At 39.5% G+C, this 72,089-nt stretch overlaps 1 protein-coding gene and 1 long non-coding RNA gene across 2 annotated transcripts; both read left to right on the top strand.

The window, feature by feature from the left end:
* The first annotated feature begins 34,290 nt into the window (after positions 1–34,290).
* On the top strand, positions 34,291–37,763 carry LOC134661708 (uncharacterized). The gene is made up of 5 exons (XM_063517879.1): positions 34,291–34,387; positions 34,946–35,149; positions 35,363–35,571; positions 37,178–37,318; positions 37,746–37,763. The coding sequence occupies exons 1-5, from the start codon at positions 34,291–34,293 to the stop codon at positions 37,761–37,763; spliced, it is 669 nt and encodes a 222-aa protein (XP_063373949.1).
* Positions 37,764–42,827: 5,064 nt separating this feature from the next.
* Positions 42,828–47,698, top strand: LOC134661002 (uncharacterized). The gene is made up of 5 exons (XR_010097917.1): positions 42,828–42,910; positions 43,604–43,712; positions 44,157–44,210; positions 45,543–45,611; positions 47,643–47,698. It is a non-coding gene; the product is annotated as an uncharacterized LOC134661002 (long non-coding RNA).
* The last annotated feature ends 24,391 nt before the right edge of the window (positions 47,699–72,089 follow it).

Raw genomic sequence — 72,089 nt, 5'->3', positions numbered from 1 at the left:
CGGTTTCCTAGACGGCGTTACGTTACGTTGATTGTCAACGTAACGTAAGATGACGGCCGTCATGACGGTGTCGATAGTTTCGTGAACGTTTTATTAGATAGCGGTGACGCCATTTTGAATAAATGACACGAGATTTGAATAAATGATTCCGTACTACGATTATTTTCCTCTTCTGATGATATTTCATCCTCCAAGTAAATTATAGATGATCAAGCAAATCTTGTCAGTAGCAAAAGGCGCGAAATTCAAATTTTCTATGGGACGTTATCCCATCGCGCCTACATTTTTCAAATTTGCCGCTTTGACCTTGGTGGATGACGGTGTGTTATGACGCCGTGGTACTTTCCACATGTCGCCACCGTAAAGACGGCCGTCTTTTGCGGCCGTTATATGACGGCCGTCATATGACGGCACCGTTTTCGGAGGAATCCAAAGCTTTATGTCTTTCTTCCAAGAAAAGCTAAATTATTTTTAATTTTAGCTTGTCACTTTTAACAGTGGTAGGGTGGATTTCACCACTAAAAATTTCACAATACAAAAATTTTATTTTTTTAAATGTTTAAATTAACACGATTCTAACTATCTAAAGTTATAACTATAGTGGGCTTTATATTGAGGATATTTATGGTATTTATAATTTATACAATCATTTATGGCTTAAATTTTGAAGTTATCGCTTTCGGAAAATAAGAACGTCAGACGGTGATGACAACCATGGTATGGTAATGACTCTTTTATGGACGGTAATGATCATTGATCGGGTATTTGGATTCTCCCTCGCAGGATATCAAGTAGAAAAGTTAATATAGATACGACAGTTTCCCGCGATACCGAACAAACCGTACAAAAATAAAACAATTTAAATTATCTGTAAGGAATTTTTTACTCTTACATGGCAACCAGTTGAGACAAAAACTTCTATTCGTTTCCTAATCTCTACACTTTATTTTAAGCAAAATATATTAAAACCTCCACAAAGTTAATAGCTTATATCTGTCATGATGGAATAAATACTTCAAAATCTTGACATTGACATTTCATTATTTTCTCTGGATTTCAGTTCTAATTATTTGCTTCTAAGGATTGCATAAATAAATAGGTATTAGCTGTATAATTTATACTATAATATTAGGTCACAGGTTATCGTAAATACATAGATCTTATAGCTCAAAGGCGATCCAATAAATAAGTATCCACGTTAAGTTCGCACACTATGATTTATGGTTCAATTTTCATTTCATCGACTTGTTTCATGGACTCTGAGATTATCTTTTACGACAACTGTGGCTTACTCTAATTAAACTTTTGATTCGCGTATGATTGGAATATTCTCAGGGAGTACTAGACTGTAAGGCAGTGTTACATACTAGTTGACATACCGCGAAAACCTAATTCTTTCCCTAAGGATGAAACTATTCTAAGTTGGATCGAGCCCCACTTTGACTTGATGTATGAGTCGACTAAACACATTGTATTTTTTTGCCTTTTCTAACAACATAAAGCCCGGATTCCCGGGGCATATCCATACTAACATAATGATTGAGGTCGTTCACCGCATGTCGAATCCAAAAAACCGATCACTGGTAATGATACTGCATGTACGGTGATGACAATTTGTGAACTAATTAATATATACATTAAAAACGTATTAAAAAAACAAAAACTTTTTTTTATTGTAAGGATTTAGAACTTTAATAAACATTACAAATAACATGTTTTTTAACATCAAGCTAGCTAAATAAATTATTTTTAGAAAATTATAATACATATATTATATTCGTATAAATAAATATATAACAAGTATTTGTAGTGTATAATTTTATATAATTTATATTCCAAAATAGGAAATTTATGTATTTAATTTTTTTGGGTTGTTTCAATGTTAAATGATATTATCAATATTTTACTCTTATTATCAGTTTGAACCCGCATATTCTTTTATCTACTGCGTATCTTGGTATTTATATCATTTTAGAAAATTTCTGGCTTACTAATGAGCTTAATATTTACGATATATTAAGTTTTTTTTTATAATTTGGTACATTACATAAGTTTGTATTTTTGTTGTTTTATAAATTAATTTTAAAAATAGTTATAATGTATAAAAACCATATATATTTGGTTTATTAGCTAAACATTTATATATAATCACTATAATCAGTATTTTATAAGTTTAAGATTCCTACTTTTAATGTACGAGGGGCGTTCAATATATAATGAGAATGAGATGTAAACTCTTTAAATATTAGGAAAGTAAATACTGGCCGGTAAAGCTAATCTACCTAGCTGATCGCCATGAAAAAAAAAAACAAACTGTTTTTTGTTTAAAAAAAAAAATATGGCGATTTCTTTGCGATGCTATTGAGTACGTTAGCGAAAATGGAGAAAATTGAACTGCGCGCCGTTATCAAATACTTGTGTTTGAAAAATTTTTCTATGGACCAAGTCGATTTAGATTTACGGGACACTTTAAGGTCTAATGCTCCTCCGTATTCGACAGTCGCACGTTGGTGCGCCGAATTTAGACGTGGAAGAACATCGACCATGGATGACCCCGCTCCGGACGCCCTACTACAGCAGTAACTGAAGAAATTGTGAAAAAGTCGAAAACTTAGTTTTGGCGGATCGTCGTGTCACGGTTCGTTTTATTGTTGAAAATGTAAAGATTTCAACGGGGAGCGTGCATAATATTTTACATGAACGCTTGGGTATGAAAAAGGTATCAGCGCGTTGGGTACCCAGAATGCTTACTGACACGCAAAAACAAACTAGAGTCGAGATTTGTCAAGAAGGTTTGGACCTGATACAGCAAGACAGGGAACTTTTTTTGGCGCGATTTATAACAATGGACGAAACATGGCTCCATCATTACGACCCTGAAACGAAACCGCAGTCTATGACATGGAAAAGGCCATCATCTCCAACTCCGAAGAAATTCAAGGTGGGCCCATCTGCCGGTAAGGTCATGGGCTCTGTTTTTTGGGATGGTAAAGGGGTCGTAATGATTGAGTATCTCGAGCATGGAGCCACTATTACGGGCACTTTATATGCCAAACAAATAGCAACATTGCGCAATGAGATCCGTGAAAAACGGTGAGGTAAACTCTCGAAAATTGTGTTGTTCCATCAGGACAATGCACCGGCACACAAGTCCGCCGTTGCAATGGCTGCAATACGTGATGCTGGGTTCGATATCCTTAAGCATCCTCCGTATTCACCAGACCTCGCCCCTAGTGATTTCTACCTATTTCCGAGATTGAAGGAATACCTGAGAGGCAAGAAATTTGAAGACGACGACGCGGTAGTCGCTCCAGTACAGGATTTTTTAAGTACTCAAGATGAAACCTTTTTTAGAAATGGAATTTTAAGTTTAGAAAAAAGATATACTAAGTGTATTATGCTAAAAGGTGACTATGTCGAAAAATAAAATAATATTTAATAAAAGTTGTATATAACATACTCATTCTCACTTTTTATTGAACGCCCCTCGTATGTCATAAGTCACAAAATATTAGGTATTGGGTCCGATGACTATCCAATGGTATAATTATTAATTGCTGTAATTATATGCATCAATTAGTGTAATAATATAAAAAAACATAAGGCCATCACGATAGTAAGCCAACACCGTAGCCTATGGTCGCTTACAAGTTAATAGATGTAGCTTGTTTAAATACAATGTTTTGTATGCTCTAAACCTGGACCGAATGATATTAACACGACTAACATCCAATTGCAGACTAAGTTTCACGATTTACATAATTAAAAAAACATACTGTATGTTCTAAGTGGCGTAAATTTTGCCTACTTAGTCATAATGTTATTTAAAACCTAACCATCCTCTAGTGTGAAAGAAATAGTTATATCTTTTTCTACATTTATAAGGTAGACATTATATAGTGTTAGAAGACATAAAGCGCGTTTTTAAGCTTAATTTCATAATCAATTATAGCAAATAACTAGAAAAGTCATGGAGAACCGTCATCACCATACACATGAAATCATCACCGGTCGTCATTTTTTCCCGGTGATGATGGGTATGGTGTTGACGATTTGAGAGTTTCTTGTTTTTATATCTAGAATACGAATACTAGTAGTTAATGTCTATGCAACACAATAAACTTCACGTAGTTTTCCATTCATTTCAGTAATTATTTATAATATATCATTCATAAGTTTTTTAACCAATGCATAACGGTGATGATGCTCTGTTGTGACAAACTAATTTGTTCGTAATATTTCTCACGATTCAATCATGTGACTTTAGAGTAAAATATTTTTTTGAATTTTATACTAAAGTGAAAAATAGGGGAAGGACCTTTAGCGGTATTTTGTTGTTCATACACGGAGCACACGGAGATAAACTCACGTTGGCATTATCATGACGGTGTTGACGAATATTCGTGACAAAATTTTAAATATTTTAAAGTGTACTTTCTCGATGAATAAAATAAAATAAAAATAAAAAGATATTTATTTACCGACACAAAAAAAAAAGGAATGAAGGAATTATTATTCCATATTTTTTTATGTGTTAAACAACAACATGGAAAAGATATAACTAATTAAGTAAAATCGCATTCGTACGATAGGCATGCGATAATTTTCACTGCAAACAAAATGGTTGAGATTTTTCTGGTAGACGGTAATGATTTTAGACACATGAAACATGTTATATAAAAAAAACTGTTAAGTTATTGGAGATGATAACTGAAGGAACATTAAGATAATAGTTCTTAAAACATATAAAAAAAGTTGCAACAGGCACAACCTACTAGTTTTTTTTATAAAGACCGCAACATAACTTTTCGCCGGAATTTGAAATCCACCCGGTAATACGCTATGGCACCGCACCGCGTCTGGTGATTCGCACCCATAAGTGAGAGCGAGAAACAGATAACTCTTTCTCGCTCTCACTTATGGGCACCAAGGTCGCGGTCAGTGGCCTATTTTATAAAGCTACAAGTTACAATTTACAAGCGGAAGTCTCTTTCTAACCCTATGCGTTAGAACGAGACTTCCGCTTGTAAATTGTAACTTGTAGCTTTATAAAATAAGCCACAGGTCGCGGTACTCGCGGTGCGGTGCGATACTAGAGTCAGACCAAGAAAAGTCTGCAGCGGATTTGATAGCCCACGCAGTGCACGTGTCATTTTAAAAGTCAAACTTCTATGAAATTATGACGTATAAATAACACTTGCACTGCGTGGGCTATCAAAATCGCTGCAGACTTTTCTTGGTCTAACTCTAGTGCGGTGCGATATCACTTTAAAGTTTTCTCGGGTCATGGTATGACAACTGGACGTAGTTACAGGTAAAAGATCCAATCCACAAAATTACCAAAACATGAGTTAAGTATACCAGAGAGGTCTCTATGGTGTCTATTTTCACTCAGCAAAAACAGGCCCAGTTTACACTGCGTTTTCATATTTTAATCAACATGGGATACCATCCCACATGTAGGACGGGTTAAAATATATATTCGCTAATAAGTATCCATTTCTCTTGGAACCTTTTAGTTATATCCGATCAATTACGGAACTGCTCCACATTTATTTTATCGAAAGAATTCCAACCTGCTTGGATCATTTTTTAGAAAATGTAATTCACACTTTTTATCCTAAATATTATTAACGAAAATGATCCAATTCATTTGGATCCTTTTGAGAAATAAAATTTACTACACTAAAATCCTTCAGATAAACAGCAAAAAGAATTCATCTCACTTGGATCACTAAGTTAAGAGATGTTGTCAATTCTACTTTGATGTGATAATGATCAGCACAAACGATCCATGCAAGTATTTTTTTTAACAATTATGGCCCCTTACGACCCCTTTAAGCCAATCCATGTAGGTATACTTGATCAAGCAAATCTTGTCAGTAGAAAAAGACGCGAATTTCAAATTTTCTATGGCACGATAACCATTCGCGTCTAAAGTTGCACCAAGAAAAGTCTGCAGCGGAATTGATAGCGCACGCAGTGTAAGTGTTATTTATACGTCATAATTTCATAGAAGTTTGACGTTTAAAATGACACTTGCACTGCTAAATCGCTGCAGACTTTTCACGGTCTGACTTTACATTTTTTTTAATTTGTCGCCTTTTTCTACTGACAAGATTTGCTTGATCACTTTGACCAGCTATATTTTTAAGATTCCTTTCTAAATTCTAATGGCATTATTTTTAACTATTATGATCAAGTCCTCACTGCTAATTTTTTACTGTAAGTATTGGCTTGGACCAATATGCAATAATTGTAAAAATGTGCAACAACCCAAACCATTTTTTTTTATTGACACTACTTACAATTTTTATTTAACGGTAAACATAAAAACGACCCAACGCGGTATTATAGTTGGTCAAGCAAAATCGTGTCAGTAGAAAAACGTGGCAAATTTAAAAAATGTAGGCGCGAAGGATTATCGTCCCATAGAAAATTTGAATTTCGCGCCTTTTTCTACTGATAAGATTTGTTTGACCAGCTATAACTGTTAAATTATCATTAAAATAATAAAATAGGATTTTAAACATATGAATCGTTTTTGATCATTTATAAATAATAAAACACGCAAAAATAATTAAATATATTTTGAATTCGTCTTCTACGTTTTTAGCAAGTTATACATAGTATGTCAAACAACTTTCTCAGTAAAAACGGTGCGAAATTCAAATTTTCTATGGGACGATAACGCTCCGTGCCTACGTTTTTTAAATTTGCCGCTTTTTTCTACTGACGGAAATGGCTATAAAAGTCACAAACTTTGGTAATTTGTTCTCTTTTTGGTAATTTGCAACACTGTTCGTGTCATAGTGTTGCTGCGCATTGACAAATTTAATCGTGAGACAGTAATTATGTTTTTTTTTAGGGTTCCGTACCTCAAAAGGAAAAAACGGAACCCTAATAGGATCACTCGTCTGTCTGTCCGTCCGTCTGTCACAGCCTATTTTCTCCAAAACTACTGGACCAATTATGTTGAAATTTGGCACACATATGTAAGTTTATGACCCAAAGATGGATGTGTAACGTAAATAAATGAATTTTAAATATGGAGGCCATTTTTGGGGGGTAAATGAGAAAATTAAAAAATAAAGTTTTTCAAACTATATCGTGTTATATATCAAATGAAAGAGCTCATTGTTAGAATCTCAAATACATTTTTTTTATAATTTTAGAATTAATATTTTAGCAGTTATTCAAGAAAATGACCATCCCCCCCCCCTTATCTCCGAAACTACTGGGTCTAAAATTTTGAAAAAAATACATAAAATAGTTCTTTACCTATAGATGACAGGAAAACCTATTAGAAATGTGCAGTCAAGCGTGAGTCGGACTTATTTTAATTATGAACTCTAAATTTACAACGGTAATAGGTAATTTTTAAGAAATTTTGTGATCATTATTAGGTTTAATACTGTTTAGCAAAACTAATTTCATTTTTTATGGTAAAATAATACATAATAATTAATTCAATTGTTTTTAATAATAATATATTTATGATTTTTATCCAATTTTATTGAATGGATCCTTAATGCATAATTTTTAAAAAAACGAGAGTCCATGAAAAGTGTATTTTTATGAAAAGGATCCAACCCACATTTGGTCAAATATCTCGACAAATGTTGCATGAAACTGAACAATGTATGTATAAATGTATAAAAGGCGAATTGGCTCGTTTTTCATCCAAACACATAGTATAAAAAATATCTACCAGTATAGAGGAATACCGATTCAAACTTTAAACTGCCATAACTTTTGTTCAACTTTTTGTGGATTGGATCTTTTACCTGTAACTACGTCCACTGTGAGTCACAGTCTGTGACAGCTTTGGCTGGCAACCCTGGGAACAGTGGCGCAAGTATATTATATCTATGGTGGCAGCACTGTTTACTTTGTGCAAACTGACTGCAGTGCAAACCCCGAAGCTCATCCCATCCGGAAGCCGGCTGCACCACTTTGCATTTTGCGTTCAGTTCAGTAATCAACAAATCTAGTCAACTTACCTTCAAGAGCAACACTAGCAACAGGCACCTCTCTTCAACGGTGGTCGACTCGACTGTTCACCAATCTTATAAAATGAAGCAGTAAGTGATTTTCGTTTGTTTTTCTTTCACCCAAACAAATATCATCGATGCTGTTGTTTTGGTAGTTGCAGCTGCGTACATGAAAAATGCATGTGTTGTTATACTTTTAGTATTATATTGTATTGTACAACGCTGATGTATCTAAGATAGATTTATTTATTGGTACTGATCATACACTGTCAATACATAGAATCCTTCCTGTGGGGTCAAAACACGTGACTTTATTATTATCCTGAGTCAGGGTTTTATTGATAATAGGCAATCATTTTAAGAAAAACGTAATTTGTTTTACCCATCGAAGAAGGAACAGTATGACGAGGGTTCTTAAATCTATTGCCTCTGTGTTCCTTATACGCCACCAATTCAGTAAATTCACAATAAATATAGGTAAGTATTTTGTTTTTGACTTTGATAACATTATCTTCCTCGCGTTGTCCCGGCATTTTGCCACGCTCATGGGAGCCTGGGGTCCGCTTGGCAACAATCCCAGTACTAGTGCCCGTGGGCACTAGTTTTTACGAAAGCGACTGCCATCTGACCTTCCAACCCAAAGGGTAAACTAGGCCCGTATTGGGATTAGTCCGGTTTCCTCACGATGTTTTCCTTCACCGAAAAGCGACTGGTAAATATCAAATGACATTTCATACATAAGTTCCGAAAAACTCATTGGTACGAGCCGGGGTTCGAACCAGTGACCTCCGGATTGCAAGTCGCACGCTCTTACTGCTAGGCCACCAGCGCTCCTTGTTTTTGACATTGATTACAAGTGTAACAATAATAACATCTATTATATCGCGATATTATAGCCGAAATTCGGGAGAGCACCTGTAATTGCGTACCTGACATATCCAGACTGGTTTTGTTGGGGTACCCCACAGAAGTACCCTCATATTTCAATACACTACATGCCTTCCCCTCGAGATAGTTCACTAAAACTAAGTTTCACTAATCACTGATAATTCACTAACACTAAGTTTCACTGTTTATTGGTAGTTCACTAACACTATTCAATTGTCTGTTACAAGGTCCTTACGCTCTATCATATTTATACTAAAACTAACTACTTAACGTCGTCTACGAGTCTTGGTTTGAATCTTCAGTCTGTTCATAATCAGATTCTGACAGACTCTCATAGGAATCTATGGCTAATCTCTTGGCTTCCATGTTTTGTGGTGATGAAGGTGATCTCACTCGTTTGTTGGTTGGCGGTATGCGTTCTTGGCTCTGATTAAACGTATAATCCTGAGGCCCAGAAATCCCTATGATATCAGCCCACTGTGAGGCCGGTGGAGTAGCATTTAGTTTGACATTAATATCTTCATCCTCATCACTATCTTCACATGGTTTACTTGCCTCCGTGTCATGTATAACTTCACGACCAGTATCTTCTGATGTATGCTGGCGGCTATCACTCGCCTCTCCCCCATGACCTTGTATCTGATTAATATGTCTTTTCATCAGCTTCCCGTTCCATCGTATTATATACCTACAAATGCCTTGTTTCTTCTCTATGACTCCTTTCAACCAGCGTGGTCCTGAACTGTAATTCCGGAAATACACAGTCTGTCCCATTTGAAATGAACGTACTACAGTGTTTTCATTCTCGTCACATATTTGCGTTTCCTCTTGGTTCTTAAATATGAGGGGATTAAGGTGGTCAAACTTTGTCCTGAAACGCCTACAATTTAAAAGTTCCGCCGGTGACTTGTCACTAGTACTATTGGGTGTAGTACGCAACCCATACAATATTGTAGGTAATTTTATGTTCCATGGAAGTGTGGACTGTTTCTTTAATTTATTCTTAACCGTTTGAACAGTCCTCTCGGCCTGTCCATTCGACGCCGGATGGTAAGGTGGTGTCAAGACTTGTCTTATTCCATTTGTTGATAGGAATTCTTTAAACTGATCTGAAATGAAACTTCTGCCATTATCACTGACCAAGGTGTCTGGTAACCCTTGTTCTGCAAATATGTCCCTTAAAACATTTATTAGTGTCCCTGAGCTCATATCAGGAACTTTCGCACTTTTTTACCAAACTTTCAATTTCCTTGTCTATAGCTGGCCACCAAAAATAACTTCGTGCTATGGCTTTTGTTATCACTATCCCGTCATGATTTGCGTGTAATTCCTGTAGGATATACGGCCTCATTTTTAACCGCCTTCAAAAAAAAAAGGAGGTTCTCAGTTTGACCCGTATGTATGTATGTATGTATGTATGTATGTATGTATGTATGTATGTATGTATGTATGTATGTATATTTGTTCGCGATTATCTCGCGTTTGGCTGAACCGATTTTGATGCGGTTTTCAGAAAAGTGTTTCTTACATTCTGGAGAAGGTTTTAGTATACATAGATCTGAGCTGATGCTGAACCCTGGCTGTACCTAGTGGAACTCAGGTTTGGTGCAACATAGGCTCACGCTGTTTTGGTCATCCGACACGCCTTGATGAGCACTTGGGAGAGCAGTACCCAAGATAGAGCTGATGCTGAACCCTGGATGTACCTAGTGGAACTCGGGATGTACCTAGTGGAACTCAGGTTTGGTGCAACATAGGCCAACGCTATTTTGGCCATCCGTCACATCTTGATGGGCACTTGGGAGAGCAGTACCCAAGATAGAGCTGATGCACCAAACCACCCTGGCTGTACCTAGTGGAACTCAGGTTTGGTGTAACATAGGCCCACGCTATTTTGGTCATCCGTCACATCTTGATGAGCACTTGGGAGAGCAGTACCCAAGATAGAGCTGATGCTGAACCCTGGCTGTACTTAGTGGAACTCAGGTTTGGTGCAACATAGGCCCACGCTATTTTGGTCATCCATCACATCATGATCAGCACTTGGGAGAGTAGTACCCAAGATTGAGCTGATGCTGAACCCTGGCTGTAGGTACCTAGTGGAACTCAGGTTTGGTGCAACATAGGCCAACGCTATTTTGGCCATCCGTCACATCTTGATGGGCACTTGGGAGAGCAGTACCCAAGATAGAGCTGATGCACCAAACCACCCTGGCTGGTAGGGTTCACCCTGGCTGTACCTAGTGGAACTCAGGTTTGGTGTAACATAGGCCCACGCTATTTTGGTCATCCGTCACATCTTGATGAGCACTTGGGAGAGCAGTACCCAAGATAGAGCTGATGCTGAACCCTGGCTGTACTTAGTGGAACTCAGGTTTGGTGCAACATAGGCCCACGCTATTTTGGTCATCCATCACATCATGATCAGCACTTGGGAGAGCAGTACCCAAGATTGAGCTGATGCTGAACCCTGGCTGTACCTAGTGGAACTCAGGTTTGGTGCAACATAGGCCAATGCTATTTTGGCCATCCGTCACATCTTGATGAGCACTTGGGAGAGCAGTACCCAAGATAGAGCTGATGCTAAACCCTGGCTGTACCTAGTGGAACTCAGGTTTGGTGCAACATAGGCCCACGCTATTTTGGTCATCCGTCACATCTTGATGAGCACTTGGGAGAGCAGTACCCAAGATAGAGCTGATGCTGAACCCTTGCTGTACCTAGTGGAACTCAGGTTTGGTGCAACATAGGCCCACGCTATTTTGGTAATCTGTCACATCTTGATGAACAATTGGGAGACCAGTACCAAAGATAGAGCTGATGCTGAATCCTTGCTGTACCTAGTGGAACTTAGGTTTGGTGCAACATAGGCACACTTTGTTTTGGTTAACCGACTTGTCGTCGTGTGCCTATGTTGCAGAGTTCCACTAGGTGGGTCGATGAACTTTTTTCTAACTGCCTTTAAAAAAGGACGTTCTCAGTTTGACCCGTATGTATTTATGTACGTATGTATGTGTGTATGTTTGTTCGTGATTATCTCGCGTTTGGCTGAACCGATTTTGATGCGGTTTTCAGAAAAGTGTTTGTTACATTCTGGAGTAGGTTTTAGTGTACAGTACATGGATGGTTTGAAAAACCAATTGGACCCGGTAGGTGGCCATGCTATCGGTATGACTACCAACAAATTTATGTTGCTGAAACCGATTTAGATTAAATAGTGGGAGCGGGAGTCGGACTCGGACTGGGACTGGGAATGGGAGTGGAAGTGGGAGCAATATACATACAAATCGTTTAGCACCAAAACGTCATATTATGTTGTGTCGCGATTATCATCGAGTTGGGCCATCACCAACATTAGTAGGTAGTTACTAGCCCAAAACTAAATGGAGAGCCTAACAAACTAGTATTTTAGCCCAAAACCTAAAATAAATGAAGTACTACGTATCACTAAAAAGTAAAAAATAAAATAAAATAAATAAAAAATAATTAAAAAATTAAAAATAAACAAAAATAAACAAAAATAAAACCAAAATAAAATAACTTAATATAATATCTTTTTAAAAAAAAGGGAACCGCCTTCAAAAAACCAACCCACTGAAAAGTACAAAATAATTTTTATATGGCACCCCTTTACGTGTCCAGTCCCTATCCCGTCGTAAAGCAAATTTTTGCCAAAAAGTAATTAATACCTAATAATAAGAAAATTAATAATCATCCGGGTAATTACTTAGTTTTTGAAGGCGGTGCCAAACCAACAAAAACAGTCTTTACTACCAATCAGAAAAAAAAAATACGAGTAGGTACGTAGTACCTACAAGAACTAAATTAATGAGTAAACTAAGTATGTCTTTATAATGCAAGTAAGTGCAGCGTTCTTCGTTGTCTAAAATATCGGTTCTCAAAAATTTTGGTTTGGCACCGACTTCAAAAACTAAGTAATTACCCGGATGATTATTAATTTTCTTATTATTAGTTATTAATAACTTTTTGGCAAAAATTTGCTTTACGACGGGATAGGGACTGGACACGTAAAGGGGTGCCATATAAAAATTATTTTGTACTTTTCAGTGGGTTGGTTTTTTGAAGGCGGTTCCCTTTTTTTTAAAAAGATATTATATTAAGTTATTTTATTTTGGTTTTATTTTTGTTTATTTTTAATTTTTTAATTATTTTTTATTTATTTTATTGTCCGGTATAATCACCCGATTACCCCACAGAATGCAATTTTTATATTCTGAAATTTCGTTGCGTTTCTGCCAGTACACCTTATATTCCACATCCACTTTGCTAGGCCACCCGTTTCGAATCCAGTATAATACCTTGCTTAGTGTATTATCTTTAGTTGTCAGTTTCGCCACTTCACTGGCTGACAGTTCCAGGTCTGATGGAGTTTCTTCTATGAGGAGGACTCCTAAGTATTCCTCTTCAGACGATTGGTCACGGGACGGCCATCTGCTTAACGCATCAGCGTTTCCTAGTTTTTTACCTTCCACATATTGTATGGAGTAATCATAGGAGTTTAATAATAAAGCCCAGCGGAGCATTCGTGGAGATATAACATTAGGAATGGGCTTTTTCGGTTCAAACAATCCCAACAATGGTTTATGATCGGTTCTGATCGTAATCTTCCGGCCACTAATAAACTGGTGGAATTTCTTAAGACCAAACACTATAGCTGCTGCCTCTTTATCTATCTGACCATAATTCCTCTCATGAACGTTCATGGTCCTTGAAGCAAACATTACTGGTCTGACAGATCCATCTTCCATGACGTGTTCCAAAACAGCGCCCAGGCCAAATTGTGACGCATCACATGACATAATTATCTCTTTATTCACATCGTAATGGACTAGAGTGTCAGTACCCGACAACATCTTGCGTAACTTCTCAAATGCCTTCTGATGTTGCATAGACCACTGCCATTTCACATCTTTATTTAACAACTTATACAACGGTTCAGCGATATTAGCTTTGTGTGGTAAAAACCGATCATAAAAATTAAGCAATCCTAAGAATGCCTGGAGCTCTTTTACATTACTTGGGGCCGGTGTACTCTCAATTGCATGTATTTTATCCTCACAAGGATGTATACCACATTCATCAATGAGAAATCCTAAAAATTTCACACTTCTTACTGCAAAATTACACTTTTCCTTGTTTACCCTTAGGCCAGCCTCTTGTAATTTCTTTAAGACCATTTCTAACCTGGAGTTATGCTCAGCGACGTCTGTGCCACTTACAACAATATCATCCACTAATACAGCTATCCCTCTTATTCCTGTAAGCAAGGAAGACATTAGTCTTTGAAAGATGCCTGGGCACGCCTTGACTCCAAAAGCTAAACGTTTCATTTTGTAAAGGCCTTTTGGTGTGTTTATTGTTAACAGCTGTGCTGTTGCCTCGTCCACACTAACTTGAGTGTATGCCCTTTCTAAATCAATTTTGCTGAAAATTGTGCCACCTTGTATCGCTGTGAAAGCCTCATCTAAAGTAGGCAGAGGGTATGTATCAGTGTCGGTCACCATATTTACTGTAGACCTATAGTCACCACAAAGCCTTACATTGCCATTCGGTTTCAGAACTGGTACTATAGGGGTAGCCCACTCAGAGTGTGCAATTGGCTCCAAAACTCCTTCCTCTACTAGTCTGTCTATTTCCTTTATTACTCTCTCCCTCAAAGCAAAAGGAATGGGTCTACTTTTCAAAAATTTAGGTACCGCTCCTTCCCTCGGTGTAATTTTCACTAATGGGCCTTTATACTTTCCCAAACCTTCCTGGAAAACATCACTATATTTCTGTAGGAGCCCTTTAATTTCCTCACCGTTTATTTTCATATGCATTACTCCTTGAACCCGTATTCCAAATGGCTGGAACCAATTTCTCCCTAAGAGGCTGGGTCCATTACCTCTAGCTATATAGATCATGAGGTCATTTTGTAACCCTTTAAAAGATGCTCGCACTTCAGTTTTTCCTAATATCCTTAATTGGTTTTCTGTCCATGTAATTAATGCAACATCATCCTTCTCTAACATAGGTAATTTTCCTTTCCAAATGAGTCTGGCTGTCACTTCAGAAATTAGAGTAAATGCACATCCCGTGTCAACTTCCATGTCAATAATAGAATCATCAATTGATACCTTTACCATATAAGGGTCAACTTTATTTTCTCTCACATTGTTCACATTGGCATACAACCCATTACAATTTGATTTATGCCCACCATCCTGTTTATTTTTGGTAAGACACACTGCCTCAATGTGTCCCGTTCTGCCACATGCATTACACTTACTCCAACGGAATCTGCACTCCCCCCTATGCTGCCTACCACACCTGTAGCATGGTTTATTCTGTTTGTCAACCTTTTTGTTAGTGATCTTGTTTACTTCCATAGGTTCATCGACCTCCACATCTGGTTTTGATGGTCCTGGCACTACAATAATACTAGAATCAAATGTGGCACTCTCATGTGAAAATGCTATCTCAGCTGCTTGAGTAAATGTCAGCTTCTCACATTGTAACAGTTTCCTTTGAACCTCTTTGCTCCTAATACCACATACAAGCCGATCACGTAAAGTTCGCTCCAAGTCTGTGAAATTGCAATGAATACTCATTTTCCTTAAATTTGCCACATAATCTCTGACTTTCTCCCCCTCTTCTTGATTTCTTGAGTGAAATTTAAAAGATTCTACAATCTCATTAGGTGTGGGGTGGAAATGAGCCTTCAAAAGTTCCAAAATTTGTTTATAGGTTATGTTCGCTATAGTAGTTGGAGATGCCAAAGAAACTATTAAATCAAATAGTTGAGAGCCACATACCGCCAACAAATTCGCCTTTTTCTTATCTGCATCCACAATATCATTTGCACTTAAACAGAATTCAAACCTTGTAATGTAGTTTTCCCAGCACCCCTGACCCATATCAAATTCACCAAATTTAATACCCATTTTCTTGCACTTTGCACTCAAAACTTCACAAAACTCACTAACACAGCCGAATACACGCTTATACTACCGATTTGTCCCGTCGCCACTATTATATCGCGATATTATAGCCGAAATTCGGGAGAGCACATGTAATTGCGTACCTGACATATCCAGACTGGTTTTGTTGGGGTACCCCACAGAAGTACCCTCATATTTCAATACACTACACATCTATAATTTTACATTCGCTTTATCAGGAAAAACGCAATCTGTTGCCACAAACAAAAAATTGTGACTTTCTTCCAAAAAACTACTTACCTTGTTAAATCTGATTCCTGTTAATGGGAGGAAGGCCCACTAACTTTTTGAGCAGAGGCACAATTTAAACTTGTATATGTTACAGTCAGCGTCAAACATATCCATAGGCAAGCTGGAACTAATTTGGCTTACATATTTCCTTTACAACTCTGCTCAAATGTCCAAAAACAGGCAACCTGGTGGGAATCGGCTTTTATGGATGCAAGGTGTTCAAAATTACCTTGACACACTCTTAATCTCTTAACAATAAAGTCGCTTTACACACACCTGTACACCTGGCCCGCTTAGCAACTTCTGCTGCTGACTGTACTATTATTTAAAAGAACTTTGATTATGCTCTACCAATTATTACAAGAAAAATTGGTAGGCAAATTGTAATCAACAGTGTTTAAAATTATATTTGTATGTTTTGTTTTAAAATTGACTAATATAATAATCAAAACAAAAGCAACTCTGTTCCATTTAATAATTATATAAAATTCCATTTGAGGGAACTTTTGATAAATCATAGGTATGTCATGTAAGCGCCCATTATTTGAATTTACCAATTATTTTTTATATGTATACAGGGTGCTTCCTGTAACAGGAGCAATAAATTAAACTAAAGGCTGTACTCCTCGAACCGACCAACATTTGTTCAGCAACTTTTAAAAATTATGAATCCTTTAGACTTCCTCTTTTTCATACAAAATAAATATTGCCTTCAATGTACGCTGACATCAGTGTGTTTGACGTTGCTTGTCACGCTTTAAACATAACGAAATTTGCAATACATTGCGTCTTAGAATAAACTTGAAAGTGTAATAAAGATCAAAACATTAGTTATTTTCAAAAGTTGCTGAACAAATGTTGGTCAGTTTGAGGAATACAGCCTACAGTATAATTTATTGCTCCTGTTACAGGAAGCACCCTGTATATTTCGTGATCTCGGAAACGGTTCTATATAACGATTTCGATGAAATTTACTATATAGGGGTTTTTAGGGGCGAAAAATCGATCTAGCTAGGTCATATCTCTGGGAAAACGCGCATTTTTTAGTTTTTATATGTTTTCCGAGCAAAGCTCGGTCTCCCAGATATTTATGCTTAGTGCTGTGGGATAACATTGTCTCGATGAGTATAAGTTGCCTGTGGAAAGAAAAGTACAGTCAGCTATATTAACTTGTGGCAAAAATGGATTTTTTGCCAAAAACAAATCTATATTATAACGTACCTATAAAAAAAAAATTACCAAATATTACGGACGTTAGCAATACGATACGATACCCTACCTTCCTGTTGTCGTAGACAAAATTAAACTCATTTATGGTACAAGCTTTTATATGTAGCTGCCTGTACTTTTCTTTCAACAGGCAACTATACATGCTAATACTAACCCAAACACAACTGGGTTGAGTTGTTTTATCACAGTTCCCTGGCCACCTCCTGTCTCCATGATCAGATCAGCTCGATGGTACCATAATATTGAATTGTCACGTGATTGTCACCAACTTACATATAGCACATAAATTAAATTAAAGCTTGTAAAGTGAGGCTAAGCGAGTTATCAGAGGGTACTTTGGTACTTATATAGGTATAAATATGTTACTAGTGTTACTACGCCCGAGTGGCGTCGTGGCATATCATGAGACGCGACGAAGACCATGTCGTGAGGAAAGCCCTTGCATTACCGAATAATAAGAGAGGCAGAGGTCGCCCGCCTGCTACGTGGTGGTCCACCATATCAATGGATTTGAAACAGACCCAGTTGAACAAAGAGACAACCCAGGATCGCCCGACCTGGCGCTTGAGAACGAGGAGGGCCGACCCCAAATAATGGGAAGAGGCCGGAAAGAAGAAGACTACGCCCGAGTGGCGTCCGTGATTGTACTCACAAGTATGTATATGTACTTCATTTTAAGAACATCTATAATACCATGGTTGAACGAATGAAGTAGTTCACAATAGGCCCTCACCGAGCAATCGTAACGATAAGTGTATCGTAACACAGTGGTGAGAGCATTCAATCTAGTTTCAGCCCTTCAATGGTTTTCGGGTTAAAGAATTTTTTTATTTTCTCAAATGAGAAATTTACATTTCACTTATGTGAGAAACATTTTCACTAACATTTGATGAATAGGTACATAAAATTGATTTTATTTATACATTGCGTGTATAAATAAATAAATAAATAAATAAATAAAAATCATTTATTTCAGACTAAAGGTCCATACATGGTTAGTGAACGTTAAAATTAAAATCTTATTACTAGTGTTAGTATGACATAAAAATAGACTAACTAAAACTAAAAACTAGGCGATGACTGCATGCAGTCTCTGCCAACGGCTGAGCATGGGGCCGTTTTCGCGCTCCATAAAAACGCTCAGAATGCTGTTGGGGCTGCCGCGCAGGCGACGCATCAGTGAAGCGCACCTCTTGCGCATTATCGCCGCAAAGCTGTCAATTTGTGCCTCGGCAAACATACCAGAGGCACTACAAAATCGCGGCAACCCCATCAACACCCGGAACGCGTTATTATATTGGACACGTAGGCCGTTGTATGCCCTCTGCGTATAGTTGGTCCACAGGCTGCATGTGTAGAATGACTGACAGTAGGCTTTGAAAAGTGTAGTCTGTAAAGAAAAGAAAAAGAAGTGTGTGTGTAAAGAAATTAAATTGTACAATATTTAATGTTTGCTTCGACAAACATGCATTACTTTATTATAATACGATAATTGAAAGCAATAATATTATAGTTCTATTTCTAAGTACTAATACTATTTCTAAGCATGCAGTATCACTAGAATTACATGTTTTGTAATTCAAGGAATTATACAATACAATACAATACAAATCCTCTTTATTGCACAACCTCAGAATAAATGTACATGGAAACACAAATAATACATGAAGACAGAGGTAAACAACAGGCGGCCTTATCGCTAATTATCATACATAACTACTTATAAGATCGAGAGATGCAGAAATTACACATTAAAAATGAGATAGGCATAGAATTTCAACGGGCAAGTTGCACAAACAAGGTGTACATAGTGGAACAGTAAGACAGTAGGTCAGTTATTAGTCAGAAGGCTTTCGTCATTTAGGATATGGTGTTTTAAGTTATTTTTGAATATTTTGAAAGTGCGTGCATTTTTTATAGTATCAGGTAATTTATTACGTATATATAACTGTGCTCCTGCAAAAGTTATCGTTCGTTTACCCTGAGCACTTTTTATTTGTGGCAGAACAATGTGATCCTTTCGTCGGCTATTGCGTTTGGATACTTGGTGTTTTTTAATAAATGTGATTTGACTATGAATCATATTACTTTGAATTTTTTAATATTTAACTAGTTTATTGAGAACCAATAGAGAGAATAAATTAATCAAAATGTCAGATACACCAAAATTACATTAATTATATAAAACATCACATAAACACACTACATTTCTACAAATTACATAACACAAAAAAAAACAAAGCAGTCAGCAATTAGTCGAAAATCCCACCCCGCGTCATCCCAGGCGCAAAGGTGCCCAAAACGCTCGCCGCATTACCGCGCATTTTTTAATTAGTATACATGTACATACTGTAGGTATATAGTTGTTTAATATTCATAATTTTTGTTTCCGTATAGATTAGTTTACTGGGTTTTAGGTAGTCGTAATGAAAAAGCCAGGAAAAAGCATTTTTATGATTTTATTTTGCGCAATTTTAAATGGTTTCAGATTCGTGCATACATGCATTACCCATTTGAATTAAATACATTAGATGGGGTTTGACAAGAGAGTTGTTTATTGTCTGGCGTACTCGATACGGAAGGCAGTGTACTATATTACGTATTAATACTAGGGGGTGCGTAACAGGTTTTAGACTTAGGTGATGAAATGAAATGAAATGAAATATATTTATTTGTAAAGAAATGGGTATACATAAATGATCTTATTCTATAGTTAGTGTCTCCATTTTCAGCCTATTACAGACATGCATAAGAGAAAGGGGTTTCTGTATTGAATGTATGTAAAACCTGACCAGTAATATAATTATGATTATTGTCAAGAGGGTGCTGTTAATCTCATGTATAGTGTGACAGTTCTGTATAATATGAAAAAAAGAATAGTTCTAGTGAATTCCGCAACATGGCGCGTGATCATATATTCCTGGTCAAGCTTTAGAAAGCTGTATAGATTGACTAAAATGAAATATTTTACAGCACTCAGCAAATAAAAATTGCCTCAAATTTTTTCTTCTTCTTTTGGCCTCTATCTGTAGGCGACGGACCTATACAGTCAGCAGCAATAATTGCTAAGCGAGCGAGGTGTTCAAAGGCGGTGTGTTTTATTTGTCAATCGTCGGCCCTACAGCGTACAGTACCTATACTATTTATGCAAAAGCGAAGGTGTGGATTTTTCATGGGGTCGCGTACTCAACGTACATTCAATTATTGGACGGTTACTTTGCGAACGTTGGCTCGTAATTAGGTTAGCCATAAACCAATTTGGCGCAGTCTGTGTTGGCTAGAGGGCATAGTCATGGAGTAGGCGTTTGTAAACTACCCTTTATTTATAGTGCTCCAAGTCGTGTCGACAACGGCGACCTTCACAATTACCCAGTGGCGGATTTGCTGTCTTTGCCGCCCTAGGCTCAGACCCTGTAGCCGCCCCTTTCTCAGTATCAGCACCCATCATACTGACTGCATTTAGGTCAGGCAACGAAAAGGTATAGAGGGAAATGCTTGGACACATTTTTAGGGTTCCGTAGCCAAATGGCAAAAAACGGAACCCTTATAGATTCGTCATGTCTGTCTGTCTGTCCGTCTGTCCGTCTGTCTGTCCGTCCGTATGTCACAGCCACTTTTCTCCGAAACTATAAGAACTATACTGTTGAAACTTGGTAAGTAGATGTATTCTGTGAACCGCATTAAGATTTTCACACAAAAATAGAAAAAAAACAATAAATTTTTGGGGTTCCCCATACTTCGAACTGAAACTCAAAAAATTTTTTTTCATCAAACCCATACGTGTGGGGTATCTATGGATAGGTCTTCAAAAATGATATTGAGGTTTCTAATATCATTTTTTTCTAAACTGAATAGTTTGCGCGAGAGACACTTCCAAAGTGGTAAAATGTGTGTCCCCCCCCCCTGTAACTTCTAAAATAAGAGAATGATAAAACTAAAAAAAAAATATATGATGTACATTACCATGTAAACTTCCACCGAAAATTGGTTTGAACGAGATCTAGTAAGTAGTTTTTTTTTATACGTCATAAATCGCCTAAATACGGAACCCTTCATGGGCGAGTCCGACTCGCACTTGGCCGCTTTTTTACTAAGTAACTTTGTTTAGACTCGTTAGGAGGTGAAAATATCAAAAGTCGCCGGCCGTAGCCCTTGAGCGGGGGTGGGGGGTTTGATTTCAAGGTCCCATTTTTCGGTTTTTCGCTTATAATAGAAACTATGCGTCCTTGTGACATGATCATTATACAAAATGAAAGCTGATTAAATTTGCTACAAGTTTTATACAGTCGAGTTTTTCGATAGGTATCTTGTTTAGTTTTTGAGAAAGCCGCTCTTGAATGTCTATAATTTTGCATTAAATTTCCATCAATAATATTCAGTGCTCACGAGGAAAGGAACCCGAAAGATTTTAACAGTGTAGCAGATCTGCGAAATTGACTCCACACTCGCGTTCGCGGCTTCGTGCACGAGTGTGGAGGGCATTGTATAGACAAGCCCCCCTTCAGACTATTGCGCGTGAATCGCGGCTCGACTTCGCGGAGTGAATATATCGCGACGTTGACGTATGACTCCACACTCGCAAAGTTCTCGGTGATTTCGCAGTTTAGTTCGCGCCAAGATGGCTGAAAAGCATCAGCTGATCGACTTAACTGTAATTTATCTACGGCAATGATTGCTGATGCTTATGATATCGAAAAACTGTACTAAATAAAACTTGTAGCAAATTTAATCAGCTTTCATTTTGTACAATGATCAGTCGTTAGAACGCATAGTTTCCGAGATAAGTATAAGCGAAAAACCGAAAACTGGGACCTTCAAATCTCCCTCTTTCCCCGGCTCATTAGCTACGGCCGGGGACTTTTGATATGTTCACCTCCTAAGTAGTTCAAACAAAGTTACGAAGTCAAAAATTGTGTTCCAAGCATTTCTCTCTATACCTTTTTTTGAGAATTCGTTGCCTATATATGAATAATTTTGTGTTATTTCTTGTTATCATCAGCGATTTTTTGCCACAATTTGCCGCCCCTAATATCTCGCCGCCCTAGGCTCGAGCCTACTGTGCCTTATGGGAAATCCGCCACTGCAATTACCTCTGATGAGCACGCATATGGCTCACAAAACCGAACTTTGTCTTAAATATCCAGTCGTTACAAGCGTATGCGATTATACCAACTAGCTAGAGTCCTCGTACCGTAGAAAGACGACCCTACGTGTAATTCCTGTGTGAACGACTCAGCTGTGGGAGTTGTGGGACATATATACTACAATATTCGCCGCGCAAGATGTTTGTCTTAATATAAAATTCAGCCTTTATACGTCCCACTGCTGGGTACAGGCCTCCTCTCGTGCCCGAGAGGGCTTAGCCTATAGTCCCCACGCTGGCCCAATGCTGATTAGGGACTTCACGCACACCTTTGAGTTTCTTCGGACATGAATGTAGGTTTCCTCACGATGTTTTCCTTCACCGAAAAGCTAGTGGTAAATATCAAATGATATTTCGTACATAAGTTCCGAAAAACTCATTGGTACGAGCCAGGATTTGAACCCGCTTCCATGTTTGTCTTATCTAACACTAGCTGTTGCCAGCGACTTCGTACGCGTGGATTTGTATATTGGTGGTTATAAATTCTACATTAGCTTAGAACAATATGCAGCAAAAGATAGCAGTAGGGACGGTTAATCATTTGTTAATTATTATACAACGCATGAGATTTGTCTTTCACAACCTGGCTACGAAGTTTCAAGCCCCTAACTGAATAAAATTGTTCTCGATAATCTCGATATAATCTCTCTCAACCCCGAGAAGATTTTCAAGTCCACTATTTAATAAAACCTACTACCTAACTACCTATTTACGAAGTTTGAAGTTCCTAGCTTTAAATAAAATTTGAACCCTCTACCAACTCTCAACCCCTGTTTAAACTTTTAGGGGATGAATTTTTAAAAACGCTGAAATTACTTTTCTTGTATTGTAATAATATGCCTTTATACAACGATTCAAGTCCCGCACTCCAATAAATATTTGGGTTCCATAAAAATTTTCGACCCCCTTCACCACCTTGGGGGATGAATTATCAAAGACTCTGAAATTAGTTTTCTTTTCTCTTAATAAAATACCTTTTTACGAAGCTTCAAGTTCATAGCTTTAAATAAAATTATAACCTATACAATCTTTCAACCCCTTTTTAACCCTGTTATGGGATGAATTTTTAAAAACGCTGAAATAAGTTTTCTTGTGTTCTAAATTCTAATACTATGGCTTTATACAAAGATTTAAGTCTCGCACTCTCAAAAATATTTGATCTCCATACAAACTTTCAACCCCTTTTTCACCTCCTCGGGGGATGAATCTTTAAAAACGCTGAATAGGTTTTTTGTTTTTTAATAAAATACCTTTTTACGAAGTTTCAAGTTCCTAGCTTTAAATAAAATTTGAACCCTATACAAACTTTCAACCCCTTTTGGACCCTTATAGGGTATGAATTTTTAAAAACGCTGAAATTCTTTTCTCGTATTCTAATAATATGTCATTATACAAAGATTCAAGTCCCGTACTTACAAAAAAATATTGACCTCTATACAAATTTTCAACCCCTTTTTCACCACCTTAAATGTTGAATTTTAAAAAACGCTAACATTAGTTTTCTTCTCTTTTAATGAAATAACTTTTTACGAAGTTACAAATTCGTAGCTTAAAATAAAATTTAAACCCTATACAATCTTTCAACCCCTTTTTAACCCTTTTAAGGGATGAATTTTTGGAAACGCTGAAATTACTTTTCTTGAGAATTAATAATATGGCTTTATACAAAGATTCAAGTCCCGCACTCTAAAAAATATTTGATCTTCGTACAAATTTTCAACTCCTTTTTCACCACCTCGGGGGATGAATTTTTAAAAACACTGAAATTTGTTTTGTTGTTTTTTAATTTAATACCTATTTGCGAAGTTTCAAGTTCCTAGCTTAAAATAAAATTTGCACCCCAAGACATAGTTTCATCCCCTTTTTTACCCCCTTAGGGGTTGAATTTCTTAAAACGTCCCAATTCCTTCTTTTTACAATCGGCTTATGCCTTTCTCAAAAGTTTCAAAGCATTTGTAATGGATTCAAACTTTCACCCCCTTTTTAACCCTGTTAGGGGATGAATTTTTAAAAACGCTGAAATTACTTTTCCTGTCTTATAATAATATACCCATATACAAAGTTTAAAGTCACACACAAAAATATTTGATCTCCATACAAACTTTCAACCCCTTTTTCACCACCTTGGGGAGTTGAATTTTCGAAAACGCTGAAATTAGTTTTCTTATTTTTTAATATAATACATTTTCACAAAGTTTCAAATTTCTAGCTTAAAATAAATCTTGAACCCCATACAACCTTTCATCCCCTTTTCAACCCTTTTAAGGGATGAATTTTTAAAAACGCTAAAATTACTTTTCTTAAGTTTTAATAATATGGCTTTATACAAAGACTCAAGCCCCTCACTCTCAATAATATTTGATCTCCGTACAAACTTTCAACCCCTTTTTCACCACCTCGGGGGATGAATTTTTAAAAACGCTGAAATTAGTTTTCTTGTTTTTTAATTTAATACCTTTTTGCAAAGTTTCAAGGTCCTAGCTTAAAATAAAATTTGCACCCCAAGACAAAGTTTCATCCCCTTAGGGGTTGAATTTCCTAAAACGTCGCAATTACTTTTTTTGTAATCGGCTATTATGCCTTTCTAAGAAGTTTCAAAGCATTTGTAATGAATTCAAACTTTCAACCCCTTTTTAACCCTGTTAGGGGATGAAATTTCAAAAACGCTGAAATTACTTTTTCTGTCTTATAATAATATACCCATATACAAAGTTTCAAGTCCCACACTCACAAAAATATTTGATCTCCATACAAACTTTCAACCCCTTTTTCACCACCTTGGGGGATGAATTTTCTAAAACGCTGAAATTAGTTTTCTTGTTTTTTAATATAATACATTTTCACAAAGTTTCAAATTCCTAGCTTAAACTAAAACTTGAACCCCATACAACCTTTCATCCCCTTTTTAACCCCCTTAGGGGTTGAATTTTTCAAAATCGCTTCTTATCTCTTATACACTTTACAAACGCAACCTAGTGTGCAAATTTCAACTTTCTAGCTTTTGTAGTTTCGGCTCTGCGTTGATGAATCAGTCAGTCAGTCAGTCAGTCAGTCAGTCAGTCAGGACACTTGCATTTATATATATAGATTTATCTTAGGGTTGGTAAAAGAACTTGTATGGTGAATTTTTAGTGGAAGGTAGCTGAGTTTTGGGACTAAAACTGGTTTAAGTTGGTATATCATACATATTATGGCAGGAACTCAGTTTTATATAGAATTTCAAAAACGTACAACAATCAGTTTTGCGATATCGATCCATTTGTGCACAATATTATGGTTAAAGAAATTTATTTTCTCAAAAAGAAATTTAACATTCACTTAAATAGAGAAAATGCAAGATAAATCATAAAATATGAGTGAGCATGCAGGTTATTAACAAATTAAATAACTGATTAGAACTAGAACGTGTCATTTACGAGAGATTACATATAAAAAATAGATACACGAACATGCTTATAGTGAAGTTGTATAAGTATGTTCTTATAAACCTGTGGGTATGTCCAAATTAAATATTAATAAAAAAAACAACGGGTTGCACTCAGGGAGTGCCGGCAGAAGTGAAAACTCAATCACTATTGCAAAATGTCTGCAGCACTATGTATAATTGAGGTTAACGCCATCTAGCGTTATTTCGTCGCATTACTTGAAACCCCTAAGCACATCACTGTTAGTACTCGAATTATATTAATACCAGTTAGATCGAAACGAACTAGATAACATTTAAATCAATAAAGAAAAACTCAATGACATTGAAGTAACCGTTTTTCGATCAGGTCACGTGACCGTCTTACGGTCACGTGACACCTGTTACGAGTTAAACATTTTCTACCCATCACAAAAACAAAAAGCGGCCAAGTGCGAGTCGGACTCGCCCATGAAGGGTTCCGTATTTAGGCGATTTAAGACGTATAAAAAAAACTACTTACTAGATCTCGTTCAAACCAATTTTCGGTGGAAGTTTACGTGGTAATGTACATCATATATTTTTTTTAGTTTTATCATTCTCTTATTTTAGAAGTTAAAGGGGGGGGGGGGGGGCACATATTTTACCACTTTGGAAGTGTCTCTCGCGCAAACTATTCAGTTTAGAAAAAAATGATATTAGAAACCTCAATATGTGTGTGTGTTCACTCCTCCACTTGATTGTTATTATTTTTTCCGCAATCGCAGTTTTAAACGATTTTTGAAGTGAAAACTTCTTTAGCGGCGCTGCATGTGCACTTTTTAGGGTTCCGTAGCCAAATGGCAAAAAACGGAACCCTTATAGATTCGTCATGTCTGGCTGTCTGTCTGTCTGTCTGTCCGTCTGTCTGTCCGTCCGTATGTCACAGCCACTTTTCTCCGAAACTATAAGAACTATACTGTTGAAACTTGGTAAGTAGATGTATTCTGTGAACCGCATTAAGATTTTCACACAAAAATAGAAAAAAAAACAATAAATTTTTGGGGTTCCCCATACTTCGAACTGAAACTCAAAAATTTTTTTTTCATCAAACCCATACGTGTGGGGTATCTATGGATAGGTCTTCAAAAATGATATTGAGGTTTCTAATATCATTTTTTTCTAAACTGAATAGTTTGCGCGAGAGACACTTCCAAAGTGGTAAAATGTGTGTGTCCCCCCCCGTAACTTCTAAAATAACAGAATGATAAAACTAAAACAAATATATGATGTACATTACCATGTAAACTTCCACCGAAAATTGGTTTGAACGAGATCTAGTAAGTAGTTTTTTTTTATACGTCATAAATCGCCTAAATACGGAACCCTTCATGGGCGAGTCCGACTCGCACTTGGCCGCTTTTTTTTGAAAACCTGTCAGCCTTGTCATCTGAAATTAAAAGGCACTTTGAACGCCACGCCTATCGTGTGCGGCGCGTCATCGTGAACCTTATCGGAATGCACGAAGGTTGATACTAGGCTGTTGCGCTCGCGCGTCAGTTGACGTCTTTGGCGCTTAAAGGTCTGTCCGCACATGAAAGCAGTAGTTGTATATTCCGTTAACTGGCGATTCGTAAACCTTAGGTACTGCAAAGGCATGTCAAGTCAATGACAGCATCAATAGCAGTGTCCGACTTAAATCGGATTTTATGCCAAAACCGAAGGTTCGGTTCTGCTCTAGTTACGGCTGATGAAACCGAACCTTCGGCGGATAAATGATTTTTTTACCGAAACGCTCGAACGAAACATCGGTAGGACGAAAGTACAGTTTCGGCGGGGCTGAAAGGTACGGCACTTTTTTGTTCGTGTTAAAAAGTTAGTTCGTATTACTTGAACAGAACAAAGTGAGAGAGTGTCATTAATTACTCATTAGAAACATCATATTTTCATAGAAATTTGACATTCATGGGTCCTAGTTGTGTCTTTAGTTTGACCCGCTACCTGTTTTGATGCCGACTGTACATCAGTGGTCCAGTGTCGTTTCAATTAATAGCTGACTAAAAGGTTCAATGGCAACAATAGGGGATCTCAGATTATTCGTACTTGTTCTGGCAGTCGGGGTCCGGATATATTGGCTGGACGAATAGGGATGGGCTTTTTGCGCCCGACCTAACTTAAATACGACGCGGGTGCGGATTTATACGGGGTTACAGACAGTATTAGGTAAAGTAGTAGCAATTTTATAGTATAATTATGTAATTAATTACACATCTTCGTCTGCGTGCAGTAAACCATTCTATGCCTGCAGTTTAAGTGGTTTTTAAACTATCTCCATGCCTGAAAATAGTAATAGCAGTGGTACTACTAAACTAAATTAATAACTCACTTAAATCTAAAATAGGCCCTTGAAGCATTGTACCAATGATGCTGGCGGCATGTCCTCGTTGTATCGATATGCTGATGCTAGACTACCTCGGCAGAAATGAGTGCCTTTCATCCCTTTGTTAACAATCTACTATTATTACGTTTTAAAATTTCGGCGCTTTCCGCCGCACATGCCTTACATTTCTGAATCGGTTCAACGGACACACCAAGTTACTTTCACATTTATAATATCAAACACAATATGTAACTCTGTATAAGATGAATAAATCCTAAGGGAAAAAACGTGCCTCGGAAATCAAGAAAAGTCATTCTCGGATAGATGGTGCACACACCTTTGGCCTATGCTCGTCTAGATGGCGTTGACCGTTACATATTTAACAATTTTAATAAATAATATACTCATTTATCCATATATACACAGTTTTATACATTTTCATTTTTAATGGCAGTGAATTTACTGTGACTACTAAATTTACTATGATAGGAACCCTCTATTCTATCTAATCTTACAAGGTTCAATGGCAACAAAAGCGGGGTCTCAGATTACTTGTAGTTGTTCTGGTACTCGGGGTCCAGATATATTGGCTGGACCAATAGTAATATACTCGTATTCCGCGCTAGACTTAAATCTATCTATCTATCTATCTATCTAATACCTTTAAACGAGCAATTCTTGTTTATTTATTTATTTATATGTATATTTTATGTATATATATTTCGGGGATCTCAGAAACGGCTCTAACGATTTCGATGAAATTTGCCATATGGGGGTTTTCGGGGGCGATAAATCGATCTAGCTAGGTCTTATCTATGGGAAAACGCGCATTTTTGAGTTTGTATATGATTTCCGAGCAAAGCTCGGTCTTCCAGATATTTATGCTTAGTGCTGTGGGATTAATCTGTCAAAATCGTTACAGGCTTATCTTGGTCTATCTACTGCGCTTGTAAGTAACGTAGTGTGTTGTAATGTTCGTCTACTATACGGTAATTGTATCGAATACAAAACAATATGCAATAATTTAGCACCTACCGATGAGAAATAAAGTGGAACTCTTTTGCACCAAATTCAATAGGGTATTTGACTGTATTTAAAATAAATGTTATAACCCGTATAAAACTATAAAGAGTAGGTAATTTGATTGAGCCGTGACGTCACATGCTAGTGTTTCATATAAATTCCATAGTAGCAAAATCGTTTTGACAGTTTAAAAAAAGAAACGGATTTGACTAGTAGTCAAATACCCTATACAAGCATAAAATACAGTTAGCAATAAGAGTGTAGTGAAAATTTTCAGTTTTACAGAAACTTGTTATTTATACATTCGCGACCCAAGATTAGCAACTTTGCTTACTGCCAAATTGGCAACATTGAGCGCTGCAATGCATGCCCGTCCGTGTATGCGTTCAGTGTACCCGCAGCAGTTGCATTGGTAACTGCGTGGTCTAACCCTCAGAACGCCGCCTATCGTGTGCCTTGTCGGCTAACAATCTACAATCAAATGTAAAAATTAGGGTGCGTACAACTTACTCAAAAATATCTGCCATAGTTCTTATTCGCTGACAGACCTACGAGTGCACCCTTATTTTTACACTTGACTGCACTGTCGAGTAAATAAATATGAATACATTTCTTCGTGTACATATTTATGAACTCGACTGTAGCAAAGTTAATATAGGGCTCTAGCCGCGCGAGTTGCCGTCTTTTCTTCTTGGTAAATTAAAGTACGTGTGCATAATGCCGCCGCAGACCATAATAACCACAATCATCTTTAAATTGTAAGTTTTATTCTATCTTATCTTATACGAGCAATTCTTGTACATATATATATACTAGCTGTTGCCCGCGACTTCGTACGCGTGGATTAGTATATTGGTGGTTATATATTTCTACATTAGCTTAGAACATTGTGCAGCAAGTGATTGCGGTAGGACGGTTAATCATTTGTTAATTATTAATATTATACAACGCATGAGACTTTGTCTTTCACAACCTACGAAGTTTCAAGCCCCTAACTGAATAAAATTGTCCTCGATATAATCCCTCTAAACCCCCTTAGAAGATTTTCATGTCCTTTATTTAATAAAACCTACTACCTAACTACCTATTTACAAAGTTTGAAGTTCCTAGCTTTAAATAAAATTTGAACCCTATACAAACTTTCAACCCCTTTTTAATCATTTTAGGGGATGATTTTTTAAAAGCTGAAATTATCTTTCTTGTATTCTAATAATATGCCTTTATACAACGATTCAAGTCCCGCACTCAAAAAAATGTTTGGCCTCCAAACAAATTTTCAACCTCTTTTTCACCACCTCGGGGGATGAATTATCAAAATCTCTGAAATTAGTTTTCTTCTCTTTTGATAAAATACATTTTTACAAAGTTTCAAGTTTGTAGCTTTAAATAAAATTTGAACCCTATACAAACTTTCAATCCCCTGTTTTAACCCTGTTAGGGGATTAATTTTACAAAACGCTAAAATAACTTTTCCTGTCTTCTAATAATATCCCCAAATAGAAAGATTCAAGTCGAGCGTTCGAAAAAATGTTTGATATCCATACAAACTTCCAACCCCTTTTTCACCACCTTAGGGGATGAATTTTCAAAAACGCTGAAATTAGTTTTCTTGTATCTTAATTTAATACCTTTTTGCAAAGTTTCAAGTTCCTAGCTTAATATAAAATTTGCACCCTAAGACGAACTTTCATCCTCTTTTTATCCCCCTTAGGGGTTGAATTTCCAAAAAATAGCAATTACTTTCTTGTAATCGGCTATTATGCCTTTCTAAGAAGTTTCAAAGCATTTGTAATGGATTAAAACTTTCAACCCCTTTTTAATCCTGTTGGGGGATGAATTTTACAAAACGCTGAAATTATTTTTCCTGTATTTTAATAATATCCCGAAATACAAAGATTCAAGTCCCGCGTTCGAAAAAATGTTTGATATCCATACAAACTTTCAACCCCCTTTTTACCACCTTAGGGGATGATAATTCAAAAACGCTGAAATTAGTTTTCTTGTATTTTAATAACATATATTTTTACGAAGTTTCAAGTTCCTAACTTAAAATAAAATTTGAACTCCATACAAACTTTCATCCCCCTTTTAACCCTGTTAGGGGATGAATTTTACAAAACCCTGAAATAACTTTTCGTGTCTTCTAATAATATCCCCAAATACAAAGATTCAAGTCCCGTATTCTCAAAAATATTTGATCTCCGTACAAACTTTCAACCCCGTTTTTACCACCTCGGGGGAAGAAGTTTTAAAAACGCTGAAATTAGTTTTCTTGTTTTTTTAATTAATTACCTTTTTACGAAGTTTTAAGGTCCTAGCTTAAAATAAAATTTGCACCCCAGGGCAAAGTTTCATCTCCTTTTTTACCCCCTTAGGGGTTGTATTACCTAAAACGTCGCAATTCCTTTTTTTTTGTCATCGGCTATTATGTCTTTCTAAGAAGTTTCAAAGCATTTGTAATGGGTTCAAACTTTCAACCCCTTTTTAACCCTGTTAGGGGATGAATTTTCAAAAACGCTGAAATTACTTTTCCCGTCTTATAATAATATCCCCATATACAAAGTTTCAAGTCCAACACTCACAAAAATATTTGATCTCCATACAAACTTTTAACCCCTTTTTCACCACCTTGGGGGATGAATTTTCAAAAACGCTGAAATTACTTTTCCCGTCTTATAATAATATCCCCATATACAAAGTTTCAAGTCCAACACTCACAAAAATATTTGATCTCCATACAAACTTTCAACCCCTTTTTCACCACCTTGGGGGATGAATTTTCGAAAACGCAGAAATTAGTTTTCTTGTTTTTTAATTTAATACCTTTTTTACGAAGTTTCAAGGTCCTAGCTTAAAATAAAATTTGCACCCCAGGACAAAGTTTCATCCCCTTTTTTACCCCCTTAGGGGTTGTATTACCTAAAACGTCGCAATTCCTTTTTTTTTTTGTCATCGGCTATTATGTCTTTCTAAGAAGTTTCAAAGCATTTTTAATGGATTCAAACTTTCAACCCCTTTTTAACCCTGTTAGGGGATGAATTTTCAAAAACGCTGAAATTACTTTTCCCATCTTATAATAATATCCCCATATACAAAGTTTCAAGTCCAACACTCACAAAAATATTTGATCTCCATACAAACTTTTAACCCCTTTTTCACCACCTTGGGGGATAAATTTTCAAAAACGCTGAAATTACTTTTCCCGTCTTATAATAATATCCCCATATACAAAGTTTCAAGTCCAACACTCACAAAAATATTTGATCTCCATACAAACTTTCAACCCCTTTTTCACCACCTTGGGGGATGAATTTTCGAAAACGCAGAAATTAGTTTTCTTGTTTTTTAATTTAATACCTTTTTTACGAAGTTTCAAGGTCCTAGCTTAAAATAAAATTTGCACCCCAGGACAAAGTTTCATCCCCTTTTTTACCCCCTTAGGGGTTGTATTACCTAAAACGTCGCAATTCCTTTTTTTTTGTCATCGGCTATTATGTCTTTCTAAGAAGTTTCAAAGCATTTGTAATGGGTTCAAACTTTCAACCCCTTTTTAACCCTGTTAGGGGATGAATTTTCAAAAACGCTGAAATTACTTTTCCCGTCTTATAATAATATCCCCATATACAAAGTTTCAAGTCCAACACTCACAAAAATATTTGATCTCCATACAAACTTTCAACCCCTTTTTCACCACCTTGGGGGATGAATTTTCGAAAACGCAGAAATTAGTTTTCTTGTTTTTTAATATAGTACATTTTTACAAAGTTTCAAATTCCTAGCTTAAAATAAAACTTGCACCCCATACAACCTTTCATCCCCTTTTTAACCCCCTTAGGGGTTGAATTTCTCAAAATCGCTTCTTAGCTCTTATACATTTTATAAATGCAACCTAGTGTCCAAATTTCAACTTTCTAGCGTTTGTAGTTTCGGCTCTGCGTTGATGAGTCAGTCAGTCAGTCAGTCAGTCAGTCAATCAGTCAGGACACGTGCATTTATATATATAGATATATATTTATTATATATATATATTTCGGGGATCTCGGAAACGGCTCTAACGATTTCGATGAAATTTGCTACATGTGGGTTTTCGGGGGCGAAAAATCGATCTAGCTAGGTCTTATCTCTGGGAATACGCGCATTTTCGAGTTCTTATATATTTTCAGAGCAAAGCTCGGTATACCAGATATTATTATTTAATTCAAAATATAAGTTCGTTTCGGAACTTACTTTTAATATATATTCCAATATTTAGCACCGTTTCGCTTCCGTCTATCATGTTTTAAGCGGGTTTTCCACCGCGAACGAGTAATGAGCGAGAGATGGCTAAGCGGTGCGGACTTCGTTGTTAAAAAATAGGTTTGCGTTTCCACCAACAAAGAGTTTAGTTGTTTGATTCCCACCGCAAAAGAGAAATGAAAAAGAGGAATGAGCGGAGAGGGCTGAACGGAAAATGAGAAATAGAAAATGAATAGTCGATTTCCACAGAGAGCGAGTTCAGTTGAAGTTTTGAACTGGTTGCGTGTGGTCGTGTTTGAACATGATGTCGAGCTATACGGAATCAAGTGATAGCGATTATTTTAATAATACTGGTAGAATAGCTTTCCAAGATTCTTGTGTTTGAAATTAATACATCTGATTGAAAAGACTACTTACCATCTTTTATTTCTTCCGAATTCAAATCTTCAACTATAGATTTCCATGCAGCTTCCTTTATATCTATGTTTCGGTATTCTTTACTTGCTATGTCCCATAAACATGGGTATTGTCGAACAGCTTCAATAAATCGCTCCATTGCCAAAAAACACAACTCGTCAGTCGATCACAGCAATATGAAAGCGCGCTCGGTGCCGGCGGCGGCGGGCAGGGAGGGGCGGAGACAGCAACGAGTCCTTTTCAAACTAGTCGGCCGGACCTTGACGCAGCGGGCTCATTTTAACTAGTTGACTCGCTCCGCTCACCTCTTTCCCTGTGGAAACGCGCCTATGTAATTTACCATTGCGAGTTGACCGGACTCCGTAATGACACCGCTCCGCTCTCACGAGCTGAGCGAGCTCATTTCAACTCTTTTTGCTCATTTTGTCATTTCCGCTCGACTATTTGTTGGTGGAAACACAAGTACGTAGTTTAGTTTTGCGAGTTAAACTAAGTCCTTAATGAGACCGCTCCGCTCGCGGTGGAAAACCCGCTTTAAACTTGCAATTTGGCAACATTCGGCGAAGCTGGGAAGACTGGTGCGCTCGTCGTCCAGACAGCAGTTGCATTGGTAGACTAACCGGACATTTTTATGTGTACGAGTATTCCGAGTGATTACAGCCTTTAGTTTAATTTATTGCTCCTGTTACAGGAAGCACCCTGTATACGTATTTACTATATTTTTAATGAAAAATATGCACTTACCTAATAATATGCCTATATGTACTTTACTTCCTACCCTCGCAGCGGCTGATAGTGCAACTCATACTTTGCATGGGGTCTTTCGACCCCGTGTTTTATGTTGAAAACAACACAAAAGTAATTTTGTGTTGACGAAAGGGATTGAACAAAATTAAAATATTAGTAATAAAATGCGAGTCGTGAGTTGTAATAACATATACTAATCTATGGTCGTGAGGGGTCAGCAAAATTACATTTCGTTTCCTCGGACATCGAGTTCAACTAAACAAACATTTTTAGAAAATCAACGAAACTTTTTTTTGGTCAGGAACGGAGTGAGACTCGTGCAGAGGAAGTTCGCGCAAGGTGTACCCATCCCGGCGAGCAGCGTCAGCGTCGCGCCCACGCCGCCGGAACGCAAGCCGGACCCACCTTACCCACCCAAAAATGTCTACCACAACAATATGTCCGCAAGGAACCTGCTTGACATAGTTTCTATGCAAAGTAAGTTTAAATAAATAAAATAAAAAGATGGCAGTCATGTACTGTGGCTACATAATATACCATGACAGTAACTCTCTACACACTCTATTCTCTTTGCTCTTTGGATCTAACTCAAATATCTTTAAAATGAAATTTGAACTTTCTGTCAAATTAACATTAATTAGCTACGCTTCGTCCAATACCTTCGAAATTTCAATAAAATGTATCTTTCAGACATACACAAGCACAAGCAAGAACCTCTAGTGGTTCTCGAGCGTCTCCGAGACGACGAGATACCCTCCCCGCCCGTGCCCGGGCCCGGGCCGAACGGGCGGTGCGTCCGACCAAGGATCCGCGTGCCCTTGAGACGCCGGAAGGTCAAGTGCAACAAAGGCAACATGTGCCTGAGGTCAGAGAAACGAAAGTCCACCGAGGCTGGCAAGGTAGGTCACATATATCTTAGATTACACAAACAGGAACAACTAGTTGTGCTCGAGCAGACCCGCCCGTGCCCGGGCCGAACGGGCGGTGCGTCCGACCAAGGATCCGGGTGCTGTTTAGTGCTCTCAAGGTCAAGGGCAACATGCATGTGCCTGAGGTCGGGGAAACCGAAGTCCACCGAGGCTGGCAAGAAGGTATAATTCAATCATCATTTCATCTTAATATATTTCCCGTCGCGGAATAAATGGTGTTTGGGAATTTCTCGACACTTTAAGTTTAATAGAAAAAAAAAATATATTTACTCCTAATGCATGTTAATTATAAGATGTAATGTTTTGAAAAGGTGTGTCCCGCCGAGTTTGTTGCCGGTCCCATATTGGGATAGTTGGGATATCCTCCTCCAACTGAGGATTGAGGGGGGATTTAAATCTCAAGGCAGAGGTGTAGGTTTGGAGCCGGTGTAGTTTCTTTTGACGTTCATAAGCTCATTGTAATATGCCTACTTGAATAAACTATCTTGTATCTTTAATGGAATGTAAGGGGTACCTACGTATACTCGCGGGCAGCTTGTGGCGAGCAGACGGTGAGTGGCGACATCTGGGACCCATGTTACAGAGGGCCCTTTTAACTGGTCCTCGCCTCGCCTCTGCGCTTGCCTTCACTGGCCGGCCTGTCATCCTTATTATTATTATTTTCACCTCAGCAGCTCGAACAAGAGTACTTTGCTACTTAAAAACAGTGAGCAAAATGCTATTTTGCTCACTGGATGAGACAAAATGAGCAAAATGCGATTTTGGTCACTGTCTTTAAGTAGCAAAGTGCCCTGAGGTGAAAACTTAATTGTTGGTATATCTTAAGAAAACATGAGTGAATAGAGGTAAGTGATGAAGAAGGAATACATTTTACAGTACATATGGGGCTACTTTTCCGCACTAGTGCGTAAAATAACACTTTTCGTGCGTATGTCGAAACTTTAAAGTGCCATATGTACTGTAAAACGTTGTTCGATACACGTGCGAATAGGTAATTCGCAACTCGTGTCGATTTAAAACACTCCCTTCGGTCGTGTTTTAATTTATCGCCACTCGTTTCGAATTTCCTCTTTTTCGCACTTGTATCGAAAATAACTATTTCGGGTTCTCTAATATGTTCTCACTGCTGAGGTGAAAACTTATGTGAACTACACGAGATCAAAGTTATTTACATCTCGTGCGCTTTTGAGTCCCTTACTACGCTCAAGATTCTACGGGAAGAAAAGGCCGGCCCAGGAAGCGATGGCTTGATGTCGTTAAGGAGGACATGCGTGCCAACGGACTCACCACCAGGGACGCCGAAGATCGGGCAAAGTGGACACGAAGGAGTCGGAAGGCGGACCCCGGGTCCTCGCGCCCCGCGCCCCGGCACAGCTGGGATTGACGCCAGGATGATGATGATGATGACTACGCTCAAGATTCTAAATTAGATTCACTCGCTACGCTCGTGAATCTAGTATAGAATCTTTCGCTTGCACGGGACTCAAAATAAGCACTCGAAGAAATATCAAACTTTGATCTCTTGTTGTACAAATAACTATTTTCTGTGCTGTAAAATATATTTATTTTAATGCAGGGCCCCATCAAGAAACGAAAGAAGCTGTCCTCGGAGTCCACGGACGACATACCGCTCGTCTACTACTTCAATAACAGGCCTGCCAAGCCACATAATGGACAACTTAGACAGAAGGACATCACAGGTACGTCAGCAGCAGAAGTTGCTAAGCGGGCGAGGCGTTCAAAATTACCTTGACACGCTCTTATTTTCTTAACAATAAAGTCGCGTCAAGATCATTTTGAACACCTGGCCCGCTTAGCAACTTCTGCTGCTGGCTGTTCATACTCACGCTATGAAATGTCCACATGTTCACAGCTTATTCTCCTAAGGCATAACCATACTACAAAAAGTCTAAAACTTGTCAGTGAAATATGAACCTATATTATGAAGTAAATACATATAATAATATAGTTGAAAAACAGGAAAATTCAGGGGCAAAAACGTACTAGTGCTTGTGATTAACTGAATATCGACTGAGGTGTTATCGATAACAAACAATTTCTATATCAGAATATTCAGAATAATAATGAAATGTGACTCAATCCTTGTAAAACATAATAGTTTAATTCACTTCAATTTATTTCAGAATTTTGACATTCCATAGCTTGGTTAGTAACAAATTTATAGTTAGTTAAGCAATAGTATTGCTTAACTATGTATTACATATGTATGTACGTATATATTTTTTTATATGGCCAATTTTGTGTCCCACTGCTTTACTTAGGTACTAAGCTGCACTGCACTTTAAAACGTCAAACCATATACCACCCGTCGAACCCGCGTTTCATAATTATGATATTTACATTTATAGGTAGATGTATGGTTATGTTATTGTTATTATTTATGTTTATATATTTGTAGCAATGTGTATTCAAAACTTGCATTTCATAAATTTTGGTGATTGTACACTTTTGTTTTTGTTTGTTATTCATTGTTACTTCTGTTTTGTTTTATTCGTTTCCTCAAAGGTTAACTGGAAGAGATCCCATACAGGGATGAGTTCGCCTTTGTTATATTTAATTTATTCTGTAAGTGTGAAATAATACATACATACATACATACGTAAAATATATACATACAGGAATCAATATTTAATTCGTATAAGAAATGTTATATTATTATCGACATTATGCAGAAACTAATATACATAAAAATTAAATTAACATTAACATTAATATGATCAAATTTTTAGTTAGGATATCCACAACGCAGGCTTCGTCAGGTGGCCACAAATACAATACATACATGATATTTAATGTGAAACAATAGTGTATAAACAATATTAAACTTGAATTGTTAGTTACAGAACTTACAGATAAAAAAGAGAAACCGTCAGTAAGAGATAAACGCGCGCCCACACCGAAGAAAACCGCCGCGAGGGAGCGAAGCGACAGTACCGTCGACAAACCCGCCCTGAGGGCAGACGCCAGAGGTAAGAACACATTTAATAGTAGGTACATTGTAGGACAGGCCTGGTGCACATTGAAGCGCTGGTGGCCTAGCGGTAAGAGCCTGCGACTTGCAATCCGGAGGTCGCGGGTTCGAACCCCGGCTCGTACCAATGAGTTTTTCGGAACTTATATACGAAATATCATTTGATATTTACCAGTCGCTTTTCGGTGAAGGAAAACATCGTGAGGAAACCGGACTAATCCCAATACGGGCCTAGTTTACCCTCTGGGTTGGAAGGTCAGATGGCAGTCGCTTTCGTAAAAACTAGTGCCCACGTCAATTACTGGGATTAGTTGCCAAGCGGACCCCAGGCTCCCATGAGCCGTGGCAAAATGCTGGGACAACGCGAGGAAGATGATGACATTGTAGGAATAATACGAGGCCATCTTTAGCGTTTCACGTGCTTTTCACGACTACTGCGAGGAAATAAGAAAACATTTGCACAACTATAAGTACTTTAATATAAATTAATATGTATTTATATTGGCGTGAGGACAATTGTTGAAAGAAAGCGATGTGTTTTTGCCAGGAACATTTACATTTGTGCTAACTGGTTGAAGTAGGCGAGCATGACGCCTTAAGCGTGAACTGAATGGTTTTGACGTTTCTTTTTTAAAAACAAGTAATTGGTCCTATAAATAACCTAATTTTATTTTTGAAGGAAAAAGTTTCGCCATAAAGACCTTTTATTGATTTTTATGTTTTAAATGATACTCATTGCTGTAGCACCTGAACCATCACCAATGACAGATAATGATAACAATGAAATACTGTAGTAGTGGTGGTTCAGGTGCTACAGATATTGCCTACTTTCCAGCTTGGTTTTAGACCATCTATTGCCACATTTCCGACCAGTGGCGTGAAAAGTATTCGAACTTATATTTACCCACTTAAGCACGTTACGCACGAAGAATTTGGTAAAACCCGACCAGGAATATATGATAACGCGCCATGTTGCGGAATTCCACTGGAACTAATTTTTTCATACTATACTGAACTGTCACCCTATATAATAATAATAATAAATAAAAATGATTTATTCGTTAACTTAATTTAAATTACAATATCTGATCCGGTGCCTCTTTTTAAGTATTTTAAATACTTGTGTTAAGAGAACACCGCTCCTCCACAAATTGTAGCTTAAAGTAGACGTTATATAATAAACAGGTGGTTTACAGTAATTTTAATTTTAAAGATTTGGAATAGACGCGCTGAAGGCGTCAGTATAAGGTTTACAATATAAAATAATAAGAAGAGGTACCTAGATAAGTAGAGGTACAGTAGGTACTCGAGTACAATATAAGGAGAAAACATATTTGTGGTGTGTGTACGTGTGTGTGTGCGTGTGCGTGTGTGTGTGTGTGTGTGTGTGTGTGTGTGTGTGTGTGTGTGTGTGTGTGTGTGTGTGTGCGTGTACGTTTGTATTATTCTAACATTTGTTCAATATACATGAGAATAACAGCGCCCTCTTGACAATGATCATATATGTATTACTGGTCAGGCTGTCCATTGACCTGCCTGTTCCGATAATATTCTGTAGGGGGCGCCACTCCCACAATCAGTCACAATCAAAGGTTGTCAGGAAGAGATCGCTTTTTAGCGATAAGCGCGCTTGTTGTTAACCTCTGCTTGTGTTTCTGTTTTCTTTTATTGAGGTGTGCAATAAAGAGTATTTGTATTGTATTGTCTACTGCAAACGAGAGTCAAAATTATGTCATCTAGAACCTCTCTATCACTCTTGCATATTCGAGCTATAAAGAGGCAGATAGCTGAGTCCGATTTTCATGTTTCCTGGTAGGCCCTTTGTAAATAAACCGCCTTGATGTATCATGTCATATTTTATTGTATGTGAAAACTTGTCAAAAACCGTAAAAGGCACAGTATGTATAAGTTACTCTATGGGTTACGATGGGTGCTAGTGCTGCACTCTGGCGACAGAACATTTCAGTAATACCGTCTATTATATTATATGTTACCCTCGCACAGTGGCATTCGCCGGCATCATGGGCATCATGTTCAAAACGCAAAAGTTCTAAATGTTACGAGGGCTGTTTGATAAGTACCCGTTTATGAAAAAAATAATCAGTTGTTTTTGTTTATATGCATTTATTTTTCTTCATAGTCTCCTTTTAACTCTATACACTTGTTCCACCTATATTCAAGCTTCAATAAACCATCCAAAAAGTATGATTTCGGAAAGTCATTAAAATAGGCCTCTGTGGCGGCAATGACTTCGTCATTTGATCCAAATCGCTTACCACCGAGCCATTTTTTCAGGTTGGGAAACAAAAATAAATCGCATGGGGTCAAATCTGGAGAATACGGGGGGTAAGGCAATAGGGCGTAGCGTAATTGTGTTAATTTAGCCATCACAACTCTAGACGAATGAGCTGGTGCGTTGTCGTGATGAGACAGTACTTTTTTATTTTTTAAATGGGGTCGTTTGTCCTTCAACCCAGCGTCAAATTCATCCAATAAATTGGCATAGTACTGCCCTGTTATCGTTTTCCCCTTTTCTAAGAACTCAATATGTATAATACCCTGCGAATCCCAAAAAACGGTCGCCATGACCTTTCCAGCCGATGGAACGATTTTTGCTATCTTTCGCGCAGGTTCACCCGGTAAAATCCACTGCTTCGACTGCCCTTTCATTTCCGGGGGGTAGTGGTGACCCACGTTTCGTCTACGGTCACGAAACGACGCAGAAACTCCTTCGGGTTACGTTTGAACACGGCCAAACACTGCTCCGAAGTAGTCAGTCGGTTCCGTTTTTGCTCCTCCGTGAGTAAACGCGGCACCCACCTCGCCGATACTGTCTTCATACCCAATTTTTCTTCTAATATGTTTTGTACCCGCTCGATTGGAACATTTACAGCATCAACGATTTCTCGAAGTTCAATTCGGCGGTCGGCTAAAACGATATTTTCAATTTTCTTAACCATATCGTCTGTAGTCACCTCAATTGGGCGGCCTGGGCGATCCTCATCAAAGACGGTTGTTCTCCCCCGCTTAAACTCGTTAAACCAGTATCTGACGGTTGTCATAGAAGGAGCACATTCATGGTAAACCGCTTGCATTCTTACTTTTATTTCATCACATGTTTTTCCTTCCAAAAACAAGAATCTAATTACAGACCGATACTGCTCTTTCTCCATTTTCACAATTTTAAGTTCACGCTTTCACTGAATCGCTGTCAAATGAGAAAAAAACAAAAGAATGCTGTTTTTTTTTTAAATTTTCCCACCTCTGAAAAATGGCTTAAAACGATTGTATACATATTTTCGGCCCGTGATATTAATACATTTGGAAAACGGGTACTTATCAAACAGCCCTCGTATACTCGTATTGCAACCTAATTGTGTTTATTAGCTGCCAGTTGAAAGGAAAGTAACACAAATTGACTAAGCCCCACGGTAAGCTCAAAACGGCTTGTGTTGTGGCTATTCAGACAACGATATATTATGTAATATACAAACACTTAAATACATAGAAAGCAACCATGACTCAGGAACAAATATCTGTGTCATCACACGAATAAATGCCCTTACCGGGATTCGAACCCGGGACCATCGGTTTCTTAGGCAGGGCCCAGGGTCACTACCTAACTAGCCACTAGACCAGGAGGGGTATTCGACAAGCGACGTTTGACGTATCGTGTTGAACTCCCGTTGAATCGGAACAATCCAGTGTCAACATTTGACATCAGCAATCCACAGTTAGCCAACCTATTATAAACCTTAAAGCAGGCGTGGCTCACTCCGCGATCTCGTCGCTTTGCTACAGGTAGCTAAAAGTACATCCGTACGACCCCAATTTTGGGGAAAGCCATAAGCCGCGCGTGGCGCGGTCACCACCTAGCGGCCATATCTGTGCTGATCGTAACAGACGCGTTTTGTTAGAGAGTGAGTCTTCTGTACCTAGTACTATTACTAGCCTAGCCTAGCCTATCCTGTGCCATAAATTTGTGTTTTGTGTTTTGTACAATAAAGAGTTTATACATACATACATACATACTATTATTTATTCTGTGCTTAAAGTAGATTTTTGTTGAATTATTGGTTGTACCAAATGATATTATCCGCAGTTGATGAACATGCGATTCAATCAACTGTTGAATTGAATTGGGCGCGTAATCTGGCAGTTGTACCTCTCGAATAGGGGCCCAGACGGGTCGTCAAATTTTTGACAAGAATGTATTTTTTAGCCACAGATGAGCGCTTCACGTTCAAAGAGCCGTCGAGCCCGGCTCGCCTCAGCTACAGGTTGTACAAGAAACAAGCAGCCGCCGCTACAGGTACTGTCCTTTTCCCCTTTTAGGTACACTGGCGTTCAAAAGTACATGGACATGTTTCAACCACAATATTAAGGCATTACGGTCGACATCTATCCATACACTTTTGAACGCCACTGTAGTATGTGTATGGCAAAAGACATATGTAACTCCGTATAAGATGAATAGTCTAAGAAAAAACCTGCCTCGGAAATCAAGAAAAGTCATTCTCAGATAGATGGCGCACACACTTTTGGCCTATGCTCGGCTTGATGGCGTTGACGACACCGTTCGATATTTAACAATTCTAAGACATAGGTATCAGTAAACGTCAGAAATGATAGTCAAAGTCCGACAGTTGTACTTCACTCGCGAAACGCTCCTAACAAATTGATATGGGAACGTGACGTCACTGTCACTGAGAGCCCGTCATGAAGTATGGACAAAAGGAGAAATTTGAATCTTTGTCGGTGAAATATTGCGTTTATGTATATAGTTGCTCTACAATCTTTTATCGGTTAAAATGTAAGGAATCGAATGGTATCCTTACTTATTTAAAGTAACTTAAATTTTGAAACTTTCAGGTCCCGTATTTTTGTATAATTTCCATATATTATTTTAATAACCACATTATTGTGATAAATTGCCCATTTGCTATCTATTTTACTAGATTTTGTTATAAAATTGAACCTGTGTCATCATCCTTATTCGCAGCTCGGCAGCTAAAGAAAGGGGTGCCGAAGGAGGCGCGCTGGTCGACCCTCCGCTCGGCGCGAGCGCCCTCCGAGACCAGGGGCATCGTGCGGCGCCTCAGGAACAAAGTGCTACTAGGTAACTCCATTCGTATTTCTACGCCGCTTTTGTAGCAAATGGCAATAAAACATCCAACATTTCTCATCCGAAAGTCAAGTCGTAATACGAAGATATCAGAACATAGACAGAAATAATCATACCGTCTTTGTCTTACACTAGTACTAGCACCTAAAAGAAAAGGATGAGTATAGTTTTTTTGGTTCTAATTTACTGACAAATTGGTTTGACCAACTATTGTACATTACGATTACGATACAAGTGGTATCGTACAACGGCTTATTGTACATAATGGACCTTTAAATTTTCGACATAGTTATGTAATGTGCTAATTACCGCCCTAGTGCGGTAAAATGGCAACATATCACGTAAAGGTTATCACAATAAATTATAATAGAATTGAGTTATCATTTATTTTTATTTTATCATTGATTGAATATTAAATAATATTTGACCTTGTTTCAGGTAAAAAGCCACCGAAACCTGCTGTTAGGAAAGCGGGCCCGAAAACAAACAAAGGTAAAGGTACTAATTTGTATACTATTATCGAAACTACGCATTTGTTTCGAAATACACATTAAGGTAAACGTACTAGTGCTCGACATGCTAATGCCCAATAGATGACACCCTGCTGTCACCTCTATTGACAATGATTTAAGTTTCAAGATGACTTGTACTGGGGCCGCGTCGAGCACCAGTACGTTTACCTTAGATAACTTTTAAAGTTTTGACTGATATACAGTGTGGAAAAAAATTATGGGCCCTGGAGGGAAAGTGCCTTAAAACCTTAAGTTAGCTTCATTTTACTTCAAGGAAACATGCATTCACAGCTTTTTTTAAATTCGCTTTGTATTGCCTGGGAATCGAACCGACGAAAAATAAAAAATGAAACTTTTGCTATTTTGTTGCACTATAATGTGACTATATAATCGGTACAGTACATGTTAATGTTAAATTTTCTCCAAGAAACATTAGGTCGTACAGTCGTCTGTCGTCTGCAAAATAAGTAAGTAATCATAATATCGAATATTTAGTATTTTTGGAATTTTTAGTCAGTACGATTCGTGGACGAGAGAAGCGAACTAAAAATAAATATAATGCAGTTTTGGTTATTAAAAAAAATAAAAGAATGTTTCCTTAAAAGTAAAATAAGCTAACTTAGGCCCACTTACTCCATCCCACTAACCCGAGGTTAAGCGGATAAACCGTTAACCCAGTGTCAAATTGTACTGGTAACCATGGTAATTCCAGGGTTAAGCCGTTAACCCCGGGTTAGAGGAATGGTGCAAGTGGGCATTAAGGGGTTAAGGTAGTTATAATAGGCTACATGACTAATTTTTTTTTATGGTATCAATCGATCGGGTTTGTTTTTAGAATCAAATGTCTATATGGGACCCATTGCATTAACACAAAAGTAACACAAAAACACAAAAGTAAGTAACACAAAAGTCAGAAATTGTAGTCAAAGTCCGACAGTCGCACTTCACTCGCGAAACGCTCTATACAAAACGGCCAGGGGCCGTGACGTCATCGCCCATCTTGTAGTATGGACAAAACAAGAAAATTGCGTTTTTGTCGGTGAAATATTGCGTTTATGTATATAGTTGCTATACAATATTTTTTTGGATGAAATGTAAGAAATCGAATGGTACCCTTACTTTTATCGTTATTGGAAGTTAAAAAAAACTTAAATTTTGAAACTATCAGGTCCTGTAATTTTGTAATTTTTCAATATTGTATTTTAATATCCACATTGTTGTGATAAATTGCTCGTTTGCTATCTATTTTACTAGATTTTGTTATAAAATTCAACATGTGTCATCATCCCTATTTACCTTGTTTATTTGTTAGACGACACGCCTCCAACGCCGCCGGGCCCGTCCGGTTTCAGAGTGCCACGACCGCCGCCCTCTGAAAGCAGTGAGTATATCACTACATAGTATAAAACAAAGTCGCTTCCCGCTGTCTGCCTGTCCCTATGTATGCTTAAATCTTTAAAACTACGCAACGGATTTTGATGCGGTTTTATTTAATAGATAGAGTGATTCAAGAGGAAGGTTTATGTATTATTTGTTAACCCGTGCGAAGCAGGGGCGGGTCGCCAGTTTACCATATGTATAATAAGGACGAGATGAGCTGGCTCGGCCATGAACCTCAACTTGCTAAAACTATGGAGGCGGTGTGCTCACGTGCCCAAAATGCACTCAAAGATTTATCAGAAATAGGATACGCGAGTCACCCAAAAGCGCACCAGGGGTTTAACCGCGAAAATCAAAATTCGCAAATTGCGGGCATCATCTCTGTCACTCTAATAGGCTAGATGACAAAGTTTCATTTATGGTATCAATCATTCAGGTTTGTTTTTAGGATCAAATGTCTATATGGGACCCATTGCATTAAAGTAATACAAACGGCAGAAATTATAGTCAAAGTCCGACAGTCGTACTTCACTCGCGAAACGCCCCGAACAAAACCATAAGTGAACGTGACGTCAAGGTCAGGAGCTTGTAGTATGAAAAAAAACAAGAAAATTGAGTTTTTGTCGGTGAAATATTCCGTTTATGTATATAGTTGCTATACAATCATTTTTTGTAAACTGTCATTCAATAGAACTTGCTAACTAAAGTGTCATTCAATAGAAATTGCGAACTATGTAAACAAAAGTTACTAGTAATTTGACATTTAGTGTCAATTTTAGTATGGCGGTTTGTTTACATAGTTAGCAAGTTCTATTGAATGACATTTTATGTACACAAATCGCCATACTAAAATTGACACTGAATGTCAATTTACTAGTAACTTTTGTTTACATAGTTAGTAAGTTCTATTGAATGACAGTTTATAAAAGGTGAGGAATCGAATGGTATATATATATCCTTCTTGTTTCGTTTTTGGAAGTAAAAAAAAATCTATTTCCTTATTTTTTTAAATATCCACATTATTGTGATAAATTGTCTGACTGTATTTAAAATAAATTATTTCACACCATGCATGAAATAAAGCACCAGATAATTATTAGAAAAACATTGATAGCAGTTATTTTTATGGATATAAATAGAAAAAGTAGGTGAGTTGACCGTGACGTCATTGTGTAATGTTTCGTATAAATTCCATATTAGCAAGTCGTTTGCACAGTTCTAAAAAAGAAACTGATTTCACTAGTAGTCAAATACCCTATTTGCGAATTTCGGTTTTCGCGGTAGGCCCCCAGAGAGTGGACTAGCTACACAGTAAGAGCCCTCCACGCGCGTGACCCGAGCGTCGGCGTCTAGTCAACCCTGTGGCTGCTGCTCGTCGTAACGTTGACGCAACTGCGGTATAGGTATCGCGCCATCGCTCGAAAAGATTGCACCATACCTTAGGCCTAGTCTCGATTAGATGGCGACACTTTTTAGGGTTCCGTACCCAAAGGGTAAAAACGGGACCCTATTACTAAGACTCCGCTGTCCGTCCGTCCGTCCGTCCGTCCGTCTGTCACCAGGCTGTATCTCACGAACCGTGATAGCTAGACAGTTGAAATTTTCACAGATGATGTATTTCTGTTGCCGCTATAACAAGAAATACTAAAAACAGAATAAAATAAAGATTTAAGTGGGGCTCCCATACAACAAACGTGATTTTTGACCGAAGTTAAGCAACGTCGGGCGGGGTCAGTACTTAGATGGGTGACCGTTTTTTTTGCTTGTTTTGCTCTATTTTTTGTTGATGGTGCTGAACCCTCCGTGCGCGAGTTCGACTCGCACTTGGCCGGTTTTTGTTTTTGATATTTAACAAATTCAACACATATCAGTGAAATAATAAGGATCAAAGTCAAATGGCGTTCTAAAAGTTTTAAACATCTGTCGAAAGATGGCAGTAAATTCACTGTGACTACAAAATATACAAAGACAATTAACTCTCTATACACTCTATTCCCTTTGGTTGTACTAAAGTCTTCTCATCTTGTTGCAGGCTATGCCCCGTCAGAACAGGATTCTCTAGATTCATTCAGACTTACGTTCGCGCCCTCACACGTGCTCGGTATGTTCCATGTCGTGCATGCTCCCTCGTTGACTGTTACAGATCAGGGATGTTGCGAATATCCGCATCCGCATCCGCAACCGCGGAACTTCCGCATTATTATCAACATCAGCATCCGCATCCGCATAAAATCGATGCGGATTTAATGGGGATGCGGATGTGGAACAGGTCGGTACAGGAACGTCTTAGCATCGGCGTAAGTGCTAGACTGCTAGGTAATTTAGTCATTAACCAAAAAAACCTATTAGAAATGAGCAGTCAAGCGTGAGTGGGACTTAATGTACGGAACCCTTGGAACGCGAGTCCGACTCGCACTTGGCCGGTTTTTTGAAATATAAATTACTAAAATGTAATATTTGACGTTTTTTATGGTACTATCTTGACATCCGCATCCGCATCCGCGGATGTGAGCCTTGAAAAATCCGCATCCGCATCCGCGGATGTCAAAAAATCGGCATCCGCAACATCCCTGTTACAGATGTAGTGGATAATTGTTTTCCATCGTATTGTCTCGGAAACATTCGTATTTGTCATGCTACTTCAGTCAACCTCATTACTTTTTGTACAGAGACTGACTGAAATAGCAAGACACGGTCGTACGTTTCCGTGAAAATACGATGGAAAATAATTATGCACTACATCTGTACTTGAACTTTGCAAGAGTCGGACTAAGCCAACTCTGCATGGCTGTAGGAAAGACAAAGTGGGGCAATGTCGTCATTAATGTTAAGTTTCTATGAAAATATGACGTTTATAATGACACTCTCTCTTTGTTCTGTTCAAGTCGCTGCAGAGTTAGCTTAGACTTTTTTGGAACTTTAAAGGTTTACTAAACTACATATGTATTAACAGTATAAGTATCTTGGCTGTAGCTGTAAACTTATACTTAGTGTTTGCCTGAATAAAAGAATAAATGTGTACGTCCAGAAGGCGGCATTGGACGCATCGGACGCATGCACAGCGTGCGATGCGGTCCTGTGGACGTCTACCCTAAAGGTCAGTCTGTGTCGTGTGTCACGTGAACCTCGTTATAAAAAAATACGTACCCTAAATTCGCCTTTAGCACATAACTTCGCCTTAACTAGCATAAAACCATAATTTAATTCCACTACGTATAACTTGTACGTACTGTAAGTTGCTAAGCGGGCGAAGTGTTCAAAATTACCTTGACGCGCTCTTATTCTCTTAACAATAAAGTAGCGTCAAGATCATTTTGAACACCTCGCTCGCTTAGCAACTATTGCTGTTGACTGTACAGTCAAAGAATTTAATTTCCGTACCATTTCGTATACCTCGTCACAGAGACAAACAAAATGAAAGTCGCTAGGGACCTCATACTACATATGTGCCGTTTCTAACCAAAAGGGTACTTACTTATTGTCGGTTGTCAATAAGGTGCTATTTCCATTAAGCTCCAATTTGAAATCAACCTTATCGACAACCGACAATGTTGTACCTTTTAGTTGAAAACATGACATATTAATGAATAGAATTAGGCGTTAGTTTGCGAAAATCCATATTAATTAAAACCAAAATATTATCCGCCATGATTAACAAAGTAATATTTTGGTTTTAATTAACATCGCATATTGTCACCGTTACAAGGTACGAAATGGTACTGAAATTAATTTTCTTTGACTGTATAATGAGCATCTAGTAATTCAGCATTTAGCTTTTGGAATATGTTAAGTATAATATACATATTTAATAAAAAGATCGGCCGAGAGCATGTCGGGCCATGCTCAGTGTAGGATTCCGTAGTTACCATTCTGTCAGAATAGGTTAAACGGGGGATATTAGTAAGTATTATGTACATTACAAGTATAAGGGAGTACCTTCGCAGCGCTTTGTACGTCTTTTTACTAAGAAGAGAAGACTTAACAATAACTCAAAAACGGCTAGAATTGAATTTTGAAGGGCAAGAGCCACGAAAAAATCACACGAAAACTAGACTAAAGTGTCATTCTATGGAACTTGCTAACTATGTAAACAAAAAGTCACTACTGCAAATAAAATATCTTTATCTTTAGTTAATAATGTATGTTTTTTGACAGTTTCAATATGGCGGTTTGTTTACATAGTTAGCAAGTTCCATAGAATGACACTTTATATTTGCAAGAGCAGACTCCAATCAAAACCTTAAAATGTTAGAGTCTGTGCGGAAAGAGAAGAGTCGTGGAACGTATGGGGCCCAATACATTCCACGACTCTTCTCTTTCCGAACATACTCTAAAGTTGGCTTGAAAAAAAAAACCATAATAATATATGATTTTTTATTGTACTTATGTCGTTGCCTGCATATCATAGCAGAATAATTTTGTACAGAGATATATTTTAGAGCAATTAAGATGAAAGGTATCTTCAAGTTTCCCGCGGAGCGCCATATCTTTTGTTTCTTTTTAAACTTTTTGTATACTTATATTATTGTGCCTATTCGTTTATAGCCGAGTCAACGTCTAAGGCGGGTCCGTCCGGTTTCAAAGCACCGAGACCTCCCCCCACTGAAACCAGTAAGTATGTACAGTAGAATCTCGTTAATCCGGCACTGACGCTAACACAGGAGAGACGGTTAAGGATGACTCGCGCTAGACCGGGCCGGGACTGGGCCAGAGCTTCCAGCGCTTCGTTTTTCATCATATTTTGATCAGCCGTCATAGAAAATGACATGTTGGACGCTCCGGTCCGGGCCCGGCCCGGTTTAGCGTGAGTCATCCTTTAGTGGAAAATTGGGATTACTTGAAATTAGAGCTATCCTGTATATATTTTGCTGTTTTTAAGTATGTCTTATAAATATACTATGTTAATTTTGTATTAAGCAGAAACGTCTGCGAACGACGCTATTATGCTTCGAAATAAATTAAAAGTGGAAAAATTCACTGTCTTGGGTGGGACTTGAACCCACGACCACTGGATCACTAGTACAGTGCTCTGCCATTTGAGCTACCAAGATCGTACCCAATTCAGCGAATATTTCCACCATATATGAGCCCTAGGGAGGCTCATAGCGACATCTACCGTAAGAGTCCTACCTTCTTAAACGGCTACCAGAGTTCCATATCATATTGGAAATTCACCAGTAACGATGCGCTATATTAATTTTGTAGATAGCATCGTTCGCATACGTTTCTGCTTAATAGTGCTTAAGAGTGTGTACTGTCTTTTCCGGAAAACGTTATTTCCAGATTACAATTTTTGCCATTCGCAATTTTGAGCATTTTATTTTTCTTAATTTCTTTTTCCTTCATGCTCGAAAAAGATCTTATTTCATGCAGGTGTACTGAACGACAAAGGCCTATATTGTTCCAGCGGGAGTTATAGATTCTGAAAAAAAAGCTATAACACGAGTGAGATATGGCTTTTTTTTAATTATGTCAATACTAACCAAGTAGTTTTAAATGAGTTTTGCATTGAAAATACCGACGTTTATAAATATTTTTTTTGTGTATGTTTAATCAATTTAACTACACAATTTTCGGTTATGGCTGAATCCGGGTGGATCTGTGCCTTCGAATCCTAACCTGCCATAACAAGACAATATGGCGGACGAATGTTTGAAATGTCACCGTATTTAAGAATGATTTTGCTTAAAATTTAGTTTTTTCTTCGCAAGTGTGATGAAAAACATTGTGTGTATCTCCGGGGGTAAAAATATTGTTACTCGAGTCTTTAATTCACTCTAGCCTGCGGCTGTCGTGAATATATATAGACTCTCGTACAATATTTCAATTACCCCCCAGCCCCCCACGTTGCACAATGTACTATTACTTTATTTTATTAGTTATTTATTATTTTGATTCAGGCACAGCGGCACCGGACTCGCGTCGCGCCTCTCTAGAATCCATCGCACGATTTCTTGCTGCCAAAGGTACCTATTGTCACGTCAAGATTTTCTTCAATCTAGGTAAATGAGAACATCATATGGTTAGTTTTTGGCCACATGACTTGCATTCCGGATCCGAAATGTACGAAATTATCCGGATCTGCGGATCTTCGCATACATTTCAGATCCGTCGTGCAAACCCTTGACCTAGGGCAGTAAACTTCACCTCTGTCGAAAATGCCATGTGATCTGATCTGAGACGTTCTTGTTTACAGGCCGAGGTGTGTAAGGGCTGATTCAGACGGCGCGCGAACTCGCATGCGATTTTAGTTACATCGCGGACTGTTGGTTACGTCCAATTCAACCGACCGATCAAAACCCGTAATGTAATGAAACTCGCATGCGAGTTCTCGCATCGTCTAAATGGGCCCTGCTTGTTTATATTAAGTACCGTAAAATGGGGTGAGTAGGGTTCGCGGGGAGAGTTGGGTTATGAATGGGGAGAGAAGGGTTGAAAGGGGGGTGAGATGGATTTTTAAGGCTACTGGTACAAAAATAATGTATTCCAATTTAAAATTGAGCTGTAGTAATACTCATAATAAAAAAAATCGATCCAACAATCTTCCAAAATCACCTTTGTATGAAAACCCAACTCACTCCAAATACGAGGGACTACGGGGTGAGGTGGATTTTCCTGTTTATCGTCAAAGTTATGAAATGGAACTACCCAAAATAAAATAAAAACTAAAATACAAACTTCCGGAACACTTATTATATACACCATTCAGTTTGCATATGTAAAAATAAAATGTTATCGAGGTTTGAATGTCAGTTTTGACCCTACTCACCCCATTTTACGGTATTCTCTGTTCGTCGGAGCCGGAAAGCGGTAATTTCGTTTAGCGCAGCGGGCCGAAGGACACAAAATAATAGGTACAATAATTATTCGGAGACAGTTACATAGATCCACCTAGCCATGGACCAATAAAGTAAGCAAAGCTTGTTAATGCTTGGTTGAGCGGAGACCATTATGGTAATTACTACCAACGCTATTGTTTGATTACCGCCGCGGCGAGAGGCAGCCTAAAGGGGCCCACTGATTACCAGTCCGCCGTACGATATCGGCCTGTCAGTTGTTCGGAGCTGTCAATTTTTGTTCTAACTGACAGGCCGATATCGTCCGGCGGACTGTTAATCAGTGGGCCCCTTAACCACAATTACCATAGGGTATTTGATAATTGTTTATGAATGGTACCAGTCGTTCAGGTTTGTTTTGAGGTTTAAATGTCTGTATGGGACCCATTGTCTTAAAGCAATACAAAAGTCACAAATGTTGGTCAAAGTCTGGCACCCGCACTTGCTTCTTAGAAAATGGCAATACATCGTGACGTCACCATGTAACGTTAGAAGCCGTTTCGATGTATGGAAAACAAGGAAATCTATTTAACTAGATTTAGTTATAAAATTCAACATGTGATAACAAACCTATTCTACTCCACAGAAGAACAGGATAACTGTGGCAGGCCTAGCATGGTCGAGGTGGTAGCCCCCGTCATATGCGCGCCATCGCCAGTCCTCAGCGTCGCTCTCTCCACCATCGGGTATGTTCACACCAGGGATGTTGCGAATATCCGCATCCGCATCCGCAACCGCGGAACTTCCGCATGATTTTCAACATCCGCATCCGCATCCGCATAAAATCGATGCGGATTTAATGCGGATGCGGATGTGGAACAGGTCGGTACAGGAACGTCTTAGCATTGGCGTAAGTGCTAGACTGCTAGGTAATTTAGTCATTAACCAAAAAAACCTATTAGAAATGAGCAGTCAAGCGTGAGTGGGACTTAATGTACGGAACCCTTGGAACGCGAGTCCGACTCGCATTTGGCCGGTTTTTTGAAATAAAAATTACTAAAATGTAATATTTGACGTTTTTTATGGTACTATCTTGACATCCGCATCCGCATCCGCGGATGTGAGCCTTTAAAAATCCGCATCCGCATCCGCATCCGCGGATGTCAAAAAATTGGCATCCGCAACATCCCTGGTTCACACTACCCTCCTCGCAGCGCGGAGATCTGCCTGGCGAACTGTTGTCAAAACGGGCCTTGAGGTGGACTCACGAAAGCTGGCGCGAATGGAATGAACGAAACTTTAATTGTTTCCGTCTTAGAGGATATAACCAAACGGAGTAGCCATTAACAGGCGTTCCCCTCTGTCGAAAATAGGCGGCCAATGGTCACACACAATGTATGGACTGACGTTTATCTGGCATGGCTATTTTTACGTATACATTTGACGTGCCCCTCCCCCGCAAAAATCGGCAGACTGTTTTGTATATGAAATTACAGACAAGGCGTCTCCGTTTGGTTATATCCTCCAAGGTTTTAGTGACACCGGGGGGGTATTCGACAAGCGACGTTTAACGTATCGTGTTGAACTCCCGTTGAATCGGAACAATCCTGTGTCAATATTTGACATCAGCAATCCACAGTTAGGTGACAACCAAACCATTATAAACCTTAAAGTAGTAATGAAACAACGTAGATTTTTGTTGAATTTTGGTTTTGTTGAACATGCGATTCAATCAACTGTTGAATTGAAGTGGACGCGAAATCTGACATTTGTACACCTCGAATAGGGGCCATGTATCGGCATATAGTCCGAGCCACCATTTTATTAGTTAATGTGACTCATTCCATTCGTGGCAGCTCTTGTGAATCGACCTGTAACTTGGAACGCGCCCGGCTTGAAGATCTTGCCACCAAACGTCGGCTAAAGACTCGGATCAAGCCCTCCTACAACCTACACATACAATTCACCTCGTCCTCGGTTACTGTCCTCGGTTTGATTTGCAAGTCACGCCCGCGCACATGCACGTAATTGTTTATAAAGACCCTTTTAAATTAGCTCGTCAGGATGTCTCCGTCGACGGATACGTCTGGGAGGACATCATCGTTATACATTCCTAAGGCCCAGACATACTGATGACAAACAAAATTTGCTATTAAAAATTGAACCTAGTTTGATGTAGGGAACGGAGCTAATTTTCCAAATGCAACTCTATTACAATTTTATATTATTTAAATATCATTGAACTTAATTGGTACTATTAGATACGAGTAGAACGTATAGACGTCGTCTTTCTTCTCATATTATTTTCAAATCTTATTATTCTCCATTTTCTTACGTTGCTAACCCTTTGACCACCAAATACGTCAACTGACGGGCGCGGCTACAGCCCAATATCAATCTTCGTGCATCCCGACAAGGTTCACGATGACGCGCCGCATACGATAGGCGTAACGTTCAAAGGTTTACCTAAGATATGTTGTAAAATTAATCATTGTTCAATATCTCTATCGTTTGTTACACAGAGTGGAGGACTGGTGTGTACCCCCAGCTATTAAGGCCCCGTATTCTCCTATGTCCCAGTCTGACATCAGCAGCGACATAATCCGGCTTGGACCTCCACCAGAGCCCAGAGCGGCCCCAGAGCTCCTAGACTCACAGTCCGAAACAGACTTGGATCTGGAAAGGAAAATAATTCAAGAAAAAATTGACAAAGAACTTGAAGAAATTAGGAGAAGATCTTCAGAAAAATTAGAAAATAAATCTATAAAACCATCAGAAGAATTAAACGTTTCTGATAATGAGGATTCGGGTATTGAGGTCAAAGCGAAAAAGAACCAAATTAAAAACAAAGCTAAGAAAGATGAAGACAGTGAGAAAGCGGGACAGAAACATGAAAGGGATAAAGAAGCCAAGAAGGCGGGGCAAAAAGATGAGAGAGGCAAAACAGACAAAACAGCGAGACATGATGATGAGAGCGAAAAAGAAGACATCAGTAAACCAGACGATAAAATAAAGAGGATTAAAGGAAAGGTAGTGGGGAAAAAAACTGTGCAGAAAGAGACGAGGGGAAGGTATGTATAGATTTACCGTTTGACTGAGTGTTGATAAGAAGGTATTAAAAACTAGTTTTGGGCCCAATTTCTTTTCTTGAGGTAATTAGCCACTATTAACAATAAGACATCTATTGCCTTGTTTCTTTCTGATTTGTTAAGAGTGGCCAATTACTATGGAGGGGGCAATAACTCTAGCCGTCAAGTGGTAGAAAGAGTTCATTGTAGTAGTCACCAAAAATTTTTCTTTGTAATGTAGTTAAAGGAAATGTATCATGATTCCTCGTGTATGTCATCTGCCGCTCCGTTAGTCGATTGAGAAACATAGCCAATTAAACTAGTTTAATAATTTATCCGGTTAAAATGATGGCATTTTGAACTATTTAGTGGAGTCAGTTCCTTTTCGTTAATCCTTTGATCGGCAAAGACGTGAACTGACGCGCGCGGGTACAGTAAATCATGCCTTCCTTCATTCAGATAAGGTTCACGGCGACGGCACGATAGACGTTTCTTGGCGTTTAAAGGGATTAGCCCACATGTCAGAACTCGTCAAAAAATGCAATTTTGATAATATGTCAAAATTTCAATTCTAAATCAAATGGAATGGGGCACCTTTTTATAGATCTCTGTCAGGTTTAAAATGTTTGTTAAAGGTAATTTTAACGGTTGTATATTTTTTATTTATTTAGGAAACCGAAAGCCGCACCGGTGAAAGAGAAGAAAACGTTACCGAAGCGAGCGGCTAAGACCGCCCCTCCACAAGAGGTGGCCACCAACACAAGACTTCTAAGGAAGTAAGTATGCTGTATGATACGGCTCGTTGGGTGATCGACATCCGGAGATTGCGGTCACTTCTGGATGAGATTAGCTCAGGACCGGGACTAGTGGCGTACTAGAAGAGAGGCCTATGCGCAGCAGTGGGCGATAAAGGCTGATATGATGATGATGAAGTATGATATGGCGACTGTATAGGGTTAAGATGACCAACGGAACTTTAATTTTACTGTTTAGCGAAATCGGTTGTTTTTACAAGCTTGTATTTAACTTGCAATGTATGTAAGTATGTTTTAATTTCTCATGCTCTGAAAGAGGGTAATTGTTGTTCTAAAAGGTGTGCAGAAAGTGATACGCTTCTAACTTTCCAAGTACGATTTTTGACATTTTATTAAGATAAATAATTGAAATTTGGTTTTAAATGGATTTGTTATACAATTTCCTTTCTGATTTTTCACTCCCCATTCCAAAAATAACGATTCTTTTACCTAAATTGTTAATTTAAAGTACCCTCGAGAAACAGTATAAAAACTTATACTCAGTCATGTTTTTTAAAATCTCATGCATTTTACTTTCCTCGTAGGTATTCGAAATGAAAAGTAGAGTGTTTAACTCGGGTGAAAGGCATAATTTCAGCCTCTGACTATTGGCGCTCTTGAAATCCAGAAATGAGTGCCTTTCACCCCTTGGTTAACAATCTACTAATTTATGTTTGTACGGGCCGACTTCCTATGAAGCTGAAAATTTGCATACATATGTAAGTCGGGTGATAATGCAATATTATGATACCAGCGGGCTGATCTGATGATGGAGACAGGAGGTGGCCAGGGAACTGATAAAACAACGCAAACTAATTGCGATTGGGGTTGTTAGAATTGTCTCGATCAGTATTAGTTGTTTGTGGAAAGAAAAGTACAGTCAGCGATAAAATAATAAAATCGGAGTATATTATTATATAAGTATTAATTACTATATATAACTTTTTAATAAAGAAATTTGTGATTATTAATTATATTATAATTTAACCGATGCGGAACCGCCCGACCCTCCGGTGTCTGAGCGAGACAGCGTATACGTATAGCGATGTCACGCTCGCTCACCGTAGCAACGTGCGGGATCGCATAAATTTTTGATTTTATTTATTATTCATTTATTCCAAAAATTACTTACGACTAGGTTTACAATATTTTCGCCAAACTACCGAGACTAATGTGAAGACCTGCCTGCCTGTCAGTTGGAACGAAATTTTGACAGTTCCGAACAACTGACAGGCCGATACCGTCCGGCGGACTGTAAATCAGTGGGCCCCTTTAGTCTTCAAAAACTTAAAAAATTGTATAATTGCAGCTCCCGCGAACCGCCGCCCGCCAACCCGGACGTGTACGAGTTCGACGAGCTCGAAGCCTGTCGGCCTCCCCCAGGCCTCCGTCGCCGCACCCAGCCCTCCCCCGAGCCCCCCGCGCAGAGCCCCGAGAGCATACAATACATGGACATATCCCCTACAATCTCACAACTAGTCGAAATTAATACTAAAAAAGAAGAAGGGAACGTACTTTGTGTTAGTTTAGTGCTCAAGGACGATATATATAAGAAGCAGAAGAATTTAATAGATAATCTGACCAACAGTCCGGCGCTGCTGCATAAGTTTTTTAGCTGCTTACCGACAGAGCTACAGAACGAGCTCGGGAGCTTGGCCACGGAGGGGAACGGCCGGGAAGAAGTCTATTTGGAAGAGAAGGCGGGGACGGTCTTAGAGGCACCCACGTATTATCCTACGGCTAAGGAGTTTGAGGTATTGCCATTGATTGTTTTGCTCGTTTGAGTTGTCACTCTGTGATGATTATGTTCTCCTGAGTCACTCTTTAAAATCTGGCTTCTGGCTGGACGGGGCAGAATAATGACAAGGTTGATCCAGCCAAATATCTCATTCATGAAATCGGATTAACCTTTTCACCACCAAAGGCAATTTAACTGCTAACCTCCTTTATTCCAATAAGGTTAAGGATGGAGTGTTAATGGATATAAAGCGTGGCGTTCAAAGTAGTGTATAGTCTTCTCTTAGTTACAATACTCAGGGTTGGGCAAAATACTGGCTTCCACGTATTTGAAATACAAATTACAAAATACATTTTTAAAAGTATTTGAAATACAAAATACAAACTACTTTGGTGACGGGTATTTGAAATACAAAATACAAATTACAGTGTTTAAAATAATGTATTTCAATTACAAAATATACCTTTATTTATATTTTTGTTTAGCATTTAGTTTTAACGTTAACGAATATCCTTTCATATAAACTTATAGGGTCATTGCGCTAGTTTTCGTCCAGCTCTAGTTTACGTCCACTTGACGAAATTTGAATATATACCTACATTCCTGCACAAATTTGGACTGATTTCAATCCTTATGTCTAAGGCGTCTAAGCAATATATCTGTCTACATATAACAATGATATTTCGCAAAAAGGAAGCGCTGGTGGCCTAGCGGTAAGAGCGTGCGACTTGCAATCCGGAGGTCGCGAGTTCGAACCCCGGCTCGAACCAATGAGTTTTTCGGAACTATGTACGAAATATCATTTGATATTTACCAGTCGCTTTTCGGTGAAGGAAAACATCGTGAGGAAACCGGACTAATTCCAATTACGGCCCTAGTTTACCCTCTGGGTTGGAAGGTCAGATGGCAGTCGCTATCGTAAAAACTAGTGCCAACGCCAATTACTGGGATTAGTTTCCAAGCGGACCCCAGGCTCCCATGAGCCGTGGCAAAATGCCGGGACAACGCGAGGAAGATGAAGACTTCGCAAAAAGTAGTAAATTAAAAATGAAATATATATTTGATAATCCGTCAAGTCGTCGTAAACTAGTGCATGGACGGAAACTACTGCAATGACCCTATCCCCTAGATTTAAACGAAAAGTTCCACGCAGAAGTTGACCTAATATAGATCCAGTATCCAGCCAATGAAAATTGTATCTCGGCTGGATCGGAGGTTCGCGGTCGGCTCACAGCTTGTGCGAGAGATTACACATTTTAGGATTATAGAATTTAATAAAATGTATTTATAGAAATGTATTTTGAAGCTTGAAGTATTTGAAATACAAAATACTAAATACATGTGAGTGCAGTATTTGAAATACCAAATACAAAATACTTTTGAGGTAGTATTTGAAATACAAATACAAAATACTAATTTGTATTTCAAATACGTATTTCAAATACATGTAATTGAAATACTGCCCAACCCTGACAATACTTAGTAAAGAAGTTGCAGTTTTGACTGAAAGTAGTTCTAGAAATTGAAATCTGTTTATTTTCGTTTCTTTAATTAATATTATATTACATTTTCTCAAACCGAATTGAAATATTTTTATTTTTGTGCTTGCTAACTTACGTTATTTACAGGACCCGATAAAGTACTACGACAAAATCGCCCCCGAGGCCTCAAAATACGGCCTCTGCAAAATAGTACCCCCTGAAAACTTCAAACCGACATGCACCATGAGCGACACGATCCGCTTCGCAGTCATATACCAGTACATCTCCAAGATGTACAGCCGCTGGGGACCCGTGTCCAGGGAGCTGGCGGCTATCAAGGCGCACCTGCGGACCCAGAGCGTCATGTTCGCGCGGTCTCCCCTCGTGAGTACCTCTCCCCTCTCTCCCCTCTATCAAGGCGCACCTGCGGACCCAGAGCGTCGTGTTCGCGCGGTCTCCCCTCGTGAGTACCTCTCCCCTCTCTCCCCTCTATCAAGGCGCACCTGCGGACCCAGAGCGTCGTGTTCGCGCGGTCTCCCCTCGTGAGTACCTCTCCCTCTCTCCCCTCTATCAAGGCGCACCTGCGGACCCAGAGCGTCGTGTTCGCGCGGTCTCCCCTCGTGAGTACCTCTCCCCTCTCTCCCCTCTATCAAGGCGCACCTGCGGACCCAGAGCGTCGTGTTCGCGCGGTCTCCCCTCGTGAGTACCTCTCCCCTCTCTCCCCTCTATCAAGGCGCACCTGCGGACCCAGAGCGTCGTGTTCGCGCGGTCTCCCCTCGTGAGTACCTCTCCCCTCTCTCAACGAACTAGAACCCAAAGCCTGTCTTGTCTAGAGTTAGCTTAGAAGGATGTCTAAGTTCACTTTGCTGCGCACTTAATAGAACAATGTTAAGTATAAACGTCCTATTTTCATATTTTTAGGGTTCCATACCTCAAAGTCCTCAAAAGGAAAAAAACGGAACCCTTATAGGATCACTCGTGTGTCTGGCTGTCCGTCTGTTACAGCCTATTTGCTCCGAAACTACTGGACCAATTAAGTTGAAATTTGGTACACACATGTAAGTCTATAACCCAAAGAAATACATGTAAAGTAAATAATAGAAATTTAAATAAAGGGGTCACTTTTGGGTGGGTAAATGAGAAATAGAAAAAAAAAATTGTTATATATCAAATGAAAGGGCTCATTGTGAGAATCTCAGATATATTTTTTAGGGTTCCGTACCCAAAGGGTAAAAACGGAACCCTATTACTAAGACTCCGCTGTCCGTCCGTCCGTCCGTCCGTCTGTCACCAGCCTGTATCTCACGAACCGTGATAGCTAGACAGTTGAAATTTTCACAGATGATGTATTTCTGTTGCCGCTATAACAACAAATACTAAAAACAGAATAAAATAAAGATTTAAGTGGGGCTCCCATACAACAAACGTGATTTTTGACCGAAGTTAAGCAACGTCGGGCGGGGTCAGTACTTGGATGGGTGACCGTTTTTTTGCTTGTTTTGCTCTATTTTTTGTTGATGGTGCGGAACCCTCCGTGCGCGAGTCCGACTCGCACTTGGCCGGTTTTTTTCATAATTTTAAAATAAATAGTTTAGAATTAAATAGGCAAAAAATGAGCATGCAAGTTCTCTGTTATAGTTGGACGGCAGCGAGGTGAACCTCCCCAAGTTGTACCACGCCGTCGAGCGCAACGGCGGGCTCAGCAACGTGATACAACGCAAGCGCTGGGGCCGCGTCGCGGACGAGATGAAGCTGACCAAGCTGCAGCACCCCGAGCGCAAGCTGGACCCCATATACATGCGGTACCTGCTGCCCTACGCCACGCTCTCCGACCGTGAGTGATGCCACTAAACAGATACACTACAGAAACACACTTTTTCATACACTTTTCGTCGGGTAGTTGCACAAATCTCTGTTTTGACAATTTGCTGAGACTTTAGTTGGCCGCGACCATGACCAGTGAAACCTGTGTCGAAACGTCGGTATATAAAGGTAATTGGATAAATTTCGCGTTAGACCCGTCTATAAATGTGAGTTAATATGTGTTCAAAACGCGAAGGTTTTAAATATTAGATACAGTACAGAAGTCAATCACATGTATGTACTTCACTTTTCATACCTACGCTCGGCGGTCGCTCTAGGGTTGTCAACTATGATTTATGCACAAAAAACTATCGTGGTAGTGGCACTCGTATCTAGTAGTGGCCGGGGCGGGGTGCTTACCTATACCTACCTACCTAACTTTTCTGTTTAACGTTAAAACGAACCATCGAAATACAAGCAGATACCTACTTACCTTTCTGAAACCACTGGTAGCTTAAAAAACGACAATTCACTGTTTAATGTTGAATTTAAACAACCGTCCACTGAACAGTTATAATAACTTTTTTTTAGTTTCTCCATTATTGCACAAAAAAAGACGCGTGTCTCAAGCGGATGGCACTCGCGCTCGCACTGGTCCCAACCGGTCCGAGATATCGTGTCTGTGAGCAGTGTCTATGTGTGCGTTGCTCGAGCGCACTTTGTATGTAGATTGATTTCTGTACTGTATCTGTTTTGTGGTGATGCCCAACATTTCATCTTACTAGCTTTCTTAGGGCTCCGTACCCAAAGGGCAAGAACGGGACCTAACTAAGACTCCACTGTCCGTCTGTCTGCCTGTCACCAGGCTGTATCTCATGAACCGCGATAGCTGGACAGTTGAAATATTCACAGATGATGTATTTCTGTTGCCGCTATAACAACAAATACTAAAAAAAAGAATAAAAGAAATATTTAACTTGGGCTCCTATACAACAAACGTGATTATTTTGGAACCCTCCGTGCGCGAATCCGACTCTTAATTGACCGGTTTTTTTTAGTTTAATCTGTTCCGTTGCCTTGATTGTGCGATAATTTCACATACATACAAGTCGAGTTACAATACAATCATTATGTGTACCATCGAGCTGAGACATCTGATTAAACTACGCAACCCCATAGTTAGGCCACCAAACGAAGGAATTACAGCGGAAATAATACATGTGTAGGCCAATTTTAGCATGGGTGTAGGTAATGATGAAAAACAAAATTGTAAAAACAATTATTTTTCATGTCATCTAGTGGACTTCTACCTACGGTACCTATCTACCTATTCTATTTTTAAAGAATGAATGTAATTAAAAAACATGTCTATGGTTCACTTATTTGTCAGAGACGACATATAAAATGAGGTTGGCAACAATGTATGTATTTCATACAATATTTATTAAGTGGTCATTACACGAAGTATCGAAAAGTGCCAAAAAGATACTGCGTGTATGCACAAATGCGTTTTTGGGGAATAAACTAAAAACTTATCTTGACAACTACGAGTATAAGGTAGGGTTTTAAAGATGTGTGCACGACCCTTTATATGATAAATAAAAGTACGGGAGTAGAAAAAAATAAAAAAATAAACTACATTTTTAAAGACTGAGCGGATGCCACGTAAATGTTACGTACATATGTACACGTAAGCTAACATAAGTACTCTTACATAGATGCGGATAAACAATCTATAAACCGATTTGAAACAACTATTTTCAACTATGCGCATGTTTAATCTCATTTTCCATTTACAGAGGAACGCCAAAGTATAATGGCGGAGGTGGAAAAATGCTGGACTACCAAGTACCAGAAGATGCTGGAACGGGCCCGCAATCCCTTCCAGCGTCAGAACCGCATGCTGGGCACCGAGTGCGAGTCAGAATCTGACGACGAAGGGGAAGATGGGAACACAGCCGGCGCGCTACATGAGGCAGAGGACTGTATAGTGCAGGGGCGGACCATGAACCTCGTCACATTCAAGAAGGTAAGCAGAATCTGACGACGAAGGGGAAGATGGCAACACAGCCGGCGCGCTACACGAGGCTGAGGACTGTATAGTGCAGGGGCGGACCATGAACCTCGTCACATTCAAGAAGGTAAGGCAGAATCTGACGACGAAGGGGAAGATGGCAACACAGCCGGCGCGCTACACGAGGCTGAGGACTGTATAGTGCAAGGGCGGACCATGAACCTCGTCACATTCAAGAAGGTAAGTCAGAATCTGACGATGAAGGGGAAGATGGCAATACAGCCGGCGCGCTACACGAGGCTGAGGACTGTATAGTGCAGGGGCGGTCCATGAACCTCGAAATAAATAAATGATCATGATTATTATGATTATGATTTGTACACGTTTACTGTATTATCTCTGTGTTATGTATAGGTGAGCGTTTTCCAAAAAAAGTGTACATTTCATTCATGTCTTCAAAATATTGACTTCTTGGGCTCATTTTACTCAGAATCATTTGTGCATTCACGCCTCATACTTGAAAAAATGTGTCCCAAAATTTTGTATGAAAAAAATTTTTTCTAGTGCGTCACGTTCATACAAATAAAAATTTCATACAAGAATGTGACGATCAGGAAAGGAAATTTTTGGACACATTTTTTTATGTATGAGCCGTGAATGTACAAATGATTCTGAGTAAAATGAGCCCAAGAAGTAAATATTTTGAAGACATGAATGAAATGTACACTTTTTTTGGAAAACGCTCTGGTACCTACTTGTTTTGCGTAGGGTATGATAATGGTATTGTGTGTCAGATCGCGACGTCCCTCATGGACGCACACTTCGAGCCGTCGAAGCAGCCGCCGGGCGCCGTCGACGTCGAGAAGGCCTACTGGCGCGCCGTGCTGCTGGGCACCGAGCACATCGGTATCTCATCTTTATATTTATAGTACATCATCTTCCCGTTGTCCCCGCATTTTGCCATGGCTCATGGGAGCCTAGGGTCCGCTTGGCAACTAATCCCAGTAATTGGCGTGGGCACTAGTTTTTACGAAAGACTGACCTTCCAACCCAGAGGGTAAACTAGGCCCGTATTGGGATTAGTCCGGTTTCCTCACGATGTTTTCCTTCACCGAAAAGCGACTGGTAAATATGAAATGTCATTTCGTACATATGTTTCGGAAAACTCATTGGTACGAGCCGGGGTTCGAACTCGCGACCTCCAGATTGCAAGTCGCACGCTCTTACCGCTAGGCCACCAGCGCTTCTTAATATTTATAGTACATTCCTACAATACAATAGACACAGTGTAATAAGTTTTTGAAAAAAAAAAAAACATTTTTGGTACAAGCTTTTATCGCTGACTGTAATTTTCTTTCCGCAGGCAATTAATACTCATGGAGACAATTCTAAAAACTCCAAACACAATTAGGTTGAGTTGTTTTATCACAGAGTTTATATGGCCACCTCCTGTCTCCATCATCAGATCAGTTCGATGGTACCATAATATTGCATTGTCACCAGACTTACATATGTATGCAAATTTTCAACTTCATTGGAAGTCGGGAAGTGGGTCAAATTTAACTTGCAAGATTTGATCCGTACAAACATAGTTAAGTACATACATATAGGTACATTGCAAGTTAAATACAAGCTTATAAAATTGCATAACGGCAATTATACGTTACTATGGAGATCTGTCCACAACGTTACCATGGAGATCTGTCCACAACGTGACACTTTTTCGTGCATGCTACCGGTGTTCGTCGATTTATAAGACGGTATCACGTCAACATGTAAATGTGTTCTTGTTCAGTGGCCAACACGGCGTCCATAGACACGGGAGAGGAGGGTTATGGCTTCCCGAAGGATCCGCAGGCCGAGTACGGCGCGCATCCCTGGAATCTCAAGGTTGGTTATGTTATAAATGTCGCCGGCCGATCCTAAAATCAGGCCGGTCGTAATGTTCCTGTGTACCCTTCCCCCTTTGTGAACCTTTTAAAAAAAACTGTGGTAAAATTGTGCGAAACTTTCTTGTTGTTTACATCGGTAACATTCAATGACCTCTGACGCCTGTTGTCAATGAGAAGGAAGGAAGCCTGTTGTCTTTTCAGGCTTTATTTAACATTAACTTATTGTATTTCATGGATAAACTCTTATGGTACGTTTACACGCTTGGCAAGTCTCGACAAGCTTCCACAAATACAAGCGTGTGAACGGGGTTGTTTGGCTTGGCTTGCGTGAGCTTGCAAGAGCTTGTCGCGATCCGGGCTAGTGACGGTTTTTGGAGACAGATCAAAGGGAGCTTGCGGCAAGCGCTTGCGACGTATTTACACGTTGGCGCGTGTTTAGTGTTTACTTAGAGCAATTGCCGACACAACTTCAACGTCCACGTCTGCCATGCTTGCTTGTCTGGAACACAGTAACGCACTCGCATGCATGTAAATGGCATCCAAGCGTTTGTAAAGACTTGAAGCTTGTAGACGCTTGCCAAGCCTCGGCAAGCGTGTAAACGTACCATTAGAAACTCATTTACCTATCGTCGGGTGAGAATATATTTGTGCCACTTACATTGGTTGAGTAAAGGATGAGTCACGCTAGACCGGGCCGTGCCCGGGCCGAGGCATCCGTCATGTCATTTTCTATGACGGTTGATCGGTGATCACGTGGCGCTTTACATACAAAACGAAGCCCGGCCACGTCCCGGTCTTGTGCAAAGTGTTGGATACATCACACTTTTGTGATATATTTCCGTTAACAGAATGTAATTATAATTATCCTATAGTAAAATGCGGATATGGCAATATTTTTTTTTAAACTCGATTAGTGTCAATCATAGCATATTTTTATTACTTTAGGAATCATTAAAAATCGATTTTTCTCAAAAATGGATATGGCACCAACGTATTCTCGGTCGACGTTATACGAGTCAGCATACGGCCTGTAGGTAATAGGTACAGCGCCGGGAGGGGAGTAAACACCAAACTCAGAGTACTGTGTTATAATAGTTTATTTTATGGCACTATACAAGTCACTTTCAATTTCTTCCAATAATCCTAATAATGTAACTATACCATATACATACAGGGTGCTTCCTGTAACAGGAGCAATAAATTAAACTAAAGGCTGTACTCCACAAACTGACCAACATTTGTTCAGCAACTTTTGAAAATAACTCATGTTTTGATTTTTATCACACTTTGAAGTTTATTTTAAGACGCAATTTATTGCAAATTTTGTTATGTTTAAAGCGTGACAAGCAACGTCAAACACACTGATGTCAGCGTACATTGAAGGCAATATTTATTTTGTATGAAAAAGAGGAAGTCTAGAGGATTCATATTTTTTAAAAGTTGCTGAACAAATGTCGGTCAGTTTGAGGAGTACAGCCTTTAGCTTAATTTATTGCTCCTGTTACAGGAAGCACCCTGTATATGTTGTTAACCTACGTGTGTGTGTCTTATCTTAATTTGCTTAGTATCCAAAACGTGGTCTACGCGTAGGTACTACGTTAGCTACATGTAGATACGCGCATCTGGCTATAACAGGAGTCCCTCGTTCCGCAGGTGCTGGCGCGGAACCCCAACAACGTGCTCCGCTACCTCGGGCCGGTGCTCGGCGTGACCGTGCCCACCCTGCACCTCGGCATGCTGTTCAGCACGTCTTGCTGGCACCGCGACCCGCACGGCCTGCCCTGGACCGAGTACATGCACAGCGGCGCAGACAAGATATGGTGGGGGCACTACACTCGCTCATTGCCAAAGCGCCCAAATACAGAGTGCTTCCTGTAACAGGAGCGATAAATTAAACTGTAGGCTGTACTCCTCAAACTGACCAACATTTGTTCAGCAACTTTTGAAAATAACTCAGGTTTTGATTTTTATAACACTTTAAAGTTTATTCTAAGACGCAATGTATTGCAAATTTTGTTATGTTTAAAGCGTGACAAGCAACGTCAAATACACTGATGTCAGCGTACATTGAAGGCAATATTTATATTGTATGAAAAAGAAGAAGTCTAAAGGATTCATAATTTTTAAAAGTTGCTGATCAAATGTTGGTCAGTTTGAGGAGTACAGCCTACAGTTTAATTTATTGCTCCTGTTACAGGAAGCACCCTGTATATTGTAACACACCTTTGTTACCATAGAAATATGAATTCGTTCCTAAATACGAGAACTTGGCCCCTTTGGCCTTCACTATCTATTGCATTCTAATGGGGTTGGCAACTGTCAAAGGTTTGCATAGATGACGCCGTCATAGCTTGCCCCTTTTTCTATGAGATTTGGCTTAAACAGCTGGCATCCAGGGCATTAAAAAAACAAAAATTTGACACAATCCTAGGGATTGACAGGGCGAGCTAGGATCCGCTAAATACTTCGACCGGCCAACCCATTGTACAAAAACACTAGTATTTAATATATGGCCAAGACGCGTTATGCAGGAGGAGACAACTGTGCACATCCTCTGATCCTGCCGACCAGTAATGTCAGAGACCAGTAAAGTATCTACCTAGGTACTTAGGGCGGCACGTATTGTAAGGTTCAACAACACATTACAGCCCGAACGATATCACAATTCCTAGGTTCAACGTGACCAGTAAAGTACCTACCTACTTAGGGCGGCACGTGTTGCAACGTATTGTAAGGTTCAACAACACATTACAGCCCGAACGATATCACAATTCCTAGGTTCACAATTCAAAGGTTAGTTCGTGTTTTTAGCATTAGAAAAAGTCAAACAATGTAAGCAATTTACATAATTATTTTCCTTCGTATTTTCACGGAAACGTGTCTTGCTATTTCAGTCGGTCTCGGTACAAAAAGTACTCAGGAGTGAGTTTGACTGGAAGTAGCATGACAAATACGTACGTTTCCGACACATATATGATATGATATGATATTTATTTATTTCATAATATTACATTGCATTATAAATTATTATGTTAATATATAAGAATTAATATTATGATCGTCAAGAGTACATTATCAAATACGGGATAATCTAACAAACAATAAACAGTTTAAGGTCTCATGAATTCGTCCATACAATATATTGTATTTCTTAGCAGTATTTGCTTTAGTTGGGACTGAAATTCCGACACACTGGCTATGTCTTTCACACGTACAGTACGTTTCAGTACTAAGGAAACCAATTATGCACTACATCTGTACGCTTTTTACAAATCAGTATTACTTATGAAAAGCAAAACAATGGAAATGATCGGTTTATAATTGTTACATATATGCCGCGACTTATTTTTCAAAAATGTCTTTCAATAAATAGACACGTCAAGATTGTTTACCTTTCTTCTAATGCTAAAAAATGAACTATAATGTTAAAACCACGGACTATAGTAAAAGCGCCGGCACAATAGATCACTGCAGGTCGATATGGCACTCAAAAAGGCCCATAACTCGATAATAATATACCTGGTGAAGCAGATCTTGTCAGTAGAAAAAGGCGGCAAATTTGAAAAATTTAGACGCGAGGGGATATCGTCCCGTAGAAAATTTGAATTTCGCTCCTTGTTTTACTGACAAGATTTGCTTGACCAGCTATATATGCTCTTATTGCAGGTACGGCATCCCTCGCGACGAAAGCACAAATTTCAGACGAGCAGTGGAAACCCTGTGCCCCGCCTACTGCCAAAACAAATCCATCTGGCTCGCCTCCGAGATCACCATGGTGCCACCCAACATCCTCAGCGAGCACGGAGTGAAGCTGTCGAGGCTGCTGCAGCGGCCCGGGGAATATGTCCTGGTGTTCCCGGAGGCCCATTCGTGCTCGATTACAACCGGGTTCGGGATATCGGAGAGCGTCTACTTTGCTTCAAACGCTTGGCTAATGGATGTGTACAAACTATTTCAGGTGAGTCTTTTTTATACGTTGATAATTTAAGTACTTTTATTAAGCCAACCTGTCATGTCATGCGTCACTTTCGCACTTACATAATTGTTAGAACGTGACAGGCATGGTGACAAATGATAAAGACTAAAGAGACGGCCATCATAGCCCGTCTGTGTCGGAATTTCGTGACAATTGGCGTGTTTCTTGTGACAATAGTCAGAAACTTGTTTTTTTCGATATAATAAAGTTTTTTTAAATAATATAATGATGGCGGCAAACAGGAATACGGCCCGCCCGATGGTAAGCGGTAATCGTAGCCCATGCATGCCTGTGACGTCAGCAACAGTGATGTTTTACAATTGTCGCACCTGTCACCGTGGTGAAATAGGAGCCAGGGACCTCGGAGTCACGCTGTCAAGACTGCTGCAGTGGCCCGGGGAATACTCGTATGTCCTGGTATTCCTCATCAGAACCATATTTTGTAAATTGTTCTCAATGACTCCTTTACAATACAATATTTACAGTGACATGAACAATGAACAATACATAGCAAAATGAACAACATTCACTGGGTAAATATTAACACTATAATAATCTTAAAGATAAATTCCTACAATATCAATATTTATAAGAGAAAATACTAATCCTAATATTTATGATTAGGCTCTCCAAGCGTCCAAATAAATAAAAAAAGCGGCCAAGTGCGAGTCGGACTCGCCCATGAAGGGTTCCGTATTTAGGCGATTTAAGACGTATAAATAAAAAACTACTTACTAGATCTCGTTCAAACCAATTTTCGGTGGAAGTTTACATGGTAATGTACATCATATATTTTTTTTAGTTTTATCATTCTCTTATTTTAGAAGTTACGGGGGGGGGGGGACACACATTTTACCACTTTGGAAGTGTCTCTCGCGCAAACTATTCAGTTTAGAAAAAAATGATATTAGAAACCTCAATATCATTTTTGAAGACCTATCCATAGATACCCCACACGTATAGGTTTGATGAAAAAAAAATTTTTGAGTTTCAGTTCGAAGTATGGGGAACCCCAAAAATTTATTGTTTTTTTTTCTATTTTTGTGTGAAAATCTTAATGCGGTTCACAGAATACATCTACTTACCAAGTTTCAACAGTATAGTTCTTATAGTTTCGGAGAAAAGTGGCTGTGACATACGGACGGACAGACGGACAGACAGACAGACATGACGAATCTATAAGGGTTCCGTTTTTTGCCATTTGGCTACGGAACCCTAAAAAGCAAATAAAACCCAAATAATAATGCATTATGCCAACAGGAGCTGCGTAACAGCTGCGAACCGACCATGTTCTCCCTGGAGCAGCTTCTCCTCAACGGCAGCGCCGACTCCTCGGCCCCCTACCAGGTGTGCTCCGTGCTGGCCACGCTGCTCAACGCCGAGCTGGAGCACCGGCGCGCCCTCGAGCAGAAGGGGCTCAAGGTAACACGGTCATGTTCCACACTCGGCCCCTCACCACTCCTCGGCCCCTACCAGGTGTGCTCCGTGCTGGCCACGCTGCTCAACGCCGAGCTGGAGCACCGGCGCGCCCTCGAGCAGAAGGGGCTCAAGGTAACACGGTCATGTTCCACACTCGGCCCCTCACCACTCCTCGGCCCCTACCAGGTGTGCTCCGTGCTGGCCACGCTGCTCAACGCCGAGCTGGAGCACCGGCGCGCCCTCGAGCAGAAGGGGCTCAAGGTAACACGGTCATGTTCCACACTCGGCCCCTCACCACTCCTCGGCCCCTACCAGGTGTGCTCCGTGCTGGCCACGCTGCTCAACGCCGAGCTGGAGCACCGGCGCGCCCTCGAGCAGAAGGGGCTCAAGGTAACACGGTCATGTTCCACACTCGGCCCCTCACCACTCCTCGGCCCCTACCAGGTGTGCTCCGTGCTGGCCACGCTGCTCAACGCCGAGCTGGAGCACCGGCGCGCCCTCGAGCAGAAGGGGCTCAAGGTAACACGGTCATGTTCCACACTCGGCCCCTCACCACTCCTCGGCCCCTACCAGGTGTGCTCCGTGCTGGCCACGCTGCTCAACGCCGAGCTGGAGCACCGGCGCGCCCTCGAGCAGAAGGGGCTCAAGGTAACACGGTCATGTTCCACACTCGGCCCCTCACCACTCCTCGGCCCCTACCAGGTGTGCTCCGTGCTGGCCACGCTGCTCAACGCCGAGCTGGAGCACCGGCGCGCCCTCGAGCAGAAGGGGCTCAAGGTAACACGGTCATGTTCCACACTCGGCCCCTCACCACTCCTCGGCCCCTACCAGGTGTGCTCCGTGCTGGCCACGCTGCTCAACGCCGAGCTGGAGCACCGGCGCGCCCTCGAGCAGAAGGGGCTCAAGGTAACACGGTCATGTTCCACACTCGGCCCCTCACCACTCCTCGGCCCCTACCAGGTGTGCTCCGTGCTGGCCACGCTGCTCAACGCCGAGCTGGAGCACCGGCGCGCCCTCGAGCAGAAGGGGCTCAAGGTAACACGGTCATGTTCCACACTCGGCCCCTCACCACTCCTCGGCCCCTACCAGGTGTGCTCCGTGCTGGCCACGCTGCTCAACGCCGAGCTGGAGCACCGGCGCGCCCTCGAGCAGAAGGGGCTCAAGGTAACACGGTCATGTTCCACACTCGGCCCCTCACCACTCCTCGGCCCCTACCAGGTGTGCTCCGTGCTGGCCACGCTGCTCAACGCCGAGCTGGAGCACCGGCGCGCCCTCGAGCAGAAGGGGCTCAAGGTAACACGGTCATGTTCCACACTCGGCCCCTCACCACTCCTCGGCCCCTACCAGGTGTGCTCCGTGCTGGCCACGCTGCTCAACGCCGAGCTGGAGCACCGGCGCGCCCTCGAGCAGAAGGGGCTCAAGGTAACACGGTCATGTTCCACACTCGGCCCCTCACCACTCCTCGGCCCCTACCAGGTGTGCTCCGTGCTGGCCACGCTGCTCAACGCCGAGCTGGAG

Source organism: Cydia amplana, chromosome Z, assembly GCF_948474715.1.
Source record: "Cydia amplana chromosome Z, ilCydAmpl1.1, whole genome shotgun sequence".
NCBI lineage: Eukaryota > Metazoa > Arthropoda > Insecta > Lepidoptera > Tortricidae > Cydia > Cydia amplana.
This window is presented reverse-complemented; position numbering and strand designations above follow the sequence as displayed.

Bases quoted from the DNA above. Each gene is read 5' to 3' on its own strand.
- LOC134661708 (XM_063517879.1), top strand. From the start codon at position 34,291: ATGACACCGCTCCGCTCTCACGAGCTGAGCGAGCTCATTTCAACTCTT. The intron at 34,388-34,945 runs GTACGTAGTTTA...AAACATTTTTAG, and splicing joins ATTTGTTGGTGGAAACACAA to AAAATCAACGAAACTTTTTT. The intron at 35,572-37,177 runs GTAGGTCACATA...ATTTTAATGCAG, and splicing joins AGTCCACCGAGGCTGGCAAG to GGCCCCATCAAGAAACGAAA.